A 69,773-nucleotide genomic window follows, 5' to 3' on the forward strand; every position below is an offset into this window, starting at 1 on the left:
AAGTAAAAACATCTCCTCCTAAACTTAAGTGAAATCACAAACTGTATATGTGTTACTGTCCCTTTAATTCAGGTGGCAGTTGTTATTGGCTGTTTCGGTGTGCAAAAACTGATAGGAGTGGGCATCTTACCTCCGTACCAATCTCTGTGCACCCCCTGCAATCGGAGCATGTTATGTGTAAATGCTGAAGAGGAAAAAATGGACAAAACTAAGTCAGAAGTCAGGAAACTGACAGATAAGTTGGACACAGATGTAGAAGAGACGGGCGACGAGCTGCAACTTTGAGTTAGGATGGCGTAGAACTGTTTAGAACTGTAAACAATTTCCCGGTGAGTAGTGAGCAATATGCTAATTAACATGTTAAATCGCTAGCAAAGTGTTTGTTACACGTGGTTTAAAAACCTTAGAGCTATACCTTATGTTGTGGCATTTTTACACTTTCCTTTTGTCATCTTCAAATGCTCCTAATAAGTGTGTGTCAAACTAAATGTAAAAGAAATCCACCAGGTTTTGAAACTCAAAAATGTTTAATTCTCATATGTTGCTCATATTTCTGGTAAAATTCTGACCAATCATTTTATTCAGTCAAAATGAAATTATTGGCCGAACCTGGCTGAGCCTCCTGTCAGTCATCCATTACGGCCGTCCCCACATCCCATATGTGTCCCTCTGAATCTGACGCTTCACTGGCGCTGCTCCTCCTGTCACTGACCACAGTCTACTGTTCAAGGATGTGAATGGATAGAACTGAAATGTATGTGTGGAAGGAAAAAACAGATTTATTTACAGAAACAACAACTAAGGGGAACAAACAGGAGTCTGATGAATGAAGGATGGAGCTGAAGTCCAGGAGTCTGGTGTACTGGACTGAACAGACAGGTCTGAACAAAGCTCAGCTTTTATGACTCATACAGGTACATGGACTTGGTGGAACACAATGTAGGATTATGCAGGATGAGAAATGTATGGACTATGAAACCTCAAATGTCCACGGAAAATTCCCGGAGGCCGTGCGTTCACAGTGCGCATGCCCATCGCCTGGGCACCTCATCTCCCAGCTGATGAGGTGCAGTGAAGACCCTGACCCAGCGCTGAACAGACCAGACCCTTAAATACAGGGTCTACTGATGGAACAGGAGCCATGGCAGGTGGATGATGTTGTGTCTGATTACTGAGGGAGGGGTCCACGGACACGCCAAAGCGGACCGGACCTCCGCCTCCACCTCTGCTTCCACTGCGTGCATCAGGTGAGAGGAGGGGAGCGTCAGAGCTGGGGGGGGGAGTGGGCGGGGCTTTGGAGGGAGGCGGGTTGTTCATGTTGAAATTTTTACTAAGTATTGTGAGAAATGTCACATCAGTAGGTATAGCTTTAAAGTTAGCCTTGTACTCTGACTAAAACCATTCAGGATAAACTTGAACCAGGTTGGGATAATTCATTAGTGTCTGAAGCCTGTGTTTATGTGCTTTATGAATCTTGTGTTGTTGTTAAATGATTAATTACTGTGTGTGGAATGTTTGATAGCTGTTTGGTGCAAGCTAATGCGGAGCTAAACCGGTGTTAGGCCAGCAGAAATTTTATGCAGCTAAGCTTATGTGAGTTTGTTAAATTCTTAAAGTGGTTTTTTTCACTGTCATAAACAGTAAAATGAATGTAATTAGGTTACAGTATGAGCTGTATGCTAAGGGAACATAGTTTATTTTGAAGTGTTTATGTGAATTCATGTTCTGTGTACTGAGTAGGATGTTTATTAAGAGTTCATGTTAAAAAGGAGTAAAATGGACACTGTAAAGTAGTAACTTTATTTAAATATATCCAAATGGACTGTTACTTTGGACTAAATGAATAATTCCTTGCATGGCTGTGTAGGCTGTTTTTTTTGTTTGGAGTTCTTCGATTGGGTCCTTAGTCCTCGGTTCTTCTACCATCTTCTGCTGTCATCCATCTGCACCTTCATCCTGGTTCCTGCTCATCTTTGGAAAAGGAGCCATTCCACGCCTCCATCTCCATATTCTCCCCCATCGTCATATTCACCTCGGACATTCACTGTGGAAGAGGGTGGTAAGACTTTCTGAGTGCACTCATTTCATTTTATTTAAGTTTTTCTTGCTTTTTATTTATTTTTTTCTATTCATTTGAACTTTTCCTTTTTCATACCTGAGATCTCAGAGTTTGCTATTTGGTAAAAAAATAAATAAATAAATAAATCTCCAATTGTTGTTCAACAAAGGTACTTAAAAAAACTGTGTATTGTGAATCCAACTGTGAATTAATGGTATAGGTACTGTAGTCTTTTAATGCAGTATTCACTTTAATTTACTTCCTTTTTTGCGACATTGTCACATGAAGGATCTTGACTGGTTTCAATATACATTCCTTTAAAATTGACATTCTGTTGTTGTGTGTGTTATTTGGGTTAGATATTACAGTTCTAATTTAATTATTACCTGCTTGTGAATCTCCTTGGGGGCTTTTTGTGAATTTGGAGGAAACTCAAAGTCTGTGATTTGAACTGGTCTGTGTTTTTTACAAGTGGACACCTAGTGCTGTCATCAGTCAGGTTTGGCCACAGTGCAGGATCATCAGCCACAACTGGAGGACCTTCCTTTGGTGAGAATTCAGGTGCAGGTGAGGAGGTGGTTTAGGAAGTGCTGGCTGGGACATCCTCTTGGGTTTCCTCAAAGGACTCCCCATAATCTACGCTGAATAAGACCATAATGATCAGCCTAATTATGACCATTTTAAATCACCCTAATTAGACATTATATTAGACTGGATAAATACTTTATTAACCCATAAAAACCCAAACACACACCATCGACCAAAACCATCTACTGATCTAAAATGTCAAACCCTTACTGGTCCACTAATCCTATCAATACATGTCAATAATAAAAAATAATAAAATGCAGTTTGTCGTCTTTTCATGGTCATCAGATATGACCCATTTGGATTTTCAGAGGCTCCGTAGTTACCGTGGAAACACCGTCATCTTCTACAATATTGATTCACCAGTAAAACCCATGGAGTTGAATAAATGACAGTGGATGAGCACACTTGATTTTATGTTTAATCAATGATATTTTTGCTGAAAACATAACTTTTCCCCCATTTTTTTATTTGATATAATAACTGTTGTGAAAAAAAAAAACTCTGCTCATTCGTCCTCAGAATAAAAAATGGTCATTAGACGATCAGTGTCTTTCTGTGTATTTAAATTGGAGCTCCAAGGTACCGACCATACAGAGGCGAAAGCCGTCTGCAGAAGTGTACAAAGATGACAGTCTGTCATTGTCTCTCATATGAAACTAATAAAAAAAAGTCTGTGCCAGGCTGGAATGTCTGGGAGTACAGGAAGAGATAACTTCTGTGAGAAACTTCTGTGAGAAAGCGCCTCTTCTCAAACACAGGTGTCTCTGTGTCCTTAACTCAATATCATGGAATATAACAGTCTGAAAATATTGTCGCTAAATATAAATGGGTTGAATTCACCTGCAAAGAGAGGAAAAGTCATGACAAAACTGAAAAAAGAGAAGATTCAAATCATATTTCTACAAGAGACCCATCTATCTAAGGCAGAACATGAAAAACTACAAAAATGTGGCTATAGGAATTCATACGACAGTTTGGATAAACAAGGAAATAGAAGAGGAGTCATAATATTAATTTCCATTTTGACTAAACTTCTATATGAAAAAGAAATCCAAGATAAAGAGGGAAGATATGTCATTGTGAAGGGAAAGCTGGAAAACGAACCTGTTACTCTGGTAAATGTGACACCCCCCCCCCGAAAGAGATAAAGGATTCTTTTTGATCTATTTTCAATACAACAGCAATGGAAACTGAAGGCATATTAATTTGTGGAGGAGATTTCCACATAGTGATAAATCCTAAATTGCATACATGTCTTTTGGAAATGTGATAAAAATAAGTGTGTTTTGGGAGATGGTGTGTGGAGTGTTACAACAAATACTGGGGGAGGAGATTCCAATGTGCTGTGATGGACTGTATTTATGGAACTTGTCTGATGAAAGTGTAGTTGTTCCACATTAGTAGAGTCATAGTTTCAGCTCACTTTCCAAAGGGTTATAAATGCAGTATTCTCCAAACCACATGGGAGCAGTCTCTATAGACCCGCAGCAATACAATGAAAAAAAGGATCATCTTAGTTTTATTATTTTAACTGCTCGATGATCGAATAAAGTTAAGATGGCAGCACATGGTCATCACAGCTGGAGCTGAATGCATCAGGAATATCTGTTAAATTTCTACTCAAGAAGGCTGAGCCAGGTGAAAAAAATATTGGTGTGTAGAGGAAAATGTGTTGAACAAATCTGCTTTTAAAAAGTAAATTTTGATGAAAAATACAACTCTTACACCCTGAAAATCAACTGTCCACATGTGGGACTAATTTAAATATACAACAAATAAAAGTTTAAAATCCTCATTCAATGTAATAATATAATAATATATTAAATTTCTTATTTATAAGATTTAGGCATCCTTATATGTCTGATAAATGTTCATATCTTTGGGTATAAAGCAATAATCTTCCAACAATTCAAATAAAACTAACATAATCACAGCTATATGTTATTTTAACTCCTTTGATGCATGATGCATCCAGTATTCAGACCACCAGGAGGAGTTTCCCTCTAAACATGTCAAATCAGTTTTTTCTCTCTTATACGTGTTTGTACATCCTATAAAAACATTAAACTCTCATAATGTTGCAGTTTTTTTTCCGAGGCTATTTATTGATTTTAAACATTTTTACCCCTTTTTTTTTTGCATGGCATCCACATATGGCAAGGCAGGTTTATTTCTATAGCACATTTCATGTACGAGACAATTCAAAGTGCTTTACATAAAACATTTAAAGCATTACAGCAGAAGCAATAAAAAGTATAGGCATGAGAGAAACAAACAAAAAAATCAGATAAATAGATAAAACAGACAAGCAGATAAAACAGATAAAAACTTTTAGCTTAAAAGGAACAGTGCAGATCTGAACTGATGAATACAAACTCTATTCAAATGCAGCTGAGAACAGGTGGGTCTGGAACCTGGATTTAAATCAACTGAGTGTTTCAGCTGATCTGAGGTTTTCAGGAGTTTGTTCCAGACATGTGGAGCATAGAAGCTGAACGCAGCTTCTCTGTGTCTGGTTCTGACTCTGGAACTGACACCAGATATGGACACTTAACCTCCTGAGACCCAGGAAATGTCAGCAAAGTACAAGTTTTTTTTGTTTTTTATTACATTTTTTCTCAACTGCTAAAACACATTTCACCAAATTTTCCTCCATTTTTCCAAAACTCTAAACACAGCACACTTTTCTAAAGCTACATAAACAAACTTCTCTCTTCAAAATTCAAACTTTCACCCAAAACAGCTGCTCAAAGCCTGCAAAAATGTAAACACTGTACACATCATTACACACTACAAAAAAACAACTGAAAACACAGTGTTCAGTGTGTGAGAATATTCTTTTTTTCCACAACTGCCAAAGCATATTTTTAGAAACCTTACAGCATCTGTTCTCAGAATATATCACTGTATAGTATTGGGCCTTCATAGATGTGTGTTTTATATGAACAGTATGTCAATCTACAGAAAACCCAGCATGTACACGACTGGACTGGATCACAACTCTATGCAAACACTACAGAGGATCCAGTACACACAACAATACTCACTGAAAACAATGTTCAGGGTGGAATATTTTTGATTTACAGTATTTATCCCACCCACACACATATTATGCGGCATCCCGTCGTTGCACTGGGTCAGGCCACAGGACCTCATCTACATCACAGGCAATATTGTCCCTTCCCAGGCAACATGGGAAAAAGGCCTTGGCATGGCAGATCCAGCCTTGGAAAGCCTCCACAGGCACGTCAGCACAGGCCAGGTCCATAGTCCTGAGAAGGTTCTCTTTTGTGTAAGGTTGGAGGTCATATACCTTCCACCTCCATGTGGCATTCTTTCAACTCTAGAGAAACAAACATGCATTCCAGTACTGACTTGTAAGTACTCGACTGTAAAAAACATGCATGTACATCAGTAGAAGCATCAATGGACATGCTCTGCAAAATAGCAACTGAGATGAAACCAACTGTACTCCACTAGACTGGAAAAACGTATTGTAGTGACCAACACAGCAATACAGTCCAATCCCTGTTGTGTTCTCTGAATGCCCAGATAATGGAGAACACTGAGAACCGACTGAGGTTTGGACCAACTCTGAGTCCTGCTTCAGTCATTGTCATGCCATGGACAATGACATGATCAGTGACTGTTGCTCAGATCTGGTCTGTAATGGTGGTGTGAGTTTGTCTTGCTCTCCCTCCTCTGCCTCTGTCCATTGTGTTTGTTTGAACCTTCAGTAAACTCTTCACTCTGAACTGGCTTTTCTAGGTGGAATCACATCATCTGCAACAAGTGTCTTCAATTTTGAGTCGTTGTGTTTAATGAATGAAGCCAGGTGTGTTCATTGTGTTCACATTTTGCTGACTGTGGCGAGTATTTAGCATCACATGAGCTTTAATGTGAGAATTTGAGCAGAGTTTTTTGTAACTTGAGTTTTAGCGGGACAAACTGTGTTTAGATTTATGATAAAAGGAGGATTGTGTTTTGTGAATTGTCTTCAAGTGAAATATGTTTATGGTTTTGGCAAACGGGGGCTACTTTTCTTAAATGTGTTTAGAGGACTGGTCATCTGGTTTAGAGAACTGGCTTTTGTGTTTTAGCAATTGGGAAAAACTGTAAATAAGTGCCTATATTGGAAACATCATGATCCAACAGTTTCTTCAGATGCAGTTTTTAATTTTTTTATGGAATGTCCTTTGTGGTGGAGAGTTTTCTTTTGTTTCTTTGTTTTTTGTATAAAGTTGTGAAACTCTTGTCCACAAATGTGGACAGAAACCCATATCTGGGTCTTAGGAGGTTAAATATCTTAATAAAACCATATTTTTAAACAAACAAAAAAAATCAAAATGCATTTCAACTTTAGCCTAATTTTGAGTAATAAAATCAATCTAAAAAAAACCTTGATACTTTTTTAAAATAATTCCTGCATGAAAGGGTTGAGTGGCCTAAACTCCTGGAGCGCTGCCGTCTTTGTGACAGAACACTGAGGCCACACTTGGAAACACTAGCATCCATCCATCTACATATACATCACACTGACCAAGGCAGCTCATTATGATGGGATGGAAATCTATTTGTAGACTTTTATCTGGACTCTGAGACAAATATGTGGTTTTTGTCGGTGGATGAAAATAATCCTAAATGTGTTGTTTGACGTGTCCACATGAGTTTGTTTGTCCTGTGTGTGGTTGTGAACTCCTGTTTGCTGAATCATCCAGAACTTTGCCGACTGCTCTGAGCTGATGGAATATGTGAGTGTCCAACTGGTGCTGAGTAGAGTTGTGTTGGTGTTTAGTGTTGATCAGGGACTGGAACCCCAGGCAGATATGATGGTGTTGTGGAGCCGATGGGACATGTAGACTCATCCTCTGATGCTCTTCAGATGGGACTGTCCTTCAGCGAGGGGTTGATCCCTCGCTGAAGGACATCCTGTCCAAGTCTGGCAGATCCACTGTGTGTCCACCAGTCCAAGCAGGTCAGTATCAGGGTTTCTCACACCACACTTGGTCCTTCTTCCACAATAATGTCTTCAAATGCATCAGCTGTGGAGAACCATCGTCTCCATGGTGACGACACAATCGCAGCCACAAGTGTCAAAACTAAGAGTAGAACTGATCCAATGAAGTGACAAAACAGCATTAAAGAGTCCGGCCTCCCTGGTTCCAATAATGTGAACTGTGTCATGGATTTGATTTGTTTGGATTCTGGACAGTAAATCCACCCTGGAACTGACTGTTGTCTGGACATAGAACTGAATTAGTAAAGTTTTTATCCATGTTGTTGAGAAAATGACCTTTTGCTGTCACCGTCTCTGGATCAGATGATTGTGATTCCTGTGTTCAAGTAGTTTTTAGAAATAAGTTATTTTAAACATTTAAATTACAACTAATGATGAAAAAGTTCATTTAGATTTTAACTTCTATGAAGATTTTAAGATCTGAACCATAAACTGATGATTTGGAAAGCTCATTCAAAGTGAATAAAGTTAAGTGTATTTTATTAAGATATTTAAACTAATACATTTTGGTTTAGTTCATCTTACAGTTTTATGTTAAACTTAACTAGTAATCTTTTATGCTTTCAGATTATATTAAAAAAAAGTTAAGTTATTCTGTAAATAGCTCCACAACAAATTACTTTAAATTCATGTCACAAAATACTAACCACAATCAAATACATAATAATAAACCACAGTGTGCAGTCTACAAATAAAGTCCCCTTGTTCTGCCCTCACTATGTGTGAAGCCACCCTTGCAGAGCGAGGCAGACAGTTAACAACAGAAGGTGAAGAGGAATCAGGAAGAGACCAGTTTGGGTTTGAAGGTGAAGTCTTGTTTTGGTTGCTTATTTTCTTTCTTTCCCTTCTTTTAATAAAATACAAACAAATACATGTATTACAATGTGTGCTGACATATGTTTCCACTGTAAGCACTTCTTAACTTTTACCCATTCTTTTTAAATACATGAATGAAACAGCTAGATATTCCAGAAATTACAAACCAATGAAACAAGCATGTCCAGTATATAAACCATATGAAATGACCTTAAATATACAATAAGGGGCACAAGAAATGCAGTCATCTTGTACAGAATGTACACAGTTAAAAACGTCTTTCTGAACTGCATTAACATTACATGGAATCTAATTGGCATGAATCAAAAATACTCCAATGCTAATAATATGCACAAGTTTCTCCCGGAGTGCACAAATAATTTGCTAGTAAAGGAAACACAACAATTGTTACCAAATAGCATCCGCATTAGCTCTGAACTGAGTACATACAAGCTAGCACTGACACAAAACAAACTGCCACCTGACTCACATATTAGCAGTGAACAGAACGCTTCTACCACAAAGTGAAAACTTATTTGTGCTCTGTAAAAGATGCTAGCAGTCATGCTTCTAAGTTAATGACAAAAGAATCGTAAAACTAATACTTCCACATGTGTATCTGCCCAGATTTATCGACCAGAATGAAAGCTGCACATAACTTCAATGGCGTGGCCAAACAGAATGATAACAGTACATACAGGGCGCCCATAGATGGCGCCATTCAACAACTTTAAGAGAAGAACACACCTTATGAACACAAAAGTTCATAGAAAGCCGTTCAGTTCAGCTAACAATTAGATTACAGTTGTAATAGTCCGTTCACAGCAAAGTCTGAGCGCTTACCGCCTGTCTCTCCAGAGTCTCAGTGAGTCTTTCACGCTGATGATTCTTCTCTGATGGTATCCACGCTGTAACAAACTCCTCTTGCTGCTGCTGCCATGGCGTCCTCTCAGCTCCTAGTACCTAACCACACCAACACACTAACCAGATCTAGACACTAACCACCACTGGAGAAAGACCATATTATTGTGACCAGTGTGGGAAGACTTTCAGATATTCTTCTGCTTTACGTTCTCACCACAAGAACATGATGTTCCCCTGTGATAGGTGCACAAAGATATTCTGGTCCTCTTCCTCTTACAGGTGTCACCAACAGACCCACACTGGAGAGAATCCCACTCAGTGCAGATTCGGTGACAGCTCTTTGATCACAGGTTCACAATGTACTAAACATGAACATGTCAAACATTTGCACAAAAGACAAAAACTGAACAGTTGTCCAAGAAGTCAGACTCTAGACAGTCAGTGTCATAACACACCAGAACAGCTGGAGTGTTATCAGTGTCCAAACAGATTGTGGTCATCCTCTGCTCTCTCCCATCATCAGCTCAGATGTGAATCATCAGCGTCTGGACCAAACAGTACCTCAGCATCAGATGAGAAGAAGAAACACAGTGTGTGTGAACCAGCAGCACCCACTTCTTCTGACAAGAACATCAGACTTCAAAACCTCCAGATCAGACTTCACAGGATCCAGAAGTGAAGACAAACACCAGACTGAAAGCTGTGTTTTGTTGTCTTCAGAGTCCAGAAGTGTGTTCTAATGCACCACTCTGTAGCAGGAAGCAGGAGGTGACATCACTGGTAAGGCGGGGGAAGGGAAGGATAGAAATCAGACCCACCTGAGAGCTGTGTGGTGGAGGGAAACTCAAACAAAGGAGAGACTGGAAGGAGGTCTGATCGACAGGAGAAGTGACAACGACAAGGAAAGGAGGAAAAGACTGAATGTGACTTTAAGTGAGGAATCTGGAAGTGGACTGGTGTGGACCCAGGACACACACACTCTCTCTCTCTCTCTCTCTCTCTCTCTCTCTCTCTCTCTCTCTCTCTCTCTCTCTCTCTCTCTCTCTCTCTCTCTCTCTCTCTCTCTCTCTCTCTCTCTCTCTCTCTCTCTCTCTCTCTCTCTCTCTCTCTCTCTCTCTCTCTCTCTCTCTCTCTCTCTCTCTCTCTCTCTCTCTCTTTTCAAACTGTAATCTCATTGTTAGCTGGTGCTGTGTGTTTGGGTGAATTCAGGGATGCTCCGTGGGAATGGAAGTTAGATTTAGTGCCTGAACAGCTTTCTATTAACTTTTGTGTTCATAATTACACTTCATTTGTAGACTGCATACTGTGGTTTGATTATTATGGATTTGATTGTGGTTAGTATTTTGTAACAGGAATTTAAAGTAACTTGTGGAGCTATTTACTACGATGGTGTATTAGGGCCACAGAAGAAAAAAAAAAAAACACTTGTCACTACGAGAATAAAGTCATTATTTAACAAGAATAAAGTCATAGTTTAAAAAAACCTCATTATTTAATGAGAATAAAGTCGTTATAAGTGCACTGCTCACAATGTAGATAGTTTCTTTGTTATACTTGTTTTTGACTTATTTCTTTAGTAGTAGTAGTATTAGTAGTTTATTCAGTCATGACAACACCAAATATTGTACACAGTATTGACATTTCATGCAAAGGAAAGAAAAAGAATCACAGAATCACGAATCTTGTGTTGAATAATGTGTTGAATAATGACTGAAAAGGTATAGGCAGAAGCAGACTGCTTATCAAGGCCTATCCTATATTACAACTTTTTAGGCTACCAACCTCCAAAGAAATAACAACAGATAATTAATCGCATTTATAAGCTTCAAAAATAGCTTTACAAACCATTTTCTTAAAAACCAAAAAAGAACTACATGTTTTTAAATTTAAGTTGGCATCATTCCAAAATTTAACTCCAATAATGGACACACATCTCCTTTTCATACCTTTTTTTAGCTTTTTGTACAGTAAATTTGCAAACACCTCTGAGATTATATGGAATGTACTGAATTGAAAAGAACCTCTGTATTGGGTCAGGGAGCATTTTTGATTTTGCTCTGAACATAACTTGCATTATTTAGTTAATTTTGTTTGCTTATGATTGTATATTATTACTAGACGTTGCAAATACTTTCTTTATTGTAAGTTTTAGGGGAGGCCCACGATAAACCACTTTAGTTTTTGGCTTCCCTGGCATGTCTTTTATTATTATTATTATTATTATTATTATTATTATTATTATTATTATTATTATTATTATTATTATTATGTTTTATTGTCTTGTATACATGCAAATGAACAATAAACAATTCTACTCTGAGTTTGAGTCCAACAGAAGGGAAAGTTCCTGCTTCACTTGTTGCTTTTGCTGTAAAACCAGAAACTCTGTCGAATTTTCAAAATATTACGACTTTAATCTCATAAAATTACGATTTTATTCTTGTTAAATAATGACGTTTTTAAAACTACATCTTTATTCTCATTAATTAATGACTTTATTCTTGAAATGTAACGACTTTATTCTCGTCGTGACAAGTGTTTTTATTTTCTTATGTGGCCCTAATACGCCGTCGTAATTTACAGAATAATTTAAACTTTTTAATATAATCTTAAAGCATAAAAGATTACCAGTTAAGTTTAACATAAAACTGTAAAATGAACTAAACCAAAATTCATGAGTTTAATCTTTATCTTTAGTTTATCTTAATAAAATGCGTTTAACTTTACTCATTTTACATGATCTTTCCAAATCCTCCGTTTGTGGTTCAAATCTTAATATCTTACTAAAAGTTAAAATCTAAATAAACTATTTCATCATTAGTCGTAATTTAAACACTTTAAATAAGTTATTTCTAAAAACTCCTGTTTACATAAGTGCTCTCAACTTGCTGTGTTCATTTAATTCTATTTAATGTTGATGGAATCTGTATAATTTATTGTGTAACTTAACTGCTGACTTACTCAGTTAAGGTTGTATCTACTTTAGCTTATTTTATGTTGTATGGTATTTACTCTGGTGTTTGTTTGTTTCCTGTTTAAAGGTTTTTGACCTAATCTGATCATCTAATCAGCTAAATCATCTGATTGAATTCATCTAATTGTCTGATCGCCTGATCCCTGTTCTAAAATAAATGGAGAAATAATTGGACAAAAGGTGAAACTTCAGCAGTGAGTCTGTCCCTTCCAAGTGTGGGAAATCACACAGAAAAGACAGGGAGACTTGTCTCTGTCTTTCTCTCTTTCTCTGTCTCTGTCTCTCTCTCTGTCTCTCTCTCTCTGTCTCTCTCTCTCTCTCTCTCTCTCTCTCTCTCTCTCTCTCTCTCTCTCTCTCTCTCTCTCTCTCTCTCTCTCTCTCTCTCTCTCTCTCTCTCTCTCTCTCTCTCTCTCTCTCTCTCTCTCTCTCTCTCTGGGTTTAGAATTTCATCTTGTGTTTCAGTGGATGCATTGAAGTCAGACTGAGGAGGGAACTTCACTGCCATGCATTAGACGTTTGGACTGAAATAATGGGAGTCAGACTGATTACACATGTTCTCTACAGTCTTTATTTCAGCGCTGATTCTGATCAGAACTCTATGGGTTAAGGAAGCTGTCCAAATATTCATGGACATAAGACAGATATGTGTGCATATGAGTCTATAGTTGTGCAAAAAATAAATATTTGTAAACGTTTGAATGAGTTCAGTCGTATATAAAATGTTTTGTGTGTATTTTATCAGAATACAAATGAATAAGTTTTGACATCAACAATTACAAACAGTGCCTGTCAAACAACCTCCTGTTTGATGGAAAATCACTGAAATGAACAACAAAAAATCTGAATCCACAGCGTCGCCATGACAACACCATTAGCAGAACTTGTTACTACGTTTTGAACAGTAACGTCTGCACATGATTCTGACTAAATCTGAGTTTGTTCAAATACAATGACAGTAAATTACAAAAAGAAGCTAAAAAAAAAAAGAGTTTCAAATCCAAAATGGTGGACACTGAGTTGAAGTCATGTGACTGGTTTAGTTTTTGGTCTGGGGTGATGGACGTGAACCAGATTTCACACATGTAGGTGAACCTTGTGGACTGTAGAGGTGGAGCATTAGGGGGCAGCACTGCACCACTGTTATGTCCATTCAGGAACTTCATCAACAAATAAACTAAATGACTTTGACTGACGTGTTGTTGTGTGAGTTTTTGAACACGTTCCATCTAAATTCAGTTCCATTTCAGGTCCAATCCAGAGTAATCATGTCAGCAGATCCAACAGGCCCCGCCCACACACTGGGACTGGATCTAATTCTATCATAAAGCTGCTGTAAATGGGGAATAAAACCATGTGGAGAACCATGTCCCTGGACCGTCCAGGTCTGGACTAAGACGCCACTGTTTACAAGGTCTGGATCCAAGACCCTCTGCTTTCACACACTTTCAAACTCCACTGTCAATCACATCAGGAGGAAACGGACAGAAAAGTGGTCCTGAAACGAGTGGAAGTTCAAGTCCATAAATCCAGTCCCTGTCCACAGTTGGTATCTGTGCTGTTGACTGTAGAGGACAGAGCTGATGGGGACGTTTATGGTCCAATAAACACCTGTTAGCACAAAGTCAGATCCAGCTGCATCAGCTGATCTTTGACCTGGTCCTGCAGGTTGGGACTGGTTTATGGTTTTACTGGTCCTGGTTTATGGTTTTACTGGTCCTGGTTTATGGTTTTACTGGTCCTGGTTTATGGTTTTACTGGTTATGGCTTCGTCTCAGACACGTGAGACAGAAACAGGAGGAGGAGCAGAGGCTTTAAGCGTCAGGACGGACTGGTGTGTGCAGACCAACACACAGCTTTGTCTCCAAACAGACGCCTTCAGACGGCGTTCAGCCACAGGAAGTGGAGCTTCGTCAACACGTCCGGACGCGGCTTCGATCGACACAAACGGGACCAGACCGGACTCTGCCGGTTTTGGTCTCAGACCGGTGAGTACTGATGAGCTCCTCCCTGTGGAGCTGGTTTTAGGAGGCGTTTAGGGGTCACTATGGAACACATTTAGGCTAGGTGGAGCCACTGCAGGGGGAAGGAACGAGGAATTACTGAGAATGAGCACAAGTAGATCTGGACGGAACCACCCAACTGTGAGAAGAACACACAAAGACCCAAGGACCTTTAGAATAGGTTTATACACTGTAAAAAAATCTGGAATTTAACACAAGTTTAACCGTTTATTTGACAGATTTTTCCTGTATTTTTAAGACACAGGAAAATATCAATGAAATGACAAAAACAGACTGTGATTTTACATGTCAAATGGAAAAGAACACGAAAAAACTGGAACTGAATAACCATAAAATTAAAATGTTTTAATAGATTTTTTTTCTACAGAAAAATATAATTAAAATACATTTGCAAATGTGTCGTAATTTCACCAATATTTCTTTTCTATTTATGAGATTAAACTGTTAATTTAAAGTTTAATTCTGTAAAACAAAAATAATAAAACCAGATAAAATTCCTGACAGTTAACAGTAACAGAAGTATTAGTTCTGTCAGTTGAACCAGACTTGTTTGTTCATTGACAAATATCTTGTGTAATTACAGGAGGTTTCACAACAAAAATGTTGAATAAATGTATTTTTGTGAATGTATAACATGTATAAGCACTGATAAACTGTCCAAATAGAGTTTTTATCAGTGGAGTGGACAACTGAGTCTGACTGAAAATTATATATATGTGTGTGTGTGTGTGTGTGTGTGTGTGTGTGTGTGTGTGCATACGTACACACATATACATACATATACACACACACAGAAACACACAGACACACACGAACACACTCACACACACACAGAACCACACACACAGAGACACAGACACACACACTCAGCTGCAGCAGAGGAGAGGATGAAGACAAGACAAAGTGCATTTTTTCCTCCGTGCTCAGCTGTGACTTTTTAAACTATAGAACTCGACACTTTCGTGTCCCATGACAATAACGTCCTTGGTCGCTGCACACACTCTCCACCTTTAGGACCTTCAGGACCCCAACCCGCCCTTTTAATGGCCTGGAGCCACAATCTGCTTCTGCTTTGGACAAACGGATGAGATCCCCTCAGGATATTCTACATTTTCCATCCATCCTTTTGCTGGTTTGTGCAGTTAACAGCACAACAACTGCTTGTCATTTTCTTTTGCTGTTTGACTCCGATTGTAAATAATGACAAATGTCCCGCTTTCTGCTCCTGAATGCGCGCGCATTACAGCGACGAATCACAACGCTGTATTGACATGACCAACCAATCAGAATGCAGCTGTTGTCATTCCCGGAAGTGCCCGCCCCGTTTGTTCCTCCTTTGCTTTTGCTGTTAGAGCCAGAGACAAGCCGTGAAGCGGCTTCATCCAACTTCATTCTACTCGATGTTAGTCGGTGGGTTTGGACACAGATTCTCATCTTTTCATACTTAGGAGCAGTTTGAGCTCAAATCTACCCAAGTCTTTTTCCTCCTGGATATCTCGGTGCTCTCCGCTATAGTTAGCCGGTACCGGAGCTAATAACTCTCGTGCAGTGAAGCGGAGACGGTCACGTGAGTTTGGATGGATTTCCTTTTCAGTCCTCGCGCTGCTTGAACATGCTCCGGTTGTTTTCTATGCGCTGCATAGGAGTTTGTTTAGGGCCGTTGCTATGGAGATAACATGGCGGTAGTAGGAAAACCAGAGCACCAGCAGCGCTGATATTTCTAATCCCGCCCAAAATACAGAGTTGAATCTTATTTCCTGTTCAATAGAACAGAGTTTGTTCTGATATAGATACTTCTACACTGTGATGAATAACAGTGACTAACGCCCCCGTTTGTGCCTGAGCACCCCCCTCTCAGCTTTGTCATCCAGAACGCCCCCTGGGGGGCGGTCCCACCCCTGTTGAGAAACCCTAGTGGAGGATGTTCAAGTCCTGTCTGCTGTTTGTTTGTTCCACTTGTAGATTTCCTGCCTCAGTGGATGAAATCCTGGAAATGCAGAGCCATCATACAGACCTTCTGGAGCTGCTGGGTCACAGATTGGATCTTTAGGACTGAAAAGCTTTTCTGAGGTCAGTGAATACTCCAACTGTGGGATGGTTTGGATTTATTGAACTGCTGATTTCCTGTGTTGAGTTTCTTAATGCCAGTGCAGTTCCTCTGCTCTGCTTTACGTTTATCTATGAATTTGTCCGACCCTTTACTGAATAGTTTTTCTAGAATTTGTGAGAACTGAGGTCGAACTGAAACAGGTCTGGAGTTTGTGAAATGGTGGTTAATCCTAGATTTATAAAGAGGGAACTTCTGCAACTTTCATTTAGTTTTAATTCAGACATAGTCCAGGTTGACTGTTGGTTTACAGAAATATGTATTCCTGATGTTTCATACACCGTATAAGTGTTTGTGTGTTTTTAGTTTTGCAGATGGTTTTATCAGAGATGAGAGTTAGCAGAGTTTAGTGCGTTCATGTCTCACAGATAGCTGCTGTCTAGGTCGTCTGACTGAATTTGTCGTGTATGGAGCAGGAGATGAGGAGGGATTTTTCCTCCTGTTGCTCAGTACATGTGCAGACTATTAGTAGATGGAGTTGTAATGTAAAACAAACTTCACTTTGTTCTTGCTCCTTAGTGAGTCATGTGTTGTTTGTATGTGAGGTTATATCAAATATTGTTTGTCCTTTTAACATTTGAGTATCTGTTGTTGTTTGAATCAGTTGCTTTGCTTCTTTGAACTGCTGTTTTGTATTGTGTTCTTTTGCAGATATTGCAGAACTCGTATCATTAATGCTATTGTTGTGTTTTGACTTTTCTTGTTGAGATGATGTGATATGAGATGATGCAGACTATTGGTAGATGGAGTTGTAATGTAATGTTTAGTTCTGGCTCCTTGGTGAACCCCCCCACCCCACCCCCATTGTACTTCTGATGTTTGTTGTAATTGTTGGCTTTCCTGGCCTTTGTCTCCCTGAGCCCCCTCCTCAGCTGGTCCATATGAGGGAGAGGGGGGTAGGAGGTGACTGGAGGGGCTCCTCTGTTACAGGGAGGGGCAGAGGTGGCAATAATAACAGCTGGGGGGGGTCCATACTGGAGAGGTGTGAAGAGGGACCTGAAGAGGTGGGGGCTGGAGTCAGGACAGATTCAAACCTGTTGAAATGCAAATTCCTCTCATTTGCCCAGTCCTGATCTCCATTAAATGGTGGGCGGTCGTTACTTGATGTGTTCAGGGTGCAGCGGTGAATTTGGATGTATCACCAAGAAAAAGAAAACTGGTTTAACTCAACAGTTTTTTGTCCAATCAGCACCAAACTTCATGTGCATGATAAGACTCACACCCTGAACATAATGACATGACAATATTGAGTCTGACTCATAGTGCCACCTAGTGGTGACAATAAATGACATATTTTGGGGTTTTCATGTGCAGATTGAACATGTCCAACTTAAATTTCCTCAGAAAACCTGAACAAGTTCATGATTTAAAACGTTCCAAGTTGGTGACCTTAGGTAACGTCATATGATTGTGGTAGTGCTACGAGTTCTGAGGTTTTTTTTTATAAAACAAGTAATTGTTGTGACTCATTTGTACATTGTTGAATCTGCATCAATTTTCACATGTAGAATAAGAGGACTGAGTTGTTAAATGTTTGAAAATGTCCTATTAATGATCTAACTCGTTAATTTTGTCTGTCTGCTTAACCTGGTTTGAAAGGGATGTGTTTGTTGTGTTCCATTCCATTGCGTTTCAGTGACCACCTCTTCTGTTTCTTTGTGTTTTGATGTAGAGAGAAGCCAAAGGGGGATTTAAAGTGAAACCTGAAAGTTTTTTCTAGACAAAGATCACCTGATTCCAGCAAACATGGATGGAAGGCCCACCTGTGAGCAGTGTGGAAAGACTTTCACCGCAGCAAGTGACCTAAAAATCCACCAACGCATCCACACTGGAGAAAGACCATATGAGTGTGACCAATGTGGAAAGAGTTTCACCCAAATGAATGGGCTTCAACGTCACCAACGCACCCACAATGGAGAAAAACCATATGGATGTGACCAGTGTGGGAAGACTTTCACCGCAGCAGGTTACCTAAAAATCCACCAACGCATCCACACTGGAGAAAGACCATATGAGTGTGGTCAGTGTGGAAATGCTTTCGCCACAGCAAGTCAACGAAAACAACATCAACGCATCCACACTGAAGAAAAACCATATGCCTGTGCCCAATGCGGAAAGAGTTTCACCCGTATGAATGGTCTTAAATATCACCAACGCAGCCACACTGGAGAAAAACCATATGAATGTGACCAGTGCGGAAAGCGTTTCACCCAAATGAATGTGCTTAAACGTCACCAACACATTCACACTGGAGAAAAACCTTATAAGTGTGACCAGTGTGGGAATGCTTTCACCAGAGCAAGTTACCTGAAATTCCACCAACGCATCCACACTGGAGAAAGACCATATGAGTGTGACCAGTGTGGAAGGAGTTTCACCCAAATGATTGTGCTTAAACGTCACCAACACATTCACACTGGAGAAAAACCCTATAAGTGTGACCAGTGTGGGAATGCTTTCACCACGGGAAGTGACCTAAAAATCCACCAACGCATCCACATTGGAGAAAGACCATATAACTGTGACCAGTGTGGAAAGGCTTTCACCACAGCAAGTTACCTAAAGAAACACCAACACATCCACACTGGAGCAAGACCATATAACTGTGACCAGTGTGGAAAGGCTTTCACCACAGCAAGTTACCTAAAGAAACACCAACACATCCACACTGGAGCAAGACCATATAACTGTGACCAGTGTGGAAAGGCTTTCACCACAGCAAGTTACCTAAAGAAACACCAACACATCCACACTGGAGAAAGACCATATAACTGTGACCAGTGCGGGAAGTCTTTCACCAAAGCTGACCACCTAAAAATCCACAAACGCATCCACACTGGAGAAAGACCATATAACTGTGACCGCTGTGGAAAGGCTTTCACCACAGCAAGTTACCTAAAGAAACACCAACACATCCACACTGGAGAAAGACCATATAACTGTGACCAGTGCGGGAAGTCTTTCACCAAAGCTGACCACCTAAAAATCCACCAACGGACCCACATTGGAGAGAGACCCAAGTCCATCCCATAATTTCACACCCACAACCCACATCCAATCTACATTTTACATCTGTCCTCACTTAAGTCCATTCACAAATATAAAAACCTCTGAAATTATAATTACTCTGTCTAAATTGAAAGAAATCTTGAGTGCTATTTGGAACAATATTATTTTTTACTTTTTAAATCATATAGAATATCCTGCAATTATAAAGATTTCAAGTGGAATAAATCAGTTATTGGTTTCTTTACAATATCCTACTTTATTACTTACTTTATTAATAATTGGGTATGTTATCAGTACAGGTTCAGTTATTGTCACGTTTCTATCAGTGAAATATGACTTTGTCCGAATTTGATGTGTTTGTATCTTATGCTAAATGGCAGATGGAGTGTGACTTTGAATCTTCCTCTAGGCCATGCAAAAAGGCTCTGTACTTTTCTTCACACTATTGTGACGCTGCTGACCTCAATATAAAAAACAAAGTGAAAATGTATGAACAAAAACAAAAGAAGAAATGAAATGTTATAAGTTGTTTGCTTGATGAGTGTTTTTGATTTACAAATCTAAGCTGTATTCTGATTTATACTTTGTGTATTTTCACCTTTGTGCTGAACAGTGATGAAAAGGTCAGGTTCAGCACAATGTGCCTGTTGCACAATGTGGACATTTTTTGTGGTTAAGGTGAGCTGAGTGTAATCTGAATTATGAACTTGGAAACTTACTGTGGTCAAGAAATGCTAGCCTCCCTGCGCTAATGTTAGACCAAGGCCTGACCCTTGATCAAACTGTCAAATGCATAAGTGCTATTTTGCAGATTTTGCAGATGTCCAATGCACTTGTTAAACTGAAAGGGAACTTTCAAATGGGTGTGTGCTTAGAGTGATTGGCGTATGTACTGACGTGTTTTACCCAGCAATTGTTAACCAATCATATGTGTTTGTTGAACTTATGTAACTGAATATGGGAGTAACTAAACATGGGAGACTTCAAAGAGTCACTAAAGACTATAAAATGTAATGAAGAAGATTTTTATGGGTCAGACGAATAGTGTCTTTGATGGGATACTAGTGGTAAACTGCCTTCTCTGACAACTCACAGTGTTTGGATTTTTGTGAATCATTGCTGTTTTCAATAAACCAGATTCTGGGTTTACCTTTTTTAAACTTCAGCCTTGCCTATTGGTGGATTTTTTCTTCATTCTCCTTTTGTGTTTTTCCATCGGCAGCTTTAAGTGGTCAGTTTCTTTACCATATTAGTTAACCCCCATCACTTGGCAGACCAGGCCTCCGGTAAATAATCAGTGGCTGTTTCTACTCACAAAGTGGCCACAACCTCTAAAGATGAAGGTATGTGTGTTAGTTATTAATTATTTTATTTTATTTTGTGTATTTGTATTCTTTATTGTGTGCTTCTATTATTCTTCTGTTTCTTACTATACTTAATGCTGCTGCAAAAAAGCAATTTCCTAATTTGGGATTAACCCATAAAGACCCACTGATACTTTTGTGTCAGTTCCCAAATAGATTTTTCCCTATTTATAACCTTTCTAAAGTGATTTGTCACCATTTATTGTAATATTATGTATGTATGTATTATGTATTTGAAGTTTTTTCAGTGTAAATCATGTATTTTCCTATATTTAATTCACTGATCATGCAGATGTTCATTAAAGCTCAGAGTAAATTCAAAGGTTATTTTATCAAATCAGAAAAAAATTGGGGGAAAGTTATGTTTTCAGCAAAAATATCATTAATTAAACATTAAACCCACTGTGTTCATTCACTGTCATTGATTCAACTCCATGGGTTTTACTGGTGAATCAATACTGTAGAAGATGACAGTGTTTCCACGGTAACTACGGAGCCTCTGAACATCCAAATGGGTCATATCTGATGACCATGAAAAGACGACAAACTGCATTTTACACCAATTACTGACATGTATTGATAGGATTAGTGGATCAATAAGGGTTTAACATTTTAGATCAGTAGATGGTTTTGGTCGATGGTGTGTGTTTGGGTTTTTATGGGTTAATAAAGTATTTATCCAGTCTAATATAATGTCTAATTAGGATGATTTAAAATGGTCATAATTAGGCTGATCATTATGGTCTTATTCAGCGTAGATTATGGGGAGTCCTTTGAGGAAACCCAAGAGGATGTCCCAGCCAGCACTTCCTAAACCACCTCCTCACCTGCACCTGAATTCTCACCAAAGGAAGGTCCTCCAGTTGTGGCTGATGATCCTGCACTGTGGCCAAACCTGACTGATGACAGCACTAGGTGTCCACTTGGAAAAAAACAGACCAGTTCAAATCACAGACTTTGAATTTCCTCCAAATTCACAAAAGCCCCCAAGGAGATTCACAGAAGACAAAGACATGATGACAACCATGAAAAATGGAGAAAAAATCAAGAGGTCCTACCTGAGTCTGCCTCCTGGAGAGCAGGAGTCTGACGAATTCAGCATTATTTCAATTCCAGCATTATTTCAATTTCAGCATTATTTCAATTCCAGCATTTTCAATTTTCACATTATTTGAATTCCAGCATTATTTTAATTCCAGCACTTTCAATTTCAGCATTTTCAATTTCAGTATTATTTGAATTCCAGCATTATTTCAATTCCAGCATTATTTCAATTTCAGCATTATTTCAATTTCAGCATTATTTAAATTCCAGCATTTTCAATTTCAGCATTATTTGAATTCCAGCATTATTTAAATTTCAGCATTACTTGAATTCCAGCATTATTTCAATTTCAGCATTATTTCAATTTCAGCATTATTTGAATTCCAGCTTTGTTTCAATTCCAGCACTTTCGATTTCAGCATTATTTCAATTTTCAGCATTATTTGAATTCCAGCATTGTTTCAATTTCAGCATTATTCGAATTCCAGCATTATTTCAATTTCAGCATTATTTGAATTCCAGCTTTGTTTCAATTCCAGCACTTTCGATTTCAGCATTATTTGAATTCCAGCATTATTTCAATGTCAGCATTATTTCATTTCCAGCATTATTTCAATTTCACCATTATTTGAATTTCAGCACCTTCAATTTCAGCATTATTTCAATTCCAGCATTATTTGATTTCAAGCATGCTTTCAATTCCAGTATTATTTCAATTTCAGCATTATTTCAATTCCAGCATTATTTCAATTCCAGCACTTTCGATTTCAGCATTATTTCAATTTCAGCATTATTTGAATTCCAGCATTATTTCAATTTCAGCATTATTTCAATTTCAGCACCTTCAATTTCAGCATTATTTGAATTCCAGCATTATTTGATTTCCAGCATGCTTTCAATTCCAGCATTATTTCAATTCCAGCACTTTCAATTTCAGCATTATTTCAATTTCAGCATTATTTGAATTCCAGCATTATTTCAATTTCAGCATTATTTGAATTCCAGCATTATTTGAATTCCAGCATAATTTCAATTTCAGCATTATTTCAATTCCAGCACTTTGAGTTTTAGCATTTTCAATTTCAGCATTATTTGAATTCTAGCATTATTTCAGTTCCAGCATTATTTCAATTCCAGCATTATTTCAATTTCAGCATTATTTCAATTCCAGCATTATTTGAATTCCATCATTCTTTCAGTTTCTGCGTCTCTGCTTTAATCAGACTTACAGAACACTCAGTGATGCACATGATAACACATCACATCAGGACAAAGTCCTATTTCCTGATCTAAAGGTGACAATAACAGAAGCTGCACTGAAAACAGACTGATAGGGGATTTGTCTTTTATGATGAACCAGGACACTGATCCTTCTGAATCTTCCATTCATACATTTATTCATTCAGATCTGGCAGACTACCAAGCCACATGTACAGATGAAGAGTCTCAACTCAAGCTTTCTTTGTCGTCTCCTTTTCTAGTTCCACCGTTCTGGATCCACCAAGTCCTTGCGCTCCAACTAGTCCACACATGTGGAACTCATTATTCCATACATTCCTTGTGTAATGTTTCTTCTCCATAGGACCTCCAGAGACCTGCGTGAAATGCCCCCCCCACCCAACGAAAATCTCTGGATAAATATTCTCATTTGTTTGTGCTTCGTTAGTGCTGGTTAGTGCAGTTAAAACTGTCGTTTGTGCTATTGTAGTTATTGAGTTATTAACAATTCTTTGAAAGGTCCTTCTGAGGTCATCCAGCCCCCCCCCCTTACTCCAAATTTAACCGAAATGGTGGCGTTTGTTTGTGCTTCATTAGTGCTGGTTTGTGCAATTAAAATTGTCGTTTGTGCTGTTATGGTTTTATAAATATTACAAGATTTTTCAGCTGATGACGTCACACAGCCCCCCCCCCCCTCACTTCCTCTAAATTGAGTGGAGATGGTTGTGTTTGTTTGTGCTTCGTTAGTGCCGTTAAAACTGTTGTTTGTGCTGTTATGGTTTTATAAATATTACATTTATTTTCAGCCGATGATGTTAAGCCCCCCCCTGCCACTACAAATTCAGCTGAAATGGTCTTTAATGTATTTTTCCAGGAGCTCCATTTGCAGTGGGTTCCACATTGTTGTTCCTCTGTTCTTCACAGCTGTCTCGGTGGTCTGACCTGATCAGAACCTGTTGATGCCTCTTCCTTGTTTACCTGCTAAAGTTGTCCTGTCAACTATGGCTGAAATTTCAATAAAAAAGCAACGCAAAGGAAGTGTTTTGTTCAGTAGTTTTGTTCCCAATTTATGTCAGTGGAGCATCATGAGACTTCACAGTTGTCCCACTAGTGGGGGGTGGACAGGTTTGAACCTGAAGTCCACCTGTGGAAAAAAAGTTAGAGCTGCAGGAATTTCACATCTAATATTGCACTGTTTTACAAGTGTGAGCTTCTCAGCAGAGGATTTACAACCCTCTGCAAAATCTGATTTCTGGCCAATGGAAATGAAATGTTTTCAAACTAAGTTAGCAGAACATTGACTCCAAAATTGCTCACAAAATATTGCTCATGTATTAAAGTAACCCTTTGGACAAATGGAGAGAATTTATTCCAGAAAAGGCTGAGTACGACAAATTTTCTAAAACTAAAAAAAAAAAGCCTATCCCATTTGAAGCCTGGCACCTGGACTCATGTCATAAATGAGCAGATTTGGAAAGCAGTCCAAAGTCCTTGTACATTTATTTCTAACAGAGCCCAGGTCTGTCCATCAGTCACAATTCCACTGAAGTCAGGAGCTCCTGTACAGAGCACCATGGTCATGTGGACAGAACATGTGAGATAGAAGCAGCAGTTAACAGCCCAGTGGTGTTCAGATGGTGCATCAACAACGCTGGGGACTCCTGCACACTGGCTGTTCAAAGCCTTTATGTCTGGAAATGTGCTTGTGCAGATGAACACAGAACTATGTGAAGGCAGATGGAAGCCCATGGACGGCAGGCATCACAGGTGAAGAAGCTGATGGACTTTGGAGATCCCAACCAAGACATCCACCTCATTTGGCCACACCACACAAAGCAAAACAAGAGAGAAAGGATTAGGAATTAGGAGACACAGATCTGATGGTGTCACTGCTGTAGTTCAAATCCAGGTCAGCTCATAGTGGGAGCATTAAAGACACTGGACTGCAGTTCTTCTGTCACTACTGGAGTCAAACACAAATGCATGGATACAAGAGCTTCTGACAGAAAACTGACTCCACAGTCTGTTCTGAGGAGGGTTTAGAGCTGCACACACAGTTCCCTTTGAGTGGATTTCCCTCCACTCTGGTGCTCTGAGGAAACACATTTACTTTGAGGGGGGGGCAGTCGTTGCTTTCCAGGGAGGCTTGACCCAGGATGCTCTTGGACCTTCTGTATCTGTGAGATGGATGAAGACCTAGGAAGTGGAGTGGAAACAGCATCAGAAAAAAACATCAAAAACACCCACATATGCCCACATGCTGTGTTCTCCACTGAACAGTCATCACTTCACTGCTTCAGTTCATTCATTTCCAGTATTATTTTATCATTTCTTACTTTTTGGTCCAATTCATGCTTGTAAATATCCTCACAAAATCCTTCCTTCAGTTCATAGTTCATGTTCAGAGTTTGTGTCCTCCTGTTTCAAACACAGATATTTGTATGTTTTATTTTGCTCATAAAGTCAGTGCTCCAAACCTGAGTCATTTTTATTCATGCAGTCATCCACTTCAAATGCAGATCTGTGTCCCTGCTCCTCCAGATCTACTGTCCTGCAGATTTTACATGGATCCCTCTAACAACACCTGATTCAAATGATGAGCTGACCATCACACACTGCAGAAGCCTGAGAAGGACTGTCAGCTGAGAAGGAAGACGGAGACATCTGAAACATGGAGGAGAGTGGATCTGGAGGACCAGGAGAGTGGATCTGGAGGACCAGGACAGTGGATCTGGAGGACCAGGAGAGTGGATCTGGAGGACCAGGACAGTGGATCTGGAGGACCAGGACAGTGGATCTGGAGGACCAGGAGAGTGGATCTGAAGGACCAGGAGAGTGGATCTGGAGGACCAGGACAGTGGATCTGGAGGACCAGGAGAGTGGATCTGGAGGACCAGGACAGTGGATCTGGAGGACCAGGACAGTGGATCTGGAGGACCAGGATAGTGGATCTGGAGGACCAGGAGAGTGGATCTGAAGGACCAGGAGAGTGGATCTGGAGGACCAGGACAGTGGATCTGGAGGACCAGGAGAGTGGATCTGGAGGACCAGGACAGTGGATCTGGAGGACCAGGATAGTGGATCTGGAGGACCAGGAGAGTGGATCTGGAGGACCAGGACAGTGGATCTGGAGGACCAGGAGAGTGGATCTGGAGGACCAGGATAGTGGATCTGGAGGACCAGGGTTGAGGACCAGCCATCTATAGATATACATACATATATCTATACACATGTAGATTTATTCTATCAATCTACAGTTTGACTGTTTGTAGGCAGTACTGGCCAGTAGTGCACTGCTAGTAATATTACTGTAATTAAATTACTTTTTTCCAGTACTACAGGAGGTTTGGTGCTGACTCCTTGAACAAACACACTTTCTGCTCAGAGGTTTGAGAAGCTTCTGCTAATGAGATCCAATCCCTGTTTGACTTGTAAACATGAAGGCCCTGCTAAATGTTAGACTGCAGATAAACCAAATGTTCAACACTCTTCTTCCATCACATTCTACAGTTTATTCAATGAGCTGATCTGGGCTGTTTTTATGAGGGACAACGCAGAAAGTATGACTTTAAAAGTCAGAGTAGAGTTCCTTCATTTGGATTTGTGGTTTCCATGTGTATTATTGACAGTCCATTCCATACTGTGTCCCATCAGCTGATGAAACACTGCAGTGTTTACAACTCTAGGTTTTCTTCTGCACAGTTAAGCTCATGGAATGTTCAAATAAAATAAAATAAAGTGTGTTTAGTTCCCCAAGGAATAACCTGTTCAACATCAGTTTTTAGGGACGGAAAATAATTATTAACTTAAAAGTAATGAAACTTATTCATTTAGCTACAAAGTCATAAGTAACTAAATACATTTTAAATGAGTAATAAATGAAATGTAAGTTATTCCACTTTGTTGGTAACTTCACTGTTTGAAGGTGCATCCTAAAATACTCATCTGTGGTTTGATATTCTGTCCACTCTAGCTACCTGAAAAAACAATGCCTAATAAACCAATTAACACTAATCACTCCAATAATTACTGTTCAGCACAATAACCTAAAACAGCTGTTAGCAAAAATATCGTGTGTAGCCGAGCAGTTTGTCAAAGCACAGACACACAAATGTAGAAGGAAAACTGAACCTGAAACAACAACACTGGTAGAGCTAACTGATCTGAGGAGGATCATACCCCTGCAGTTGTTTTCTACAGTCAGAAAACAAACAAAACACCTACAAATATTTACCTGCAGTTCTGGTTCAGGGTGACATCCCAAGAGCTTGACTGGTTTGACTGGAGGAGGAGTGAAAAACACCCAAACAGACAGAAGCAGGAGGAAAACAGACGAGTGTGGAGCACAACACAACCTGTAGAATGTGTTTGGGCTTCACGTGTCTTTAATGCATTTGAATGAACGGAAACACGGACCAGAGCATTTTTGGAGTTAACTTGGAGGGGGAGGGGCTTAATGCTAACAGCTCAAACCAAACTTTAAACGGCACTAACCAGCACTAACGAAGCACAAACAAACACAACCATTTCCACTCAATTTAGAGGAAGTGGGGGGGCTGTGTGATGTCATCGGCTGAAAATAAATCTTGTAATATCTATAAAACCATAACAGCACAAACGACAGTTTTCACGGCACTAACCAGAACTAACGAAGCACAAACAAACACCACTATTTCAGTTCATTTTGGAGTAAGTGGGGGGCTGGCTGAGCTCAAAATGACCTATTAAAGAATTATTAATAACTCAATAACCATAATAGCACAAACGAATGAGAATATTTATCCAGAGGTTTTGGTTGGGTGGGGAGCCAACTTCATGCAGGTATAAAACTGCTTTGATAGTGGAACTTACAAGACAATCCTTCTGTATATTCGGTGGTAGAATGGTTAAGTCATTTTGTGTAAATAAACCAGTTAATAATCCTGATTGTCAACTACTATATAGTCATGATTTATGAGTGTTTCCTTTTTTCATTCGGTGCTTTGCTTAAATTCTTGGCTGTTTCTACTCACAAAGTGGCCACAACCTCTAAAGATGAGGGTATGTGTGTTATTTATGAATTATTTTATTTTATTGGGTGTGTTTTTATTCTCTACTGTGTGCTTCTATTATTCTTCTGTTTCTTACTATACTTAACACTGCTGCAAAAAAGCAATTTCCCAATTTGGGATTAACCCATAAAGACCCACTGATACTTTTGTATCAGTTCCCAAATGGATTTTTTCTCTCTATATAACCTTTATTAAGTGATTTATCACCATTTATTGTAACATTATCCTCTTTATTTGAAGTTTTTTCAGTGTAAATCATGTATTTTCCTATATTTAATTCACTGATCATGCAGATGTTCATTAAAGCTCAGAGTAAATTCAAAAGTTATTTTATCAAATCAGAAAAAAACTGGGGGAAAATTTACATTTTCAGCAAAAATATCATTAATTAAACATTAAACCCACTGTGTTCATTCACTGTCATTGATTCAACTCCATGGGTTTTACTGGTGAATCAATACTGTAGAAGATGACAGTGTTTCCACGGTAACTACGGAGCCTCTGAACATTCAAATGGGTCATATCTGATGACCATGAAAAGACGACAAACTGCATTTACACCAATTATTGACATGTATTGATAGGATTAGTGGATCAATAAGGGTTTAACATTTTAGATCAGTAGATGGTTTTGGTCGATGGTGTGTGTTTGGGTTTTTATGGGTTAATAAAGTATTTATCCAGTCTAATATAATTTCTAATTAGGATGATTTAAAATGGTCATAATTAGGCTGATCATTATGGTCTTATTCAGCGTAGATTATGGGGAGTCCTTTGAGGAAACCCAAGAGGATGTCCCAGCCAGCACTTCCTAAACCACCTCCTCACCTGCACCTGAATTCTCACCAAAGGAAGGTCCTCCAGTTGTGGCTGATGATCCTGCACTGTGGCCAAACCTGACTGATGACAGCACTAGGTGTCCACTTGGAAAAAAACAGACCAGTTCAAATCACAGACTTTGAGTTTCCTCCAAATTCACAAAAGCCCCCAAGGAGATTCACAGAAGACAAAGACATGATGACAACCATGAAAAATGGAGAAAAAATCAAGAGGTCCTACCTGAGTCTGCCTCCTGGAGAGCAGGAGTCTGACGAATTCAGCATTGTTTCAATTCCAGCATTATTTCAATGTCGACATTATTGGAATTTCTGAGTCTATGCTTTAATCAGACTTAAAGAACACTCAGTGATGCACATGATGACATGTTAAGCACATAGCACAATAATCACAACAAACTACAATAATATTAGTTCATGGATTACTGCCCCAGATACTTTTATATTTTAACACCAGGTAACTATCTACCCTGGGCTTAACTCTACGTGCCTGCAAAGTGCATGACTGCCAGTGTTCTCTATCCTGCTCAGATACCTTGTTAAAACTGAGGTCCGGCCAGAGGCCTGGTCTGCCAAGTGATGGGGGTTAACTAATATGGTAAAGAAACTGACCACTTAAAGCTGCCGATGGAAAAACACAAAAGGAGAATGAAGAAAAAATCCACCAATAGGCAAGGCTGAAGTTTAAAAAAGGTAAACCCAGAGTCTGGTTTATTGAAAACAGCAATGATTCACAAAAATCCAAACACTGTGAGTTGTCAGAGAAGGCAGTTTACCACTAGTATCCCATCAAAGACACTATTCGTCTGACCCATAAAAATCTTCTTCATTACATTTTATAGTCTTTAATGACTCTTTGAAGTCTCCCATGTTTAGTTACTCCCATATTCAGTTACATAAGTTCAACAAACACATATGATTGGTTAACAACTGCTGGGTAAAACACGTCAGTACATACGCCAATCACTCTAAGCACACACCCATTTGAAAGTTCCCTTTCAGTTTAACAAGTGCATTGGACATCTGCAAAACCTGCAAAATAGCACTTATGCATTTGACAGTTTGATCAAGGGTCAGGCCTTGGTTTGACATTTGCACAGGGAGTTCAGCTTAGATAGCATTGCTAAACCACAAAGAGCTTCAAGGGTCAGGCCTTGGTCTAACATTAGCGCAGGGAGGCTAGCATTTCTTGACCACAGTAAGTTTCCAAGTTCATAATTCAGATTACACTCAGCTCACCTTAACCACAAAAATGATTTATAAAGTAAAAAATAATATTGTTCCAAATAGCATTCAAGATTTCTTTCAATTTAGACAGAGTAATTATAATTTCAGAGGTTTTTATATTTGTGAAAGGACTAAATTGAAGACAGATGTAAAGTGTAGATGGATTTGGGTTGTGGGTGTGAAATTATGGGATGGACTTTTAGGTGATTAGGTGGATTTTTAGGTGATTAGCTAGCATCACAGTTATATGGATTTTCTCCAGTGTGGATGAGTTGGTGATATTTAAGCCCTATCATTTGGGTGAAACTCTTTCCGCATTGGGCACAGTTATATGGTTTTTCTCCAGTGTGAATGTGTTGGTGACATTTAAGCACATTCATTTGGGTGAAACTCTTCCCGCATTGGTCACACTCATATGGTTTTTGTCCAGTGTGGATGCGTTGGTGTTGTTTTAGGTTACTTACTGTGGTGAAAGCATTTCCACACTGGTCACACTCATATGGTCTTTCTCCAGTGTGGATGTGTTGGTGTATTTTTCGGGAACTTACTGTGGTGAAAGCATTTCCACACTGGTCACAGTTATATGGTCTTTCGCCAGTGTGAATGCGTTGGTGATCTTTAAGCACATTCATTTGGGTGAAACTCTTTCTGCACTGGTCACATTCATATGGTTTTTCTCCAGTGTGGCTGCGTTGGTGATATTTAAGACCATTCATACGGGCGAAACTCTTTCCGCATTGGGCACAGGCATATGGTTTTCCTCCAGTGTGGACGCGTTGGTGTATTTTTAGGTAATTTGCTGTGATAAAAGCATTTCCACACTGGTCACATTCATATGGTTTTTCTCCAGTGTGGGTGCGTTGGTGACGTTTAAGCACATTCATTTGGGTGAAATGCTTCCCACACTGGTTACACTCATATGGTTTTTCTCCAGTGTGGGTGCATTGGTGGATTATGAGGTAACTTGCTGTGGTGAAAGCATTTCCACACTGGTCACATCCATATGGTTTTTCTCCAGTGTGGGTGCGTTGGTGGATTATGAGGTAACTTGCTGTGGTGAAAGCATTTCCACACTGGTCACATCCATATGGTTTTTCTCCAGTGTGGATGCGTTGGTGTCTTTTTAGGCATCTTGCTGTGGTGAAAGTCTTTCCACACTGGTCACAGGTGGGTCTTCCATCCATGTTTGCTGGAATCAGGTGATCTTTGTCCAGGTGCAACTTTTAGGTTTCACCTTTGGCTTCTCTCTACATCAAAACACAAAGAAATGAAGACGTGGTCACTGAAATGCAATGGAATGGAACACAACAAACACATCCCTTTCAAACCAGATTAAACAGACAGACAAAATTAACGAGTTAGATAATTAAAGCTTTTCCGTATGATGTGGCATTTTTACACTTTTCTTTTGTCATCTTAAAATGCTCCTAATAAGCGTGTGTCAAACTAAATGTAAAAGAAATCCACCAGGTATTGAAACTCAAAAATGTTTAATTCTCATATATTTCTGATAAAAGTCTGACCAATCATTTTATTCGGTCCGAATGAAATAATTGGCCGAACTTGACTGAGTCTCCTGTCAATCATTCATTATGGCCGTCCAGCATCCGCTCCATTATCGTTGTCTCCGCGTCCGATATGTGTCCCTCTGAATCTGACGCTTCACTCACACTGCTTCTCCTGTCACTGACCCTTAAATACACACCAGACCCTTAAATACAGACCACACCCTTAAATACAGACCACACCCTTAAATTCAGGGTCTACTGATGAAACAGGAGCTGCGGCAGGTGGATGATGTATCTGATTACTGAGGGAGGGGTACGCGGACACACCGAAGCGGACCAGACCGCCGCCTCTGCCTCCTCCACACGCATCAGGTGAGAGGAGGAGAGAGGAGGGGAGCGTTAGAGCTCAGGCAGAGGGAAGTGGGCGGGGCTTTGGAGGGAGGCGGGTTGTTCATGTTCAAACTTTTACTAAGTGCAGTGACAAATGCCACATCGGTAGGTAGAGCTTTAATAGGACATTTTCAAACATCTAAAAACTCAATCCTCTTATTCTACATGTGAACATAGGGCTGCACGATTTTGCAAAAAAAAAAAAAAAATCCCGATTTTTTTTCCTCTAAAAACTCGATTTTCGTTTCGATTTTTGGGTATGACTAGAAAAGACAACAGAAGTCAGCATGTCGTTTTCGTGAGCAGCCCACAATGCAAGGTACTGCTCTGACCTCAAATCTGTGATGGGATCATGTGATGAACCCACAGTTTTGTTTTGTTTTTTCTCTTCATTAAATCTTTAAAATGAAGTCGAGTATACAAACAATGTATACAACAAGAAAATAACATAAGTTTGTCAGGGGGAATACACGATAATAAAATGTCCAAATCAGAGCAAATACTGATGTTTTTTAGAGCCTTTTTATTTCCAGATTTATCGAAAAGCTTTAAATAAAGTTCAACATCTTACAAAAAATAAAAAATATTTGGTTTTGTGTTACTGAACTTACATTTGGGAATGAAAAATTTAGCAAGTAAGAGGACTAAATGAATTATTAAAAAAAAAAAAAAAAAAAAAAAAATTCTCTCTTTTTGGGGTATCTGGGCCCACAGCAGTGATACCAGTGTCAGTCAGTGACAGGCATCAGTCGTGTGTGTGTGGACCACGTTAATATGAGTGATCCCCATGTGGTTCTATTTAAACTGGGGGATCCGTGCGTGGAACAGACCGACCCAGGACACACTGGAGGGATTCTATCTGTGGAGCTGGTGGATGTGTGTGGGCACAGGGCTGTGTGGGCTCCTCTGCTGAGGCTGATGACCCCGAGACCCGGACCCGGATCGGAAGAAGACAGTACGGTACGGATCCGGGACAACAGAAGAGTGATCCCCATGCAGTTCTATTTCAGTTGCAGGATCCGTGCGTGAAGCCACGGCTTATATTGCTATAATTACTGTGGGCTCATTAACAGATTTAACGTCCGTGGTCATTACATGGACTTCTGTGACAGACCGCTGTCACAGGAAGAGCCTACAGTAGCCCATGGGCGCACGGAAGCGCGAGGCCCGGAGGCACGAGAAAGATGAAATCGATTTTACGATTTCCCCTTTTTAAAAATCATCCTAATTAAAAAATCCGATTTCGATTTAAAATCGATGAATCGTGCAGCCCTATGTGAACACTGATGCAGGTTCAACAATGTACAAATGAGTTACAACAGTTACTTGTTTTATGACAAAACCTCAGAACTCGTTGCACCGCCACGATCATATGATGTCACGTAAGGTCACCAGCTTGGACGTATTGAATTCAATTTGACCAAATCTGAGGTGGATACGTTCAACCTGCACATCAAAACGCCAAAACACAGACCTGTATTTAGACAGATCTTCCACCTGCAGAACAGACAGAAGTCATTTGCGTGTCTTTCTGAATACGTTCATCAATAATACTAATTTAACATTTGGAGAATCGCTAATCCGACTGGCAGAGAATGCTCCTTTTACTCAGCAATGCAGAACTCATACAGCAGGATAGATTACTTTCTCATAGAAGCCAAATGAATGCCATATGCCGTAGATGTGACATACCATAATATTCTGATGTCAGATCACAGCCCTTTAACGTGCACTGTGAATATTCAAAACATGGTGAAGCCACAGACAAACTGGAGGCTGAATCCTCTGTTACTAACTGAAAAAGAGTTCTGTGATTATTTAGAAGCTCAAATATCCCTCTATTTTGATTAGAGGTCGACTTATCGGCCGCGCCGATTATCGGTGGTGATATTTGGAAATTTGACGTATCTCGGCATCGGCCTTTTTTTAATCCGACAGGCCGATATCAATAAATCAATTTAAAACTGGGTTATTTGGGCTCAGATGCAGCCACGCCTCTCTCTCTCCTGCCTACTGTCTCCAGCACTATCCACCCCGCGCCCTCTGATTGGTTAAGCAGCAGAAGCAGACCCTCTGAAGCAGAAGCTGTCCTCACACACACACCACGGAGAGGGAAAGTTTTCTCGTGTGAGAAGGTCCGGAGAGAAAACACGTGTCGAAGGTAAACGCAGGAAACTCTTCTGAGATTGTAATAAACATCCCAGTGCTCTACATGTCATAACTAACGTTCCAGTGAGCAGCAGAATAACGTAAGAGCGGAGTAAACATTAGCGGCAGCTCTGCTAACTTGTATTACCTCCCGACATGTCTGTGAATTATTATAAAAGAAAACTGTTGATAATATGGAGATGGAAACAGTCTGTGATAGAAAAGCATGTGTGTGTGATTAAGAGAGAGAGCGTAAAAAACTCAGTTCACTTGTTTTAGGGAAGCACGCTGAGGTGGAGGCTGATGAGCTTTTACCAGGACATTAGTTCATCAGTCTGACTTTAAATACTCTGCAGACTATGGATTAGCAATGGGGCAAAATGTATGGAATGTGGAGAATAGTGTGTGTTTGTGTTAAAGTCACATGAAAAACTCTACAAGTCATGACTCTTAACGCTGCTGTGAGCTTTCTAGTCCTATGATCTGAAAATTAAAGTGAAGATGAGAGAGAATAAAATTCAGAAGTAATTTATCTGAACAAAATGGTGGAATATTTTAAATCCTGTGTGTGCTCATTAAAGCCCTAAAGGCTGTTTGTGTTCTGTCAGGAGTTTAACTGCACTCATAGCAACTATTAGACTTTTTTATGTAGCTTTTGTCATATTAATCATTAAAAATGTAGCAACATAGTTTTGAATGACAGGGTCCCTGCTATTGCATGGTAAAATATAAAATGTAATAATGAAATCAACTTAAGGCGTCCCAAATGCTGTAATAAATGAAGCATGAGTTGAGCAGATGTCAGCATGTGGCCCCACCTTTAACACTCTCTCTTTTTTTTTAAACCTTGTTACAGATGGATGGACCTAAGTCTAAAAGTGCAGTCTGGCAGTATTTCAATCGGCCAACACCACCAGGGAAGGCTGTGTGTTGCTGCTGAGCTCGTTAACTCCCTGTATTTGTGTTGTGTTTGAACTTCAAACAAAGAGAAGTCATTATCGTTATAATTAAATTTGACTTTATTTTCTGTGGAAAAATTTCAGGGAGCTATTTATTTAAGCTTTTATTCAACTTTATAAGAGATGCTTCTGAGTCTAGGAAGTCCATGCACTTCTGGAGCTATTATTTTGTATTTGTTTGATTAAATAAACATGCTTTAGGCATTTAAATGAAGTTCAGTGTTTGCATTATTCAAAAATTTTATGCCAATTTTTACACTTTTACGGCAAATGAATATCGGCTCCAAATATCTGTTATCAGTCTCCTCTAACTACTAATAATCAGGATCGGCCCTGAAAAACCCATATCGGTCGATCTCTAATTTTGATACTAATGATAATTCAGAAACCACCCCTTCTATTCTCTGGGAGGCATTCAAAGCACCAGAATACTTGAACTAGACAATCAAACCAACCTTCTGGACAAAGACAATGCCCAAAAAACTACATAAAAAAAACTATCAGTCTTAAAATATGAATATAAAAAGATACTCTCAGCAAGGGTTAGTAAGGCGTTCTTATTTACCAAAGAGAATTTTTTAGAATTTAATGACAAGCCACAGACTTTTAGCCCCACAAGTCAGAAAACAGGAAAGTGATCGCACAGTACATACAATCAAATCTGATAAAGGTGAGATTCTGATGAAACCCATGGACATTAATGATCGATTTCTCCAATTTGACAAAAACTTGTACACTTCCAAAAACAATACAGACTATACGGCTACGCAGGATTTCTTGGATAAATGCAATCTCTCCCAGTTAGATGAAATAATCCGCTCAGCTGAACTCAGAAATCTCTATTGAAAAAGTAAAAAAAAAAAAAAAAAAAAAAAAAGCCATCACTTCGCTTTAAAGCAATAAAGCCCCAGGTCCTGATGGCCTTCCAGGTGAACTGTATAAAAAAATCAACAAAATTCTCTGTCCATATCTCCATAAAGTGTTGCCTCTAGCCCACTCTGATGGGGTCCTTCCTCCCACCCTAACAGAAGCGCTCATTACACTGATACACAAAAAGGGTACAGACCCAGAAGACGTGGGTTCTTTTTGTCCTATCTCTGCTTAATCAGGATGGGACATTCTTTTCTAAAATTTTGGCTAACCTAACCTCTTATGGTACTTTAGGGCAGCCCAGCTTAGATCGGCTTTCTTCTGGTTCTCTGAACATTCCAATTGACCTTGGGTTCAGATAGAGAGAGAAAATGCCAGAGGACTTACTCTAGATAGGTATCTGTATTCAGATTGTTTGAAGAAACTGAAGAAGGACACAGTTAACCCATTTCTAAAAAACACAATTAGAGTTTGGTCTGAAACACAAGACATGTTTGGAGAACAGCCTGGGATATCACAGTTCAGCCCCATTGGGGACAATGCATTATTTAAACCAGGTAAATCTGATCCTGGATTCAGCCAATGGGCGCAGTTGGGACTGCAAAGGATTTCAGACCTTTATAAAGATAATATTCTAATGTCCTTTGAAACTCTTAAAACAAAATTTGGAATCCCTCAAACCCATTTGTTCACATATTTTCAGATTCGTAGTTTTATTTGCTCCAAGATGCAGTCGTATCAATGTCCTCCTTTAAGTATTTTAGAAGAACTAGCAACATCAGACCCCAATAGTAAGGGGAAGATCTCAATGATGTATAAAAAAAATGATAAAAATGACTGAAGAGTCCTCAAATTATAGAAAACTAGCATGAACAGAAGACCTCCAAACAGGTATTACAGAGCAGGAATGGGAGAAAGCTTGTTCCCAGGCACAAACAATATCCATTAATAGCAGATTTAAATTAATTCAATATAACTGGCTTATGAGAACCTATAGAACTCCTGAAAAACTTCACAAATTCAACCCCAATATCCCAGACACCTGTATAAAATGTGGAACTGACAGAGGCACCTTGTATCACTGTATTTGGAAATGTGAACATATGCAAGAATTTTGGAGAAGATTAATTCACACAATTTCCAATATTAGAGACAAAGAAATCCCAATGTGCCCAGAGATCTGTGTTCTAGGTCTTATTCCAGAAACTTTAGCCCTTAGAACTCATGACAGTAGGCTGGTGAGCCTCTGTCTAATACATGCATCTTATAGGTAGACATTGGAAAAGTGTTGATTGTCCATCGTTGAATTCATGGATTGCTGAACTCTCATCCTGCAGAGCTATTGAAAGGCTCACGTACACAATTAAACGGAAAACTCATATCTTCCACAAGATATGGAATTCATTTCTAAAATTTTTGGAATCAAGGCCTGATATCTCATCATCACCGTAATGTCTAGAACAGACGCGTATTAGATTTGAAAGGTGTGTCCCTCTGGGCTCTATGCACAGCTCCACCACTTCCTGAACTTAAGGCAGCTCCTTTATTTATGATTTATTTCTTTATTTCCTGTCTTTCATTATTGGACACACTGATTATTCCAGGTATGTCTGACCACAGTAGTCTCAACAACAAGTAGCAGACACACCTGGGTTAACCAGTGTGTCCAATAATGAAAGACAGGAAATACAGGAGCTGCTGTTTTTTCCCTTTTTTTTATTGGCACAAAGCAATTTACAGAACAAGAAAGGGAAAATGTTCCAGAAGAGAAAAACAGAAATACATTAGGAGACATGATGGAATGATGAAACATAGAACTGTTGAAAATATCTGAAACAAAATAAACAAAAAGATTAAGACATTTGCAGTGTACTGAAACTAAAGAAACAGAAAAATATATATGTGACTGGACAATAGAGCACAAAGGACTAAGGCAAGATACATTTCAAACAGCAAGGACTGAGATCATCTAGAATAAAGTTTTCTGGCTTTGTTGGACATTTTTTCAATAAACTTAAGAGATCTGTAATAATTAATGAAATCACATATAAACAAATTAAAGGAGGGGTTCGTGTTTCTCCACTTACAACAATGAATATGAAATTTAGCCAAAATAATAATAAGGTGAACAATATCTTTGATGTTTACATCTAAAGAATCCACATAATAAATAATATCAAATACAGAAAAAGACGGAATATTTTCAGTTTTAAGGACAACTAACTGTGAATATCAGCCCAAAAGGAAATGCTGTGTGAACATTTAAAAAACAAATGTTCAATGGTTTCAGCTTCAGAGGAACAGAAAACACAGGAATCCACAGCAAAGTTAAATCTTTTGTGTAAAAAATCCTTAACAGGGTAAACTGAACATGCAATTTAGAAATGAGTTTCCTTTACTGTGGGAGCAACAGGACACCGAAGATAAAAAGAAAAACATTTTTCCCTCAGGGTGGTTTTGATGTTAGGTAAAGCAACTGTGTTAAAGTCCCCAAAGTTTTTCTGTTTAAAGCTAGACAGATCATTTTTTTTATTGTTGCACCTTCTATCGAACAGATCAATGTCATTGACTTTCAAACCAGGTCAGAAGGGAACAGATAAGGGGCAGGGCAGACCACCTTGGATTATTTGAACTAATGATGTTGGAATCACTTTACAGGTTTGATCATATTCTTTTCTTGTGCTATTTACATTGTATTTCCTAGAGAATTCTTCAGATGATAACAGGTGTCTTTCTGTGTTCAATAAATCCAAAACAAATAATGAACCATTATGAAACCATTCAGCTTTAAAAACTGACTTTCTATTTCTAATAATCAATCTGTTGTTCCATAAAATAGTGTTGTGTGGGCAGAAGTTATGGGTAAAAATCATTTTGCTAAAGTTCAATGCTTATTTGTGGAAGTTCGATAACTTAACAGGAATTTGATGCACTTCAAAATCACATTTCAATAAGAAGTCAATCCATCCAACTTTACTGAATAAATTATTTGGAATGGGGCTGGGAAAGACAGTCTTTAACCACTGCATTCTCACAGATGTGATAACTGATTCAAATTCCATGGCTTTTAATCCCCCTTTATCATAATCTCTGACAAGTTGAGTTTCATGGAGGTAGTGAGTCTTATTTTTCCAAATAAATGTAAATATTCTAGAGTTAGATGACTTGATTACTTTTGCAGATGTGTAGAATGGTTGTCATGGATACAGAAGTGTGGAGAAGCCTTGGGCTTTAGATAGAAGAATCCGGCCCAGTAGACAGAGGTCTGTTATGAACCAGTGACTGAATCATTTCTGTCCATCTTTTGACCTTGGAATAATATTGAAATCAGTTCTTTTAGTTCCATTTGTTGTGATTCTAATTCCCAGATACTTCACTTGGTCTTTCACTGGGATATTAGCTCTACTGTGAACATCACTGGTATGAACAGATCACAGCTCACATTTTTGGAGGTTCAGTGATAAACCAGATGCTTTGGACAAAAGGTTCATTTGAATAATTGCTTTAAAGGAGCTGCCTTAACCCTTTGATGCATGAATTATGAGAACCTTCGTCAAGATTTTTTTCCTGAGTGTTTTTATTCCTCTTTGGGCATGAAAAAAAACCAAAATGATTCAATTATTATTATTTTTTAAATTAACCTGTTTTTCATGGAGTTACACAAATGTCCACTCATTTGGACACCGTGTTTAATTTTTGAAACAAAGAAACATGTATTTAAAACGCAATATCAGAAAGTGACATAGGGTCAAAACACGGTATTTGAAATCTGTCTGACAGGACATTTTTAGAGACAATTTGACAGATTAGTGTTGTTAAATGACCCACATTTTTACTTTTAAATGTGCTTTTGCTTTAGTTGGTCCATAAGGGATTATCCAAAACAAGGAGCTACTTTATGTTGAAATAAATGTTGGAATGGATATCAATTAAAGTTGGCTCTGACGGGACATTTTGACCCTATACTGTGTGAAAACTATGAAACAAAAGCATTTTTGATGCAGCTAATCTGATGTTTTCTCACCTTTTATCATACTCTAATATACTCAGTTCTTACTCACTTCATGGAGATAATAGAAAAAAACTTTTTGTTTAAGGAAACTGTTAATTACAGTCTAATAACAATTACCAATTGATTTACACTCAGTCATGTTCCTGCAGATTAGGTTTGTCAAGAACATAGAGTTACAGTAATGGTATGAATGTCAGTGTATGGGATGGTGCTGAAATGAAAGGGAAACAACAAAAGCCATGAATATACAAGAGAACAGCTGGAGAACAGCTGTCCACTGGAGTGAGCAGAATGCATGAAAGGGTTCAGTTCAGGAAGTAGTGGGGCTGTGCATATGCTGCATTCCAGAGTGCTGGGAGGTAGAATCTATCTGACTTGGACTGAACTCCATCCCACCTCAAAGTATTCCAGCTGATCCACGTTGAACACAAACTACAAACATGGAGATGGCAGATCTAAGCTCCTATTTGCTTTGATAGTGAGGAGGCATTTGGACTGTGGACAGTCCAGTGTTCTCATATACGCAAACCAGATGGAAGAGGCCAAATGACGGAGGAGCTAATTAGACATTGTCAAGTTTCTTTTCACTGGGAACTTTCACACTGTGCGCCGCTATTGTTGTGATGACGTCACATTGTAGTTTTCGGTGAGGTCGGGGTACTTGGAACCGGAGCCACTTTTCCCAACGTTTGACGGGCCTTTCTAAACTAAATGACGAATGACATGGAATAATGAATGACCACATAAGATTTGGCAATAACCACGTAAGATTTAGCGTAACAACTGCTCCTTTGTCATTTAGAATAGTTTGAATGGAATGACAGCTATAATGGGAATGACGGATGACTTCGAATAACGAAAAACGACGTGTCGGTTTACTGGCGTGCTGGCCTCTAGTAAATCTAGGGAACAGAATATGGAAGTAAGAGCATTTATCCCCTGAAGTTAGCTGTCGGTGTAGCCCTAGCCTCAGCTGAAAGTGAAGCTCCAGAGAGCTGTGCGAGCACATCTAACTTGATTTTCAAAATAAAAGCGTTTCCGTGTCAATTTTACGGGACTAAAGCATCCACTGTCGTCTTCCTGATATATTAGAGCCAAGGCATCAAGTATGTGACGTGACATTTCTATACACACTGTTGTCGATCAAGTTGGAATAAAATGTTTTTATCTCTTCCCATGAAATTAATGTGGTATTGTGATTCATTCTTGATAAAGTGTAACTGAATGCATTCGGTGTGTAATCATTGCAGCTGGTCAAAGGTGATTACTGATGTGTAGAAAGAGGAAAAAAGGGGGAATGTATCTGAAAACGTAATTATTCCAACTTTATGCACATCGGTGTACTTCTTTTAAGAACCTAATTATAGTACAATTCTTATAAGTCCATTTGTTGGATCTGTAAAATTCTGTAAAGCACGAGTTTACTTCTAAATATGAATAATGTCTTTGGTTTTGGCCATAACAAATGTCATACAATTCAAATGGGCAAAAAATTGGATTTTTGATTAGTCCTATTAGTCAATATCTCCCTCTCTAAAGCGAATGACTCCAATATCCCATGGAATGACACTGTCATTCGGTAGAATGTCAATGTATTATCCATTATTATGACCACCTTCTCCCTTTACAAATGGAATGACACTTATACTCAGTGGAATGACACTGCAATTCATAAGAATGACAGTGTTTTCTCCTTGTTGTAATCTCCATTTCCCTCTCTAAAGCAAATGACACCAATATCCCATGGAATGACACTGTCATTCTGGAGAATGACAATGCATTATCACTGAGTGTAAGTGTCATTCCATTTGTCAAGAGAGATGGTGGTCATAATAATGGATAATACATAAGAATGGATAATGCATTGTCATTCTCCAGAATGACAGTGTCATTCCATGGGATATTGGAGTCATTCGCTTTAGAGAGGGAGATATTGACTAATAGGACTAATCAAAAATCCAATTTTTTGCCCATTTGAATTGTATGATATTTGTTATGGCCAAAACCAAAGACATTATTCATATTTAGAAGTAAACTCGTGCTTTACAGAATTTTACAGATCCAACAAATGGACTTATAAGAATTGTACTATAATTAGGTTCTTAAAAGAAGTACACCGATGTGCATAAAGTTGGAATAATTACGTTTTCAGATACATTCCCCCTTTTTTCCTCTTTCTACACATCAGTAATCACCTTTGACCAGCTGCAATGATTACACACCGAATGCATTCAGTTACACTTTATCAAGAATGAATCACAATACCACATTAATTTCATGGGAAGAGATAAAAACATTTTATTCCAACTTGATCGACAACAGTGTGTATAGAAATGTCACGTCACATACTTGATGCCTTGGCTCTAATATATCAGGAAGACGACAGTGGATGCTTTAGTCCCGTAAAATTGACACGGAAACGCTTTTATTTTGAAAATCAAGTTAGATGTGCTCGCACAGCTCTCTGGAGCTTCACTTTCAGCTGAGGCTAGGGCTACACCGACAGCTAACTTCAGGGGATAAATGCTCTTACTTCCATATTCTGTTCCCTAGATTTACTAGAGGCCAGCACGCCAGTAAACTTGACACGTCGTTTTTCGTTATTCGAAGTCATCCGTCATTCCCATTATAGCTGTCATTCCATTCAAACTATTCTGAATGACAAAGGAGCAGTTGTTACGCTAAATCTTACGTGGTCATTCGTTATTCCATGTCATTCGTCATTTAGTTCAGAAAGGCCCACGTTTGCCGATAATGCAGATCACTTACTGTGCAGGACGATCCGTGCTTTCACGTCCCAGTCTCCAAATCCCGTCAAAGTCTGCAGTAGAAGCAGAAAAAGGACACACATTTGTCACTAGTCTGTGACAAAAAGACTAAAAAGTCACCAAGACCATTTGAAAAGTTTCCACATTCAGTTTTTCTCCAGTTTAACAACACTGGTCCGGTTTGGGTCTGAGGAGGAAACCGACACCCTAATGCGGCCCGGGTGGAACAGGTCCGGGTCCGAAGGTTCCGCCTCTACATATACATGTGGACCGGAAATGAGTGTTTGGAGTCAGTGTTCACTAATGGAGGAGCCACTAATATATGGGTTCAAACAGGAAAGAGGAGCTGAACACATGAAAGAACAATGAACACAAAACGGAATAACAATGAGAAAAAAAACAAACAAACAATAAAATATAAAATAAAATCTAATTAAGTAAAATAAAATACAGTCTAAAATTGTGTGAAGTAAAAGGAAATAAAATAATGAAATAAAAATGAAGCAACATAAAAGAAAATAAATAAAACAAAACCCAAATAACATAAAATGCTAAAATAAAAGAAAAAACACAATTATATATTAAAAAAAATAAATTAAATGATTATCAGGGTCTCATATGTTCATTGATTGGAATTTTTGGCTTTTTTTTTTTTTTTTTTAAGTTCTGTACATGACAAACATGCACAGAAAAAAATGATTTTTTGGTGTAGTAATATTTATTAAGTTAACTGTCACACTTTATTTTCTAATTGTAAGTATCAGTGAGAACTGGAATTATTTAACTAAAACTATAAAATAAACTATGAAATAAAATAATGAAATAAAACAGAAGCAATATAAAAGAAAATAAATAAAAGAAACAAAACCCAAATAACATAAAATTAAACGAAAAACACAATCATATAAAAAATAAAATAAATATTGAATAATTTTCAGTCTCTAATATGTTTGTTGATTGGAAGTTTTTTGGTTTTTTTTTTAAAGGTTTTTACATAAACTTGCACTGAAAACAATGATTTTTTGGTGTACTAATATTTATTAAGTTAATTGTAACGATTTTTATTTTCTAACTGTAAGTATTGGTGAGAACTGGAATTATTCCAGTCAAACTAAATATGTCATTGGTGTAATAAATAAACTGTGTGGGCACAGTCAGTTGTATTCTGTATTTTCACATAATATTCAAAGGTTAGAGTCAGTGCACATGAACCTAGAAATACCAAAGAAGTTTTAATAGGCAATTTAAACTGCACAACAAATATGTCAAATGTTGTGTAAATGTTACTTAAATATTGTCCATTAATAAAAGTTAGAAAAAGTATTGTAGCGAGACACACTGATGGTAATGGGGGCAATTTGTGCCCAGTCATGTGACTCATGTAGTTTCAACTGTCACTGAGTCATGTGACAGTGCACTACCTTACAAGTTGTAAATATTGGTTCAAAGCAGGTTTGTGTTCTGTGTTCTGTAGTTCTCTGACTCATGTTGTGCCTATAGGGGAGAGTATCTGAGTGAACTGAAGGAATATTTCAGTTTGAGCCCATGACTGAACGCTCTGTGCTGCTGTCAGATAGTCTAGGCTGGTTTTCATCAGCATTATCACATGAAAGGAAATTCCACTGCTCACTTAGAAGTGTGTCTTATAGTAGAACCAGGAAAGCACGACCAGTGTTCACTCTGGTAACTTGATTCTAGCAATATGTCACAGTATCAGAAAATCCCCTTGAAAAGTCATTAGTTTAGGAGCATTAGCATTTTCAGTTTGAAGCAGTCAGAGTCCAAACAAAACTTCCAAAGGAGGAGAAAGTCACATTTAATGATCATATTAATAATCATCAGTAAATTACCTGAAGTTTGTTAGTAAAATAAACGTATATCCACAAGTAAAGTTTACTTGATGATCGCCCTTGTAGAATTTACTTATAATTCTAAGTGCAAATACTTTCATAACAGTAATACACTATAAGAAAATGAAAAAACACAATAATACACGATAAACAAATAAAAAACACAATAATACAGTATAAGAAAATAAAAAACACAATAATACACTATAAGAAAAAAACACAATAATACACTATAAGAAAATAAAAAACACAGTAATACACTATAAGAAAAAAACACAAAATACACTATAATAAAAAAAACATAATAATATACTATAAGAAAAAAGAAAGAACACAATCATACACAGTACGAAAAAAAAGAAAGAAAAACCCCACAATAATACACTATAAGAAAAAAGAAAAAACACAATAATATGCTATAAGAAAAAAAAGAAAAAACACAATAATACGCTATAAGAAAAAAAAGAAAAAACACAATAATGCACTATAAGAAAAAAAAAAAGACAAAACACAATAATACACTATAATAAAAGAAACACAGTAGTACACTATAAGAAAAAAAGAAAAAAACAATTAACTATAAGAAAAAAAACAACATAATAATACTGTATAAGAAAAAAAAACACAATAATACACTATAATAAAAGAAACACAGTAGTACACTATAAGAAAAAAAGAAAAAAACAATTAACTATAAGAAAAAAACAACATAATAATACTGTATAAGAAAAAAAAACACAATAATACACTATAAGAAAAAAAGACAAAACACAATAATACACTATAATAAAAGAAACACAGTAGTACAGTATAAGAAAAAAAGAAAAACACAATTAACTATAAGAAAAAAAACCCATAATAATACAGTATAAGAAAAAAAACCCACAATAATACACTATAAGAAAAAAAAGAAAAAAAACACAGTAATACACTATAAGAAAAAAAACACAATAATACACTATAAGAAAAAAACACAATAATACACTACAAGAAACAAAAGCACCTCCTTTGGTTTGGATTCCAGGAGACATTCACTGTCACATCTTTTTGACCACATAATGCTTCTGTAGTGTCACAATAAGGTTGATAATATTTGTTCCGTCCACAGTCGCATTAATTTTGGATTATTGATGATGGAGAATCGGACGGCTGCATCAAGTCTTCATCCCATCCCAAATTGGAGTCTGGACTTTCTGGAGGTGAATCCATGTGTGAAAATGATGTCTGATTCTCCCTGAACCATTCTGTCACAAGCCTGATGATCCTGATCAATCCGCTCATTGTCCAATCTGTAGGACATTAAAGATATGCATCTGCAGATTTCACACAGTTTAGGAGTTCAGTCCAAGTCTATGGAGTCCATGTTGTTGACAGTCTATGATCCAACAGCAGAAGGATGAGGAGAACTCCAACCTTCACACAAACATAGAGTCATCCTCCCAGTGCTGTGTGGAGGACACATGTCAACATTCAACTCCACACTGGAATCTGGGATACACTGGAAAAAACAAAAAAAACACGTAAAAACAAACACCATATTATTCCATCAGCAGGGGTGCCGAAAAAATACTGTTAAATAACAGAATATAACCATTTCATAAAAATACGGTAATTTTCCATAATTAAAATACAGTTTTTTGCCCTAACTTTACATGAGATTTTGCTTCTTTTTTTTTGCTTTTTATGTTTAATAAAAAATATTTACATGTATTAAAACAATCAAATTACCTATATATATATATATATAAATAATTTCCAATGAGACTCAGTTGTCCAATCCACTGATAAAAACTGTATTTGGACAGTTTATCAGTGCTTATACATGTTATACATTCACAAAAATACATTTATTCAACATTTTTGTTGTGAAACCTCCTGTAATTACACAAGATATTTGTCAATTAACAAACAAGTCTGGTTCAACTGACAGAACTAATACTTCTTTAACGGTTAATTGTCAGTAATTTTATCTCGTTTTATTATTTTTTTTACAGTAATAAACTTTAAATTAACAGTTTAATCTCATGAATAGAAAATAAATATTTGTGAAATGACGATATATTTGCAAATGTATTTTTAACTGTATTTTTCTGTAAAAAATCTTTTAAAAAAAACAAAATTTTTGGGTTATTCACAGTTACAGTTTTTTTTAATGTTATTTTACATTTGACATGTAAAATCACAGTCTATTTTTGGGATTTCATTGATATTTTCCTGTATCTTAAAAATACAGGAAAAATCTGTAAAATTAATGGTAAAAATTCTGTTAAATTACATATTTTTTTTACAGTGTACACACCACATTTCCCACTCCTTCATCACCATAACCTGTTGGAAAACAGTCAAACAAATGCAAGAAACTAAATGTAAGCGAGTCTATGTTTTAATCTGACTTCAGAAACACCCAGTGCTGCACATGATAACACATCAAATCGAAAAAAGTCACATTTCACTGATAACAACTGTTAGGTTTCTCTGCAAATCCACCTTTGTCTTCTTTCTACATTAAACCAAAGAAAAAGAAGAGGTGGTGACTGAAATGGAACAGAACAAACACATGTGTTCAGGACCAGATGAAGCAGACAGACTAAATGAACTAGTTAGGTCATCGACAGGACATTTTCAACACAACCAATATTTGATGGTTTCTCCTTAACACATGTGTTTCCTGTATGAGACCAGAACAGAACAGATAATAACACAGATTTTGATTGAGATTGAAAAATGTCAGGTTCTCTCCAGTGTTGGCAGATTCTGTAAATAGTTACAGAATCACAAAACACTGCAACAACTTATTTAGTTTGGTCATTGAAAGGAAAGAAAAACCAATTCAATGTATTATTATTATTATTATTATTATTATTATTATTATTATTATTATTATTATTGTTATTATTATTATTATTATTATTATTATTATTATTATTATTATTAGGGCCTGAGTGCTGAGAACTGTCTGCAAAGGCCCTACTGTACATTAGGGATGTAACGGTACAGGTTCTCCACGGTTCAGTCCGGTCAAAATAAACCATCTATTGTAAATGTGTTTATTTGGGTTAAAGCTAAAAGATAGTCAAGGTCCATTTTGTGAAGAAAAAACTGCCGACATATTGTCAACTTAGTAGCATCAATGCCAATCTCCTCTGCACCATAAGTAGTGGGGGTACCTCTGACTGAGGGGGAATTAAAAAATAAATAAATAAAAATCATGCAAAATAATGAAAATTAATACAGACAAAAACGTGATGATGAAATGACCCATTACAGCAGCTTTCACAGAAAAAAAAAAAAAAGTCAGAAGTTTGATCTTAGCAGTTATTTCATGGTGTGTGCTTTGATGGTACTTCATCTCCAGTACCAAAATACTCCTTTATGACTCCTTACATCCAATTTAAAAATACAATTAAACAATAGTATCATGGAGCTGATGGAAAAAATCGACATGGTGGAAGTTGTTTCAGAATAAAGCTGTTCATTCTAGTGTAAGATGTTATGAGAACAGAAAGTCACAGTTTGACAAAAAGAATGAAATAAAATAAGAAACAGACAAAAACACAACCTGGTGCACATATGATCTAAAAATGAGCAGGAATTTCACTAAACTAGTCACATATCTAAGTCTATTTTCAGTCCAAAAGGAACAGATTTGATGAGGATTGAATGTTTTTTGTCAACATACGTGTCTGTAAAAACACTCAGTTTGGATTGTTGATGGAATAAATGAACAGAAATGAAATGTACTAGTATGTTCTGACACTTTCTGATGTGAATAAACTGAGAATGACAAGTGGAATGTTGGAACTCTGATCAGTATCAGGTGGAGAACACAGGCCGGGGCCAGAAATATATGAAATGTTGGGTTTGATTTTATTTTATCAGCAGAAAAAAACTTTGGATTAGAGTCAGAAAAAAACTGGAAATGAGGTTTTTACTCCATTTAATAAAAATTATAATGAATTTTGTAATGAATCCAAATGTTTTTTTCACTGTAAATGTCAATGTAATGTAAATCAGACTCAGATTTATGATAATTCTACATTTAAGCAACAAAACAACATGTTACACAAACTGTAGACATGAATGAATGAATGAATGACTGAATGAATGAATGAGTGAATGAGTGAATGTGAACATTTTCCTGCTGAAAGATGCTGAAGTATTTAGAAACAGATGGAAATAACACTCACAAGCCTTTACGACTAAAATACTGTGATTCCACCAATAAACAGGTGTTTCTGGATGTAAATGTACAAAGGATAAAGTTATAATGTTAGGAAAAAAATATATAATTTTATGAGTAAAGAGTCTAAATTCTGTCCAAGTTTAACCCAAAAGATGAATTGAATGCAGACGTGGAGGCTATTCTCCAGATATTTCCACCTCTTTATGACTTTTCTCCAAACATTCTGTCTTTCTTCTGTAAATACGCTCCTTTAAAGTCATGCTCATTTTCAGACTAAAGCCATAATCCTCTCACTTTGTAAAAACGCTGATAGATGAGTTATTGTGAAGGCGTCGTCTCCGTTAGTGATTTCTTCAAACATCTTCTTCCCTGAAACTATTGGTGGAATTCATTTCAATTTCATCTGTATCTTCTTTGGGACAATGTTTACAAAGTTTGTTCACAGTTTGTAAAAATGTAGATTTGTAAATATTCTAAATGTTCCTTTCCTTCTAATGCTCCATATTCTGATGGTTTCTAACATGTAAATGGTTCCAGATATCAGTCTAGTTCCTATTGATCACTGATAGAAGTCATATCTGGACTGGGATTGGATGAGTTGAGTTGTCCTCCAGTCAAAGTCCCGCCCACTTGTATAGTTAGATTGATGTGCATCCAGACCACAGGACTGGAGCATAGAGACAGAACCTGAACAACCTCACACATTCAACTGGGGATTGATTCTGGATAGTCCAGTTCCACTGGATGAACAAGAAATCACACATTCACAATCCTTTCATGACAAGAGGAAAAAGACTTTATTCCAACATTATGGGCAGCAGTGTTCTAGCAGAAGAACCTGGAAGTAATGAGCACTGCAACTGAAAACTAGAACCAAACAACCAACAGGAACGAAATAAACAACAGCAAGAAAAATAGAAGGAAATAATCAGCAAAATGTACAAACATTAACAAAATAATCAACATAAATGAAGAAAAAGGAAAACACGGGACAAATAATTCATCATAATTAAGTAAATTCTAAGAATTCAAGAAAATGAACAAAATAAGCAAAAAAATAAACAAAAAATTGTTGTAATATTTCAAAATGAAAAATAGTGAAACAATAAAACAGAAACTTTGAAAGAAACGACAAAGTAACAAATGAAGAAAATGAAACAAAACAAGCAAAAGAAAAAAAAAGAAAAAAATGGGAAAATGTAAAAAAAAATAAATAAAAAAAATTTAAAAAAAAAACAAAATATTCCGCTAAATGAAGAAAAATATGACAAATGAATCATCAAAATGTACAAAAATTAACAAAATAATTGCCAAAGTGAATTTAAAATGAATAAAGAAAACTCAAAATGATCAGACAAATTAACAAAATAAAGAACATAAAAGAAGAAAAATGAAAACACTGGACAAATAATTCATCATAATAATGGAAGTAAAAAGAATTAAGTAAAATTAACAAAACAAGCGTCAAAAATAAACAAAATAATTGTTGTTGAATTCAGTCTGATTTCTGTTCTTGTTGTTTCTAAATGTTCTGTGTATTTGTAGACGATCAACTCAGACAGAAGTGAGTTAAAATTCAACTGATTTGACTGAACAATTTCAGGTTGTACACTGTTTTGCCCCTTGACTTGTCAAATATTGTTTTTCCATTGTTTCATTATATTTACTTTTATTTTGAAGGGCCAGTTTAGACAGGAAGTAAGGAAAGGAAGTTGGCCATTTTGTTTAGTAGGGAGTGTAAATGAGCTCATGTGCCTTTGCTCATCATTATCCACCACCATCCATCTTTATTGCGTGCCTTCGACATCACTGTCTGTAAGTTTACATTTTCTTATGAGAGTACAATCATATTTTTACTCTATTTGATGAACGTGCTCAATTTGAAATGTGTATTTTGATGCTGTTAGAATTTGATGGTAGTCAATTGATTAGTGAGGCTAGCCATTCATTTTTTTGTTTCTACACAAAGTTAACACTAGCTATTTTAAGGTCAGTTCTTTTGTTTTACAGTTTTACTCCATTTGGAATGTCTTAAATAAATGAAGGAGCTAAGGAAGCTACATCCTGACTCAGCATCTATTTTCCAAAGGAGTTAGGTTTACTGCTAAATTGTGTTGGATACACACAAGGAGAGCAGAATATACACGACTATTCAACACAACTACACATCTACACAACTACACAACACACAGAGACACTGAGGATCCAGAACCATAGAGTCTAAATCCTCCAAACAGTGGTTCAGTGAATGTGGTTTTGAAGGTGTACATGTGGATCAGTTTGTCAGAGCAGACTGTGTAGAACAGGGGTGCCCAACCCTGGTCCTCGAGGGCTACTATCCTGCATGTTTTAGATGTATCCCTCTTCCAACCCACCTGATTCAAATGATAGGCCTATCATCAGGCTCTGCAGAAGCCTGATAATGACCGTCAGGTGTGCTGGGAGAGGGATACATCTAAAACATGCAGGATAGTAGCCCTCGAGGACCAGGGTTGGGCACCCCTGGTGTAGAAGGACACAGATCCAGCAGGACAGTCCACATACACTGAGACTGTACCAGAGGGGAGGGAGGGGGGGGGGGGGGGGGGGGGGGGGGGGGGGGGAGGAGGAGGACTGAGGGAGGTCTGTGTATTTGTTCTCATGACAGACACCGTATTCACCTCCATAACAGTACAGACTCCAGGACTGATCATTTCCTCCAAACCCACAGTCATCACTCTCTCCTTTCCTTCTGATTCCTCTGTAAGTCACTGCTATATAAACCCCTCCACTCCACTGGACCTTCCAGTAACAGCGACCAGTCAGACCAGTTGAACACATCACCTGTTCCCAGTCCTCAAATCTGTCCTGATGATCAGGATATGACTGAACCTCCTCCACTCCTTCCACCTTCTTGTTGTTTTCAGACAGTTTGAGTTTTTCGTTCGCTGTGTTTGGATCCAGGGTGAGTTCACAGAAATCTGATGGACAGAAGAAAACACAAAACAGCTGCAGTTATTGATCAGTGATCAGCTTGATTTGACTTTAGGGACAGACTGTAGAATGACTTGTTGTTTGTAATTGTGTCCCTGGTTCACACACTGTTACTGTGACACACATGAGCATATGTTGGATTGGTCATGTGTGTGTTTTATAGCTGTAAGCTAGCTGCTAGCTGTGCAGTCACAAGGAAAGACGCCGCATTAGTGGGAATAGAAAAGCACAGTTACACAACCTTACCTGGTACCACATTACAAACACTAATACTCAACAAAAGAAGAAAAACTGAACACACTAATCAGTCAAATTAATCATCAATCAGTCAAATGAATGAAAATGAACAAAAAACTAAATTAAATACAAAATTAACAAAACTAATAAAACAAAATATAAAATTATTCAGTAAATTTGAAAAATGAAAGAAACTGAACAAAATATTCAGAAAAAATGAAGAAAATACTCAAAAAAAATGAATAAAATGTTGATTTTGTTGAATATTTAAAGGATGTTCTTTGCAAGTTTGCTTTTCTCACGCTATTTAATTTATTTTTTGTTACTTTTGGTTCAGTTTATATTATATTACATATTATCATATAGATAATGTGTGTTCCAGTGCAGCTGACTGATGGGTAGCAGTGTCACAGCACTTTAAACCTCCACAGGTTTGAGTTCTGATGGTTTTGGGGAAATTCATGACGGAGACAAATAAAGGTCTGGTCTGAAACGGGTTGTTGAGGGAGTTTCCCGTCCGTCAAAATCAGATGAAGACTATATTCTAACACTAATTTACCGTAACTGAATACTAAGTCCTGTTTTAATAGAAGTTAAAAAACTTAACTATACTCTATACCTAAGTGGTGATCTGGTACAGACACTTCTGTATCAAACATGAGCCGAGCCAGTCAGTCTTCAGAGCCTTACATGTGTTTGTTCATGAAGCACACAAAGTAAACACATGGGACGGTTCTCCGGAGAAGAGCCGACGTCGTTCTGAACCCACAAGCTTTTATACCCTTTTTCCCATCCTTCTAGAAGGTTCGGGGTATTTTTCCACTGACAGAAACCCTCCCACGGTTTCTATCACCCCTGGAAGCTCCCCCCATTAAAACCATCTTTGTTCAGGCACATCCGTTTACCCTACTTGCTGCATACACACACACTAGGTCATTTTTGGTCTTCTTCTCACTTATTTTGTTTCCACTCACTTAGGTGCAGCTGTGCCGGATGTGCCACTAGTTGGTCTGGGCGTACTGCCAGTGGCCTTGGACACACTGCCCAGGAGTCACAAACCTTCTAGGATCAGATGCATAAGTTTGCAGCTGGTCACGGAACTTCATATCACAAACAGCAGAGAATCCTTCTATCACAAATCGTTCACTATTAGTTACATAAGCTTGCACCTGCAGGGTCACCAGCCAGTCACCGGCCGGCACATACAGGGCAGTGCAGTATCTCTCTACATTATTTACATTATTTATTTCTACAGGGTCTGTGTGAGTTTTATTTCAGAGAAGCTCTGAGATGTGAGTTGTAGTTGTGGTTTTTCTGTCTAATGTCATGTAGGCAGTAGTCAAGGACAGACAGACAGGAAGTGGAATTTACTGACATTTCATTCCAGTGGTTCTGTTCAGTCTGTGTCAAAAACCTTCTGATCAAAAACAAACTGTGTTAGCTACGACCTTTGCACGGATTTTTTTAATTTAATCATTTCCTTTTTTTTTTTCTTTTTTCTTTCTTTTTTCTGGGCTCAGCTGGCTGACAGGCAGCTGTCTGTACCGATAAGGCAGCAGCCCACACCAGCTGTACTCCCAGTCATCATTGCCCATTTTCTGACGCCTTTGCTTGTGTATCCTCTTTTATTTGGACATTTTACCAGGGAGTATCTCATACTACTTTTTTTTTTTTTATTGTCTTGTCCAGCGTCCTAACAGCAGAATGGTAGTTGAACTGGTTCCTTTTGGTGCTGAACACATTTGCTTTGCCAAGGGTAACTTCATAAAGTATATGAAGCGCCCTTTGATATTCTACTGTGTTTATTATGAGTTTTGTTGAACCACATTTCGATGCCGGACCTGACATGGGGGGTGGGAGTGGGGGTGGGGGGGGGTAGAAGAAGGGGAGAGAACAAGAGAGAAGAAGGTGGAGAAGACCCTCACAAGAAAGTATCAACAATACAAACAGCAACAACCATGGAGACAATTATAATGGAAACAATAACTACAACCAGAACTGAGTAAACTGGGCAGAAGAGAGAGAAAAAAACAAACAAAACTACAAAAAAACCAAAACACAACAATGAGATACATAAGACCTATGAAATGAAGAATAAAAGAAAGCATGAACAAAATATCGTATACCACATTCGCACAAATAATACCTATAACAAATAACACCAGAAACAAATCCACACACATCAGTTGTTCACATTCATCTGCTGTGACAGAGTGAACCAGGCAAACAGACTGAGGTGAAGAACACACACATGCAACCGCAACCGCCCCCCCTCCAAGGATCAGGGGCAGACCCAGAGGGCCCCAAGGCCCGGCCATCCAGCAGACACCACAGAGAGGGGGGATCCAGCCCGCCCCCCCCGAGAGGCAACAGTGTGCCCGCCCCGAAGATGGTCGAGGGAGGCCCCCACCAGAGGCCCCACAGCAGCCGAGCACAGGCCCCAGGGGGCCAGGGACGCCGGCCACCACCCCCCTGCCGGGGGCCGGCCACCCAGGGGCAGGCAAGGCGCCGGTCCCCGAACCCCACGAGCCCAGGAGCCACCCATCTCCCCGGGCAGGGGTCCCACCCAGCACACCGGGTGGCCAGGCCGGCCCAGACCGCCACCCGCTGCAGGCCAGTGCGCACCCCGATGCCACAGCCAAGCGCCCTGGGGGCCCGGAGGACCACCCCCCCATCCCACCAAGCCCAACCCCTAAACTCCACACACCCTCCAGTCCCCCACTCACCCACACAAGCATATGCACACACACACCCACTGACTCCCAGACATACACACCACCCATCCCACATGTTCGACCATTCACACACACACACACACACACACACACACACAAACACCTCCACCCATGCCCATACACCCACCTATCCACATGCATGCCCACATGTACACACATACCCACACCCATCAACAGCCCCTCCCACCCACCTGCACACACTAGACACGCGTATCCAGAGTGCCGCCCCCCCCAGCAGCGAGCAGCACCGCTGTGAGTCCCCCCAAGGCGCGGCACTCGAGCGCGCAGCCCAGCACCAACCGCAGCCACCAGGGCGGCAACACCAGCCGCCAGGAACCCCACCGCGGTCCACCACCCGCCAGCACCGCCACACCCCCGATGCCCGCATACACAGATCTTTCCCCGGTCCCAACACGACCTGCGGTGGGCAAGAGAGCAGCTAGCCCCCCCCCCCCCCCCCCCCCCCCCCCCCCCCAACCACAATCCCCATGCGCACACACCATTCATCAGTGGGCGGCAAACCCCAGCAATGCAGCCAGGTGAGCCCCAAGCCCAGTGTTCCAGCCCCCTCCCCTGGGGCCCCCCACCCCAGGACGGCATCCAGGAAACAGGGGTGTGGGAAGACCCCCCCCTCCCCCTCGCCTCCCCACCTATCAGTGTTTTGAAGTGTGAGGTGTGTATGCAAGCAATTAAATTGAGGAGCATAACTGCGCACCACTGAGGGCAACACCACACAGGCAGCCCCACCCACCGACAGGGCACCGCCCACCAGGCGCCACACAGCCCGCCCCCCAAAAGTGAATGTGTGGTGTTAGTGTTTCTGTGTGTGTGGGTGGGTGTAATTAAAATTGAAGAGTTAGCCACCCCAGGGTACCACAGAGGGAGGCCGTTTTAGTGACCTCCCCTGCCGTACCCCCTCGGAATGTGCACCCTCCCCAAGACTCTACGTGCTTTGTGTGGGGGGGGTGGGGAGGCGAGGGGTTGGGGGGATAGTATGACTGGGAGGAAGTTTCCTCCCAGAAGACGAGCCAGCCAGCATTCGGCCCCCCCCGTTCCCCAGTACCCATTCCCAGGCAAGGGCCGCCAAGGAGCGGGGCGGTCCAGAGACCCCGGGCACCCAACAACCGCAGCCAGAAAGCCCCCCCCCCCCCCCAGAGGCCACTCACGCACTCAATCATCCTATGCAGTCGAGGAAGCACGGACCCGGGACCAGCCGCCCCAATGCCCCCCAAACAGGCGCGGGGACCCACCACACTCCACACCTCCCCAGTCTTACATGCACTAGGGATGCAGCGATCACCGGCACAGTGCCACCCCGCAGCACGAGACCCAGCGACCAGCGCCCCCGCCCCAGGTCCCAATTGCTACCATGGCCGAACCCCACCACCGCAACCCGAGAGAACCCCCAGCGACGCCCCCCACCCCCCACAGGGGCCACAACCCCCCAGGCACACCTGCAGTCCCCCTCCCCCACCGCCACCACACCACAACCCTCCCTCATTCACCAAACATACATGTACATCCACACCCACACACCTGCTCCATCAGCCCCCCCACACACCTGTACACAGACACACACACAATCCCTCATTCATACTCTAATGCACACATGAGCACTCGTTCACACACACCAACACACACTGACACACCCACCCCTACACACAAACGCGTGCACACACACACACACACACACACACACACACACACACACATTCTCTCTCACACACACACACACACTCCCCCAGCCCAGGACTCCCAGGCACCAGCCAGACACCAGGGCACGCACCCGCCCACTCCCACAGCGGCAAGTCCAGGCCAGCCCAGACGCCCCGGCGCATGCCGGGTTCCCCCACCCCCCCCAGGAATGCAGCACCCGGACCCCAGGGCCCAGGAACCGCACCCCGCCCACCCCTACCAGCCCAGCCACCCGACCTGGGGGACGCCGGCTACCGACCCAGGCCCAACCCGGAGCCCTCCGCCCCACCACCACAGGGCAACCATGGCGTCGGGTCCACCCCCACCCCAACCGGGACAAACACCAAACCGCCCCCAGAGCAGGGTGGTCCAGACCCCCACTCCGAGGGACCACTAGTGACCCGTAGCCCCGCGGCACCTCCTGCTGGCCTCCTAACACTCAGAGTGATATGATAGAGCTAATCACAGGAGTCCAGAGAGAATGAGACTGGTCCAGACTGGATCAGACTGGTCCAGTTGATTGTTTGCAGAGGCAGATATTGTCTCATTACTGATGTGATCTAATAGAAGGTTCCTAAACTGGTTCATGCTCAGATTGGCTTTTGTTTTCCAATTCACAAGAATAGTTTTCTTTGCGATGCATAAAGCAGTGAGGACCATGTGTGAGGTGTTAGTATCCATGTTGGTGTGGCCCAGGTCACCTAGTAAACACAGTGTGGGGGGGGCTGGAATACTGCATCTGAGCCATGTTGACAGGTCCTCACAGACCTGAAGCCTAAACCTCTGGACAGGTGCACACTGACACAAGGCATGTATGTAGTTATCAACAGAGTTATCTGTGCACTGTGAGCAGATGTTTGACTGAGTCAGACCCATCTGGAACATCCTTTGTCCTGTAGAATGAATTCTGTGAAGAATTTTGAACTGAATTATTTGTAAATTTGGGTTTTTAGTCATTTTAAATGTATTTGAACATATTTGTGACCATGACTTTTGATCCAAATCACTGGATAAATCTGTCTCCCATTTTGAAGTCGGTAGGTAGATGAAGTCATCTGTTTTAGCATTAAGCCGATATATTTTGGATAGTAGCTTTGGGGTGTGAAGGTTAAAAAATTCTTCCACCTTGATTGGTAGTTGCAAGTTTAACTGGTTAGGGGTATATTTCTTACCTATAATAGATTTGATTTGGTGATATTCAAGAATGTGATGCTGCTAATCCCATGTTGTGAAGTGAGCGTGTCAAATGGTGCAAAGTTTCCGTCCACTATGATATTTTCTAAATGTGTTATTCCTTTGTCCTTCCACTGAGTAAAGTTTATAATTCTTTTATTTTGCAGGATGTCAGGGTTGTTCCAGATGGGTGTCTGCTTACATGGAATGGGTGAACATTTATTTATTTTAAGAAATTCCCACCAGGCTGTCAGAGTGGAGCTGATGTTCACACTTTTGTAACATTTATGATGCTTAATGGTTGAACTAATGAATGCTAAGTCACAGATTGCTAGATCATCACACATTGCCTGCTCTATATCTAGCCATGGCTCATCTAGATAACTAGGTTTGAGCCATTTGCAGATATACTGCAGCTTATTGGCTAGGAAATATTGGCCAAAGTGTGGAAGGTCTAAACCGCCCCTGTCTTTGGTCTGCTGTAATGTATTTAGACTTATACGTGATGGTTTGTTTTCCCAAAGGAATTTAGATATGTGTGAGTCCAGTGACTTGAACCAACTAGAAGATGGTTTGATGGGTATCATGGAAAATAAATAGTTAATTTTAGGTAAAATCATCATTTTGACGGTACCAACTCTCCCCATGAGTGAAATGGGTAATCGCCTCCACCGCAGAAGATCATCCTCTGTTGTTTTCAAGAGTATTCTACTGTCTTTATGATGAGTTTTGTTGAACCACATTTCGATGCCCTACCTGGCCTTGGGGGGGGGGGGGGGGGTCAAGGGGGGAGGGCAAGAAAGAAGAAGGTGCCGAGGATCCGCACGAGAAAGTATCAACAATACAAACAGTAATAACCGTGGTGATAATTATAATGGAAGCAATAACTACAACCAGAACTGAGTAAAACTGAGCAGAAGAGAGAGAAAAATAAACAAACAAACAAAACTACAATAAAATAAAATACATAAGACCTATTAAATGATGAATATAAGAAAAGAAAGCATGAACAATATTATAAACAATGTCCGCCCAAATAATACAAGTATCAAATAATACCAGTATCAAATAATACCAGTATCAAATAATACCAGTATCAAATAATACCAGTATCAAATAATACCAGTAACAAATAATACCAGTAACAAATAATACAAGTATCAAATAATACCAGTATCAAATAATACCAGTAACAAATAATACCAGTATCAAATAATACCAGTAACAAATAATACCAGTATCAAATAATACCAGTAACAAATAATACCAGTAACAAATAATACCAATAACAAATACCAATAACAAATAATACCAGTAACAAATAATACCAGTATCAAATAATACCAGTAACAAATAATACCAGTATCAAATAATACCAATAACAAATAATACCAGTATCAAATAATACCAGTAACAAATAATACCAGTATCAATAATACCAGTAACAAATAATACCAATAACAAATAATACCAGTATCAAATAATACCAGTATCAAATAATACCAGTATCAAATAATACCAGTAACAAATAATACCAGTATCAAATAATACCAATAACAAATAATACCAGTATCAAATAATACCAGTAACAATAATACCAGTATCAAATAATACCAATAACAAATAATACCAGTATCAAATAATACCAGTAACAAATAATACCAGTATCAAATAATACCAATAACAAATAATACCAGTATCAAATAATACCAGTAACAAATAATACCAGTAACAAATAATACCAGTATCAAATCATACCAGTAACAAATAATACCAATAACAAATAATACCAGTATCAAATAATACCAGTATCAAATAATACCAGTATCAAATAATACCAGTAACAAATAAGACCAGTAACAAATAATACCAGTAACAAATAATACCAATAACAAATACCAATAACAAATAATACCAGTATCAAATAATACCAGTAACAAATAATACAAGTATCAAATAATACCAGTATCAAATAATACCAGTATCAAATAATACCAGTAACAAATAATACCAGTAACAAATAATACCAGTAACAAATAATACCAGTATCAAATCATACCAGTATCAAATCATACCAGTAACAAATAATACCAATAACAAATAATACCAGTATCAAATAATACCAATAACAAATAATACCAGTATCAAATAATACCAGTAACAAATAATACCAGTAACAAATAATACCAGTAACAAATAATACCAATAACAAATACCAATAACAAATAATACCAGTATCAAATAATACCAATAACAAATAATACCAGTATCAAATAATACCAGTAACAAATAATACCAGTATCAAATAATACCAGTATCAAATAATACCAATAACAAATAATACCAGTATCAAATAATACCAATAACAAATAATACCAGTATCAAATAATACCAGTATCAAATAATACCAGTATCAAATAATACCAGTAACAAATAATACCAGTATCAATAATACCAATAACAATAATACCAGTATCAAATAATACCAATAACAAATAATACCAGTATCAAATAATACCAATAACAAATAATACCAGTATCAAATAATACCAATAACAAATAATACCAGTATCAAATAATACCAGTATCAAATAATACCAGTATCAAATAATACCAATAACAAATAATACCAGTAACAAATAATACCAGTAACAAATAATACCAGTATCAAATCATACCAGTAACAAATAATACCAATAACAAATAATACCAGTATCAAATAATACCAATAACAAATAATACCAGTATCAAATAATACCAGTAACAAATAAGACCAGTAACAAATAATACCAGTAACAAATAATACCAATAACAAATACCAATAACAAATAATACCAGTATCAAATAATACCAGTAACAAATAATACCAGTAACAAATAATACAAGTATCAAATAATACCAGTATCAAATAATACCAGTATCAAATAATACCAGTAACAAATAATACCAGTATCAAATAATACCAGTAACAAATAATACCAGTAACAAATAATACCAATAACAAATACCAATAACAAATAATACCAGTATCAAATAATACCAATAACAAATAATACCAGTATCAAATAATACCAGTATCAAATAATACCAGTAACAAATAATACCAATAACAAATAATACCAGTATCAAATAATACCAATAACAAATAATACCAGTATCAAATAATACCAGTATCAAATAATACCAGTATCAAATAATACCAGTATCAAATAATACCAGTAACAAATAATACCAGTATCAAATAATACCAATAACAAATAATACCAGTATCAAATAATACCAGTAACAAATAATACCAGTAACAAATAATACCAGTAACAAATAATACCAGTAACAAATAATACCAGTAACAAATAATACCAGTAACAAATAATACCAATAACAAATACCAATAACAAATAATACCAGTATCAAATAATACCAGTAACAAATAATACCAGTAACAAATAATACAAGTATCAAATAATACCAGTATCAAATAATACCAGTAACAAATAATACCAGTATCAAATAATACCAGTAACAAATAATACCAGTAACAAATAATACCAGTAACAATAATACCAGTAACAAATAATACCAATAACAAATACCAATAACAAATAATACCAGTATCAAATATACCAGTATCAAATAATACCAGTAACAATAATACCAGTAACAAATAATACCAGTATCAAATAATACCAGTATCAAATAATACCAGTAACAAATAATACCAGTATCAAATAATACCAGTAACAAATAATACCAATAACAAATAATACCAGTATCAAATAATACCAATAACAAATAATACCAGTATCAAATAATACCAGTATCAAATAATACCAATAACAAATAATACCAGTATCAAATAATACCAGTAACAAATAATACCAGTATCAAATAATACCAGTATCAAATAATACCAATAACAAATAATACCAGTATCAAATAATACCAGTAACAAATAATACCAGTATCAAATAATACCAATAACAAATAATACCAGTATCAAATAATACCAGTAACAAATAATACCAGTATCAATCATACCAGTAACAAATAATACCAATAACAAATAATACCAGTATCAAATAATACCAATAACAAATAATACCAGTAACAAATAATACCAGTAACAAATAATACCAATAACAAATATCAATAACAAATAATACCAGTAACAAATACCAATAACAAATAATACCAGTATCAAATAATACCAGTATCAAATAATACCAATAACAAATAATACCAGTATCAAATAATACCAGTAACAAATAATACCAGTAACAAATAATACCAGTAACAAATAATACCAGTATCAAATAATACCAGTAACAAATAATACCAATACAAATAATACCAGTATCAAATAATACCAGTAACAAATAATACCAGTATCAAATAATACCAGTATCAAATAATACCAATAACAAATAATACCAGTATCAAATAATACCAATAACAAATAATACCAGTATCAAATAATACCAGTAACAAATAATACCAGTATCAAATAATACCAGTATCAAATAATACCAATAACAAATAATACCAGTATCAAATAATACCAGTATCAAATAATACCAGTAACAAATAATACCAGTATCAATAATACCAGTAACAAATAATACCAGTAACAAATAATACCAGTATCAAATAATACCAGTATCAATAATACCAATAACAAATAATACCAGTATCAAATAATACCAGTAACAAATAATACCAGTAACAAATAATACCAGTATCAAATAATACCAGTAACAAATAATACCAATAACAAATAATACCAGTATCAAATAATACCAATAACAAATAATACCAGTATCAAATAATACCAGTAACAAATAAGACCAGTAACAAATAATACCAGTAACAAATAATACCAATAACAAATACCAATAACAAATAATACCAGTATCAAATAATACCAGTATCAAATAATACCAGTAACAAATAATACCAGTAACAATAATACAAGTATCAATAATACCAGTATCAAATAATACCAGTAACAAATATACCAGTATCAAATAATACCAGTAACAAATAATACCAGTAACAAATAATACCAGTATCAAATAATACCAATAACAAATAATACCAGTATCAAATAATACCAGTATCAAATAATACCAGTATCAAATAATACCAGTATCAAATAATACCAATAACAAATAATACCAGTATCAAATAATACCAGTAACAAATAATACCAGTAACAAATAATACCAATAACAAATACCAATAACAATAATACCAGTATCAAATAATACCAGTATCAAATAATACCAGTAACAAATAATACCAGTATCAAATAATACCAGTATCAAATAATACCAGTAACAAATAATACCAGTATCAATAATACCAGTAACAATAATACCAGTATCAATAATACCAGTAACAAATAATACCAGTATCAAATAATACCAGTAACAAATAATACCAATAACAAATAATACCAGTATCAAATAATACCAATAACAAATAATACCAGTATCAAATAATACCAGTATCAAATAATACCAGTATCAAATAATACCAGTATCAAATAATACCAATAACAAATAATACCAGTATCAAATAATACCAGTAACAAATAATACCAGTAACAAATAATACCAGTATCAAATCATACAGTAACAAATAATACCAATAACAAATAATACCAGTATCAAATAATACCAATAACAAATAATACCAGTATCAAATAATACCAGTATCAAATAATACCAGTAACAATAAGACCAGTAACAAATAATACCAGTAACAAATAATACCAATAACAAATACCAATAACAAATAATACCAGTAACAAATAATACCAGTAACAAATAATACCAGTAACAAATAATACCAGTAACAAATAATACCAGTAACAAATAATACCAGTAACAAATAATACCAGTAACAAATAATACCAGTAACAAATAATACCAGTAACAAATAATACCAATAACAAATACCAATAACAAATAATACCAGTATCAAATAATACCAGTAACAAATAATACCAGTATCAAATAATACCAGTAACAAATAATACCAGTATCAAATAATACCAGTAACAAATAATACCAGTATCAAATAATACCAATAACAAATAATACCAGTATCAAATAATACCAGTAACAAATAATACCAGTATCAAATAATACCAGTAACAATAATACCAATACAAATAATACCAGTATCAAATAATACCAGTATCAAATAATACCAGTATCAAATAATACCAGTATCAAATAATACCAGTAACAAATAATACCAGTATCAATATACCAATAACAAATAATACCAGTATCAAATAATACCAGTAACAAATAATACCAGTATCAAATAATACCAGTATCAAATAATACCAATAACAAATAATACCAGTATCAAATATACCAGTAACAAATATACCAGTATCAAATAATACCAATAACAAATAATACCAGCATCAAATAATACCAGTAACAAATAATACCCAGTAACAAATAATACCAGTATCAAATCATACCAGTAACAAATAATACCAATAACAAATAATACCAGTATCACATAATACCAATAACAAATAATACCAGTATCAAATACTACCAGTAACAAATAATACCGTAACAAATAATACCAGTAACAAATAATACCAATAACAAATACCAATAACAAATAATACCAGTATCAAATAATACCAGTAACAAATAATACCAGTATCAAATAATACCAGTAACAAATAATACCAATAACAAATAATACCAGTATCAAATAATACCAGTATCAAATAATACCAGTATCAAATAATCCAGTATCAAATAATACCAGTAACAAATAATACCAGTAACAAATAATACAAGTATCAAATAATACCAGTATCAAATAATACCAGTACAAATAATACCAGTATCAAATAATACAGTAACAAATAATACCAGTAACAATAATACCAGTAACAAATAATACCAGGAAACAATATCACATAACAAATAATACCAGTATCAAATAATAACCAGTATCAAATAATACCCGTAACAAATAATACAGTAACAAATAATACAAGTATCAAATAATACCAGTATCAAATATAACCAGTAACAAATAATTAATACCAGTATCAAATAATACCAGTAACAAATAATACCAGTATTCAAATAATACCCAGTAACAAAATAATACCAGTAACAAATAATACCAATAACAAATACCAATAACAAATAATACAGTATCAAATAATACCAGTATCAAATAATACCGTATCAAATAATACCAGTAACAAATAATGCCAGTATCAAATATACAGTAACAAATAATACCAGTATCAAATAATACCAAATAACAAATAATACCAGTACAAATAATACCAGTAACAAATAATACCAGTATCAAATAATACCAGTAACAATAATACCAATACACAAATAATACAGTATCAAATAATACCAATAACAAATAATACCAGTATCAAATAATACCAGTATCAAATAATACCAGTATCAATAATACCAGTATCAAATAATACCAATAACAATAATACCAGTATCAAATAATACCAGTAACAAATAATACCAGTAACAAATAATACCATATCAAATCATACCAGTAACAAATAATACCAATAACAAATATACCAGTATCAAATAATACCATACAAATAATACCAGTATCAATAATACCAGTAACAAATAAGACCAGTAACAAATAATACCAGTAACAAATAATACCAATAACAAATACCAATAACAAATAATACCAGTATCAAATAATACCAGTAACAAATAATACCATAACAAATATACAAGTATCAAATAATACCAGTATCAAATAATACCAGTAACAATATACCAGTATCAAATAATACCAGTAACAAATAATACCAGTATCAAATAATACCAGTAACATAATACCATAACAAATACCAATAACAAATACCAATAACAATAATACCAGTATCAATAATACCAGTATCAAATAATACCAGTAACAAATATACCAGTAACAATAATACCAGTAACAATAATACCAGTATCAAATAATACCATAACAAAATATACCAGTATCAAATATACCAGTAACAATAATACCAGTATCAAATAATACCAGTAACAAATAAACCATAACAAATAATACCAGTATCAAATAATACCAATAACAATAATACCATATCAATAATACCAGTATCAAAATACCAGTACAAATAACCAGTATCAAATAATACCAATAACAAATAATACCAGTATCAAATAATACCAGTAACAATAATACCAGTATCATAATACCAGTATCAAATACCAATAACAATAATACCAGTATCAAATAATACCAGTAACAAATAATACCAGTATCAAATAATACCAATAACAAATAATACCAGTATCAAATATACCATAACAAATAAACCAGTAACAAATATACCAGTATCAAATCATACCGTAACAATAATACCAATCAATAATACCAGTATCAATAATACCAATAACAAATAATACCAGTATCAAATAATACCAGTAACAAAATACCAGTAACAAAATACCAGTAACAAATAATACCAATAACAATACCAATAACAAATAATACCAGTATCAAATAATACCAGTATCAATACCAGTACAATAATACCATATCAATAATACAGTAACAAATAATACCAATAACAATAATACCAGTATCAAATAATACCAGTATCAAATAATACCGTATCAAATAATACCAGTAACAAATAATACCAGTACACAAATAATACCAATAACAAATACCAGTATCAAATAATACCAGTATCAAATAATACCAGTATCAATAATACCAATAACAAATAACCAGTATCAAATAATACCAGTAACAAATACCAGTAACAAATAATACCAGTAACAAATAATACCAATAACAAATACCAATAACAAATAATACCAGTATCAAATAATACCAGTATCAAATAATACCAGTAACAAATAATACCAGTAACAAATAATACCAGTAACAAATAATACCAATAACAAATACCAATAACAAATAATACCAGTATCAATATACCAGTATCAAATAATACCAATAACAAATAATACCAGTATCAAATAATACCAGTATCAAATAATCCCAGTAACAAATAATACCAATAACAAATAACCAGTATCAATAATACCAATAACAAATAATACCAGTATCAATAAACCAGTAACAAATAATACCAGTATCAAATAATACCAGTATCAAATAATACCAGTATCAAATAATACCAGTATCAATAATACCAATAACAAATAATACCAGTATCAAATAATACCAATACAAATAATACCAGTATCAAATAATACCAGTAACAAATATACCAGTATCAAATAACCAGTATCAAATAATACCAATAACAAATAATACCATATCAATAATACCAATAACAAATAATACCAGTATCAAATAACCAGTAACAAATAATACCATATCAATAATCCAGTATCAAATAATACCAGTAACAAATATACCAGTAACAAATAATACCAGTATCAATAATACCAGTATCAAATAATACCAGTAACAAATAATACCAGTATCAAATACCAGTACAAATAATACCAGTATCAATAATACCAGTGCAATAATACCAGTAACAAATACCAGTAACCAAATAATCACCAGTATCAAATAATACCAGTATCAAATAATACCAGTATCAAATAATACCATATCAAATATACCATAACAAATCCAGCCAACATCAGCTGTTCACATGATCTGCTGTAACGGAGTGACTGCATCAGGAAAGAAAGAAACAAGGAAAGACTGAAGAACACAGACATGGAACTGCAACTGCACCCCCCCCCGAAGGACCAGGGACCAACAAGAGAGCCCCTAGGACCAGCAACCCCCCCCCCCCCCCAAGGACCAGGGACCAACAAAGAGAGCCCTAGGACCAGCACCCCCCCCCCCCCCCAAGGACCAGGGACCAACAAAGAGAGCCCCTAGGACCAACACTGCACCCCTTCAAAGACTACTACATATAGTACTTTAAAATCTGACATCTACTACATTGTACCGTAAAATACTCACATCTACTACATATTACTTTAAAATACTGACATCTACTACATATGGTACTGTAAAATACTCACATCTACTACATATAGTACTTTAAATACAGACATCTACTACATATGGTACCGTAAAATACTCACATCTACTACATATAGTACTTTAAAATACTCACATCTACTACATACGGTACTTTAAAATACTCACATCTACTACATACGATACTGTAAAATACTCACATCTACTACATATAGTACTTTAAAATACTCACATCTACTACATACAGTACTTAAAATACTCACATCTACTACTATGGTACTTTAAAATACTCACATCTACTACATACGTACTGTAAAATCTCACATCTACTACATGGTACTTAAAATACTCACATACTACATACGGTACTTTAAAATGACTCACATCTACTACATACGGTACTGTAAAATACTCACATCTACTACATATGGTACCGTAAAATACTCACATCTACTACATATAGTACTTTAAAATACTCACATTTACTACATATGATACTGTAAAATACTCACATCTACTACATACGGTACTGTAAAATACTCACATCTACTACATATACTGTAAAATACTCACATCTACTACATATGATACTGTAAATACTCACATCTACAACGGTACTGTAAAATCTCACATTTACTACATACGGTACTTTAAAATACTCACATCTACTACATACGGTACTTTAAATACTCACATCTACTACATACGGTGCTTTAAAATACTCACATCTACTACATACGGTACTTTAAATACTCACATCTAACATACGTACTTTAAATATTCACATCTACTACATACGGTACTTTAAAATATTCACATCTACTACATACGGTACTTTAAAATACTCACATCTACTATACGGTACTTTAAATACTCACATCTACTACATACGGTACTTTAAAATACTCACATCTACATACGGTACTGTAAAACTCACATCTACTATATATGGTACTGTAAAATATTCATGTTCTTTCACCGTATTGTTATTTTTTTCCATGTTCTTTACTAATAACAGATCAGATGTTCATGTTTTCTTAGAATTTTCCTTTGTGCTTGTTAATGTTTTTTTCCAAAACTGAGCATATGTTCCGATAAGTTAACTCTTTCTTCGCCAATGACAAGGTTTTCCGTCAATCCGTCCTTTCACTGTTATACTGTAGTTGAAGCTGTTGCGGATCATGTGAATTACTTCCCTTAGTCCAAAAAACAATTAACAGCTTTTTCAGAAAAATTAAGGACCGGTGTAAAGTTTCGAATCACTGTATCCCATAGCAACTCATACAGCGCCAGTCACTGTGAATGAGGAAATGCCGACTCTGCAGGAACTGCACGCAGTTTCAAAGGCCTTAAAGATGATTATGGAGACACAGTCCGACAATTCAATATATGATGGAGCTACAGAAGAACCTTTAGAGACAGGAACGGAGAAACAGAAGGTGAGGGAGGGGGGCACAGAGCGACACAGAGACATGACAGACAGAGGAAGAGAAAAGAGACATTTGTAGAGGACATTCAAGGAGAAGACAGACACACAGACATGGGACAGACAAAGGACAGCTATGTTCATCTGTTAGAGTGAGTTCAGATTCAGACTGAGGACACAGAACAGATTCAGCTGTAGAATGTCAGCAGGACACAGGGAAACACTGTGGGATTTGCTTTAGTAGGATAATAAATCATATATTTCATACATAGATAAACTATATGTCCATACAATTATTTCAGATCAAACACAGCAGCTGGTCCAACAGGATGTGGTAGAGCCAAGGAAACCAGAAATCTACAGTATTAATGCATTTGTTTCTTCTTTTTTTTTTTTTTCTTGAAAATGAGGAATATTGAAGTGTTTATATTAAAAAAAACTAATATGTGTTAGACTTATAACTGCTATGGAAATGTGTAAAGTTTATAAAGAACCTGGTGCTTTAAAAGATGTTTTGTCTAAAGTTTGGTGTGGATTCCCCTAACATTTTGTAGAATGATGGGATATCTTAGAGCTGTTTGTTATTATTATGTTGTTGTTATTATTTTATTTG

The 69,773-nt window shown here is 37.3% G+C and overlaps 3 protein-coding genes and 2 long non-coding RNA genes across 5 annotated transcripts in view; 3 read left to right on the forward strand and 2 right to left on the reverse strand.

The window, feature by feature from the left end:
- Positions 1 to 19,726, forward strand: part of LOC115434010 (zinc finger protein 431-like) — a 215,746-nt gene extending 196,020 nt beyond the window's left edge. The window contains exon 6 of the mRNA XM_030155668.1: positions 18,747 to 19,726. Within this exon, the coding sequence (XP_030011528.1) occupies positions 18,747 to 19,482 (736 nt within the window). The 3' untranslated portion in view covers positions 19,483 to 19,726. The remainder of the gene's footprint in view (positions 1 to 18,746) is intronic.
- LOC115434035 (uncharacterized) lies at positions 15,776 to 18,258 on the forward strand. Its single transcript, XR_003937465.1, has 3 exons — positions 15,776 to 15,909; positions 16,305 to 16,412; positions 18,122 to 18,258. It is a non-coding gene; the product is annotated as an uncharacterized LOC115434035 (long non-coding RNA).
- A 10,001-nt stretch (positions 19,727 to 29,727) lies between the features above and the next one.
- LOC115434025 (zinc finger protein 2 homolog) lies at positions 29,728 to 31,367 on the reverse strand (the record flags this gene model as incomplete). The annotated part of the gene is made up of 1 exon (XM_030155687.1): positions 29,728 to 31,367. A coding segment is annotated over one exon (942 nt), but the record flags the coding sequence as incomplete, so codon positions are not given.
- Positions 31,368 to 46,038: 14,671 nt separating this feature from the next.
- Positions 46,039 to 47,381, reverse strand: LOC115434049 (uncharacterized). Its single transcript, XR_003937469.1, has 2 exons — positions 47,003 to 47,381; positions 46,039 to 46,201 (listed from the first exon to the last, which is right to left on the reverse strand). It is a non-coding gene; the product is annotated as an uncharacterized LOC115434049 (long non-coding RNA).
- An 8,671-nt stretch (positions 47,382 to 56,052) lies between these two features.
- On the forward strand, positions 56,053 to 56,979 carry LOC115431720 (extensin-like). Its single transcript, XM_030152349.1, has 2 exons — positions 56,053 to 56,347; positions 56,591 to 56,979. Exons 1-2 carry the CDS (start codon positions 56,053 to 56,055, stop codon positions 56,977 to 56,979), a joined length of 684 nt encoding a protein of 227 aa, XP_030008209.1.
- Positions 56,980 to 69,773: the final 12,794 nt, after the last annotated feature.

Source organism: Sphaeramia orbicularis, chromosome 2, assembly GCF_902148855.1.
Source record: "Sphaeramia orbicularis chromosome 2, fSphaOr1.1, whole genome shotgun sequence".
Taxonomy (NCBI): Eukaryota; Metazoa; Chordata; class Actinopteri; order Kurtiformes; family Apogonidae; genus Sphaeramia; species Sphaeramia orbicularis.

Excerpts from the sequence above, each read along its gene's own strand:
- LOC115431720 (XM_030152349.1), top strand. The coding sequence starts at position 56,053 with ATGCCCCCCAAACAGGCGCGGGGACCCACCACACTCCACACCTCCCCA. Across the intron at positions 56,348-56,590 it reads CTCATTCACCAAACATACAT|GCACCAGCCAGACACCAGGG; the intron begins GTACATCCACAC and ends CAGGACTCCCAG.